Raw genomic sequence first — 72,089 nt, 5'->3', positions numbered from 1 at the left:
AGGTTAACTGATAAAGCTTTACTTACTCGTGTCCTGGTGTCGGTGGGTCCTATGTCAGTCTCATGCTTAAAGGTATCTTGTCTACTATGTATCTGCTTAAAAAATTACAAGGTTTAATTTCTTACATTGTTATTTCTACCCGTGGTCGATACAACATGTAAATAAGACGTTTGGAGTTGTTTGAAAGTGCTATGGTGCAGCCGGATCTCTCTATCTACCGCACGCACAGAGAGGACATTTGTATCTATCTTCTTTAATAAGTGAATTTCCCATTTCCAAAATGTTGGCATGTTCCTTTAAGCTGTTTACGTGGTGCTAACTGTGAGTTTGTGTTGAGTTGAGCTCCCATTGACTTGCACTAGCATTGGTAATGAATGCTAATAATTGCAGTCCCAGTATCTCAAAACGCAAGTGTTTTATAGACGCTTGTATCCCTTTGTATTTCAGTTATTCAGATATTTGTCATTTGTTTTGTTTTTGATTCAACATTGCCATGGGCTTCCAGTGTGTCTGACATTTATTGTATCACCCTTTCTCTGTTACTTGCAGTGTTGGGGAAGCTACTCTGAAAGTATAGTTGTACAAGCTACCCATTACAAAATGATAACATATAGGGCAGGCTAAGAAATACCACTGAATTGAAAGTCTCACTTTAATAGCTGTCTGCAAATTGGACATGAATCAACACCAAATAGCCATATGTGGGTTCTGTAAACTTGCAAAACAGGATTTTATGCAGATGTTATCTAAAACATGTTTATCTTGAACTGGCACTTGACCAGTTACCAACCTTACCATCACAATGGTCTTGCCTGTCAGAGCAGAATATATTGTACAACAGGGAGAACAGGGGAGGGTTTGGGGAGAAACAAGTTATTTTTGTCCTTTTGTGATTCAACTTTTTTAATGGAGTTTTGGGGAGTAAGGCAGATACACCCATAGTAGTGTTCAATCAACACAAAACAGAAAATGTTTTCCCCTACCATTTCTCTCCCATTCTCTCCGCTCTTCTCCAACTCTATTCTCCTCCATCTGATTCAACCCCACTCCCTGCTGGTAGTAATCCTCTTAGTAGAAGAGGCCTTTTCCAGTAACTGCTTTGGTTCTTCTCAAAGCCTTTCCCACACTCTCTGCATTCCTCTCATGCATATGCCATGAGGATAGCCAAAGATCCTGGAAGTCTGAAGATAAGTCATAGATGAAACACACAATGGAGGGTAAATGTCTCATCACAACTCAACCTCGTGCCTCAGATTGAGGGCTGAAAACAGAGACGCCCATTAAAGATCAAATCTGTAATGTCTGCAAAAAGCGACCTCTAGGCAAAAGATGACAACTTGGTACTGTGCTTTGTTTACAGTTGTTGTTCTTGTCTGATGTGTGGACTGGATTTGGGGCATTGCTTGCTGGCCACACCTCAGGCTCTGCCAAGAAATTCTCAAGAAATTCTAATCTCATAATGTCAGGTCATAACACCTGAAAGGGTTGTGAAAGGGATGATATAGTTGAATATTAAACCCATAGACACACTACACACGTACAAGTTAACAGAAACCACAGCACCTGCCCCGGTGCCAAAAATATAAGGAGTGTCGAGGAGTGGGAATTTGCTGCACATGGGAATGATTACAGCCTGCTTGCTCTGAGTGGCTTTGTGCCAGAGACAGGACTTTGCATGCACAAGTCAATAAACTTCTTCTGTGTTGCATTTAGCAATGTATGAGTTGTTCGGTCTGAGCCCCTAACTTGAGCAATTTACCTATCTCAAACCCTGCCCTCTTTTCTTGATCCTTCAATCAAGCTTCCGGGGTTTGATATATAGGTCCATAGAGATGTGATCCTATGCTACGTTGTTAAAAGATTAAAGGTCCAGCAGTGCGGAAACAGTGCGATTAATGAAATCCTGTCCACTTAGTCCACCTCATCTGCTCTATAACATAAAACCTACACTTTATAACATTGAACCTACTCAGACCAGATCCGACTTTCTTTCTTTCTCGGAACGGGCTAGAACGGAATGGAATGGAAACGAATATAATGAGTGAGAAAGGCCCCTTAGACACAGACAGGACTTTCATTATGGACAGCACTGACCTGCTCTGGACACATCATGGGCGTGTTGCACCAAAGCACGCATTGAGTCATCTCCTACTAAGATGTCCAAGTGAAACAGTCATCTTTACAGGTTTAACACATTTGTGGGGCTGTAGAATCAATCAATCAACGTAAATGTGGACACAAAACCACATCAATCTGTAAAACCTCCAATCTAATAATAATAAATGTGTTTATTTATTAAACAAATTTATAACTAATTGATATGCATGGTGCTGTGGCACTCATTCCTTGTGAGGATTTAATAGCATATATTCAAGTATCATTAAATCTGCATATAGCCATTCCATGTATTCTTTTTAGCCTAGTCGAATCAAATCAAATTTAATTGAGCTGCTGTCAAAACTAGGTACTGTTTTATGATGCATCGAATCTTTGCCTAAGGATTCCGAATCAAATTTAATGCATCTTTGATAGAATCATCACACCCCTACATACTGTGTTCTTTTAACAGATACAAATGAAATGGTCATCTTTGCACAGATTTAAAGACACGCTAGGTGTTCCCAAGTCCACTATTTCAAATGGCAAGGACAAATATCTCAGTGGGATTGATAGGAGTCGTAGCAAAAGACAAAATCAAGAAAAAAACATATAGTCTTTGTACAGTATGTTACATGTTTTGTTGGGAAAAGGGACAGTTCTTTCCTTGAGGCAAGTCAAGTGTGAACATTTTGTCCCTCATCAACACCCATGACCTGTGGCCTTGGGGAGACGGCGCTCCATTTAGAGAGAGAAACTAACGGATTCACTATATTCAGTATTACAAACGATAACTTTAAAACTGTCTGGCAGACGAGCAAACACACTGCTGAAGTGTGTTTGAATCCACTGTGTCCTCTATGACCACAGCATTCAGCTGATTAGACAGCATTACTACACACGTTACTGTTGAAAATGTCATATTCTCTGATCATGTAGTATGCATATTTTTAACTAAATAAATCGCTAATTGTCCCCAACAGCAGCGTAGGCAAGGAATTCTGGGCCCTGTGGTCGCAGGAGTCAGTAAATAGGATGGACTAATAGGGCCCCCGCCCTCTCTCCTCCCTGTCTGCGACTAACGCACTTCCAGACAATCTAACAACTTTATTGACTTAATGATTATACAGGCATGTCCATAGAGGAAATTTCATTTCAACCTTTATTTAAAATCGTAAGCTTCTGAGTTTTCCCTCATTTACAGAAACAACGATTGTACAAAATGTAAACAGTACATAATACAAACAATATTCACAGAAAATTAAACACCAGAGTAAAAATTAAAAACGTTTAAAATAATTTTAAAAGATCAGCTAAAACAGTTAGGCCTACAGGTAGTCACACAATGGTTTGAAATCATACGTTTAAACATACCAAGGGAAGGGAGAACCTCACATTTCAGAGAGAGTTGAAGGACATTCCATGAGTTAGATTAGAGGCATCAAAGGAAAAAGCTGACTTCCCTAGATCAGAACAAACTTGAGGGACCCTAAGAACCATCCAGTCATTCGGTCGAATTGAATAGGTTCCAATATTCCAATCTAACAGTGAAGAGATATAGGTTGTTTACAAATAAGGGCAGCAATAATTAGCTGTTATTATCACACCTTCAAAATGTGCCTTGTTTTCAAAAGCTAAATTCAAAAGGTCATAGCCTGCACAGGCATGCCTGGATTACAACCGAGTACTGGGCAAATGCCCCGGACCACCAAAGGTCTTGACCACCCAAGAATCGTGTAGATTACTTGCATCATCTCATTCATTTCAATTGGAATATGTGCCCATGTATAAGCATTTGTTTAATTGAAAGGGACTCAGAGATACTGTTTATAGTAGTACAGAGGCCCATATTTTGTCAGATGTCCTTAATCACGAAAGGCCCATAGAAATGAGTATCCAGAGCAAGTTTTTGAAAGATGTTCTTCACGACGAGGGACAGGGAAGTCCATAACACGTTCTTGCCCTGGGGTCCCCATGGGAAAAACACTTTTAGTTCAGACCCCCCTAACCCTAACCCAGCTTGGGGGCCGGGTAGTCAGTTCCACTATTCTTTCACTTGCTTGTTTTACTTGCTACATACCCCTGGTCCTCCTGGTTGCAAAGAGAGACCTATAGTAGTAGGGCGGGCCATACTTTTTTTTTTTTGGAAAATCAATCGAGTGGGGTGTCTAAAATATGTGTTTTTTTGTGGGGAATTCAAATATTGGATTATTTTTCTAATCGGATAACTCCTACCTACATTGTTTTGGATTTCAAAATGGCCGATTTGACAATTTTTCACCCCTTGGCCATACATGGATGCCAACATGAATCTGAAGGAAATCCTAACATGCAAGGTGTCTAAATGATGTGTTTCTTAATGGGGAATTCAAATATGAGTTCATTTTTGGGATAGGATAACTCTAACCTACATCATTTTGGATTTCAAAATGGCAGATTTTACCATTTTTCACCCCTTGGCCATACATGGATGCCAACATGTATCTGAAGGAAATCCTAACATGCAAGGTGTCTAAATGATGTGTTTCTTAATGGGGAATTCAAATATGAGGTCATTTTTGGGATAGGATAAATATAACCTGCATAATTTTGGATTTCAAAATGGCTGATTTTACCATTTGAACCCATTGGTATTGTATTACAAAATTGCAAACATAAAAAATATATGGGAAATCATTTATAATGACAAAGCCATCAAATTTATTAACAAGTGAACTGTATATAACTGGATACAACTCCAAATATCAATAATAATAATAATACTAACAATAATAAATTGTATTTGTAATGCACACAAACACCTAAGTGCTAAATCTCGATCTCCTGACTTCTTGAACTTTGCCAGGTTCCAATATCTTGATTGGACTCATTCTTGGATGGCAAGATCTCCTACTGTACTGCTTTAGCCACCAACCTACAAACACAAACTTAAAGTCAACGTCAGCCATAAATAGGTGAGCTCTTTCCAGAACTACTCAGCAGAAACCTCTGTAACCATTTTAACAAACGTCTCAATGTATTGAGAAAATCCATGGGGCTCCATCAATCCTCTATCTTCTTAAAACATTGGAAAGGCAGGGGATGGAAAAGAAGGCAGAGAAAAGGAGAAGGGGCAAAGAAGAAAGCTTTGCAGCAGCAGACAAGGTTGCCAGGAAGGATGTTGAGAGCTTCCTTACAGTCCCTGAAGTTGAGCTCATTCCTGAAACTGACCCTGCAGCTTCAGCAAAGCTACGAAAAAATTATGATGAGATTACAAACATCGCCCTTGCTAGTGTAAGGTATGGCATAGGTCTAAGCTCTAAGGCCAACTGCAGCTATAGCAACTGCAGCTCTGATTGATGCAGGACTCATCTTAGAAGATGACACAAGTAAAGTGATTGATAAGAACAAGGTTAAGAGAGCACAAGAAAAGTTGATGCAAGAGCTGGGGGAAGAGTTTGAGGAGAAGTGCAGGGAGGAGGGGGGGATCTCCTGTATCCTCTTTGATGGGCGGATTGACATGACCAATGTGATGATGGAAGCTGAGGGCAGTGACCAATCTTTTCCTGCAAAGATCAAGGAAGAACACTATAGTGTTGCTAGTGAGCCTGGCAGCAACTATCTGTTCCACTTTACACCAGAGAAAGCAACTAAAGAGGAGTCCCATGCAGAGAAGATTGCTAAGGTCCTGTTTGCCTGGCTGAAAGAGAGAGGTTCTGATAAGACCTTGTGGGCCATTGGAGGAGACTCGACCAATGTCAACACTGGAGTGAAGGCAGGTGTAATGTGGAAGCTGGAGCTGCACCTGGGGAGAAAGCTGGTCTGGTTGGTGTGCAACCTGCACACTGGTGAACTTCCACTGCGCCGTCTCATTGTTGAAGTTGATGGGGCTACTCTGTCAGACAACAAATTGTCTGGGCCAATAGGACAGCTCCTTGATTCTGTTACAGACTTGGAGATCAATCCTAACTTCACCAGGATCTTTCTTGGCCCTCCGCTGATCAAGCTGCCTGAGAAGATCATTCAAGATCTCTCAACTGATCAACACTATGGCTATAAGCTGGTCTGTGCAATCAGGGATGGAGTGCTTTCTGCAAGGCTGGCTCTGCTGGAGATTGGACCGGTAAACCACAGCCGCTGGCTCACCACAGCAAACAGACTCCTCAGGCTCTGGGTGTCAAAGCATCAACTTAAAAGAAAGAACCTGAATAATCTACAATGCATTGTGGAATTCATCATTGGAGTGTATTATCCATGTTGGTTCAACATGAAGGTCAAGCACTCCTGGATCGAAGGGCCTAGGCACATCCTGTTTCAGCTAGACTGCCTCAAGTCTCAGAGGAAGGAGGTGCTGGATGTTGTGATGCCAACTGTGAGAAGATCTGCTTGGTATGCCCACAGTGAAGCCATCCTCCAAACACTGCTGTGCTCTGAGGATCAAAAAGAGAGAATTGAGGGGGTGGAGAGAATCCTGGCCATCAGGGGAGAGGGGGATCCAGACACTCAGCTGGGAGACTCCTGTGTCAGGATCAGAAGAACACCTCACATCAATAGTGACGCTTCCAGCATTGGTGGCTTAATCAGCTGGTCAGAAGATTTGTCAGAGCCACCTCTCACCTGCTCCCTAAGCACCTCCGAGGTGAAGAACTTAATCAACACCCCCATGGAGGTTCTCGACTGGCCTTGCCACACACAAAGCATCGAGAGGGTTGTTAAAATGGTGACTGAGGCCTCTGCTAAGTACTTTTCACTAGAAAAAAGGGATAGAGGGATCAGGGCTCAGGAGACCAGCAGGAGGCTGATGTCCAAGAATGAATCCAAGCAGGACTTGTGCAACCTGATCAAATTTAAGAAGATAGAGGTTTGATGGAGCCCCATGGATTTTCTCAATACATTGAGACGTTTGTTTAAATGGTTACAGAGGTTTCTGCTGAGTAGTTCTGGAAAGAGCTCACCTATTTATGGCTGACGTTGACTTTAAGTTTGTGTTTGTAGGTTGGTGGCTAAAGCAGTACAGTAGGAGATCTTGCCATCCAAGAATGAGTCCAATCAAGATATTGGAACCTGGCAAAGTTCAAGAAGTCAGGAGATCGAGATTTAGCACTTAGGTGTTTGTGTGCATTACAAATACAATTTATTATTGTTAGTATTATTATTATTGATCTTTGGAGTTGTATCCAGTTATATACAGTTCACTTGTTAATAAATTTGATGGCTTTGTCATTATAAATGATTTCCCATATATTTTTTATCTTTGCAATTTTGTAATACAATACCAATGGGTTCAAATGGTAAAATCAGCCATTTTGAAATCCAAAATTATGCAGGTTATATTTATCCTATCCCAAAGATTACCTCATATTTGAATTCCCCATTAAGAAACACATCATTTAGACACCTTGCATGTTAGGATTTCCTTCAGATTCATGTTGGCATCCATGTATGGCCAAGGGGTGAAAAATGGTAAAATCTGCCACTTTGAAATCCAAAATGATGTAGGTTAGAGTTATCCTATCCCAAAAATGAACTCATATTTGAATTCCCCATTAAGAAACACATCATTTAGACACCTTGCATGTTAGGATTTCCTTCAGATTCATGTTGGCATCCATGTATGGCCAAGGGGTGAAAAATTGTCAAATCGGCCATTTTGAAATCCAAAACAATGTAGGTAGGAGTTATCCGATTAGAAAATGAATCCCATATTTGAATTCCCCACAAAAAAACACATATTTTAGACACCCCACTCGATTGATTTTCCAAAAAAAAAAAAGTATGGCCCGCCCTACTATAGTAGTCTGCGCTCTGCAGTGAGCTATCACTCAAACACAAAATAATGGTTATGTGAGCTACTTTCTTAGTAATCACCTTTTTTCTCGCGTCTGCCTACAGTAGCTTTTTGAGTAATACAAGATTACTTTTGACAATATGATATGACTTTTAAAACTATTATGATAAAACTATTACATAGGTTATAATTACATTTGATGTCAAGTCTGTTAAATATTGGTTAGCATATAATTAATATGTAATTGTAGCTAGTCTATCCACAATCAAATGAGTGAGCTCAATAGTGCCATAGCAAATAACAAATAATACAATTCAGACTCACTCAGAAGTCAGATCAATGACTGATAATGCAGGCAGTTATTGTTTTCCTTTTGCGCGCTTCCTCGGTCCACTGTCTCCGAGCAGTTTGCAAATGTCAGTGTATCATGTTCTGTAGCTCTATAAACTCCTCGTGGGGCACAGTCGGACAGACACACCTCTCCTCGTATCCTCCTCCGAACTAGTATACTATGTGAAAAATTCGCCTTGCGTCAGAGCTGCTCGTTAATTTACCAAGAGATGCGGTCACTTCGAGTAGGCTAGAGTTAGTTATCTCAAATGGCTTGCCCTTTCAATGAAATGGTCACGTTTTAAGGTGGAACACGCAAGATAAATACAATCAATTGAATTAAAAATGGGGGACCCTGATGTAAACAAGACAAACGTCTTTCTCTGGTCTGCATCCCCTTAACAATTGTGTGTATTGAGCCGTACTGCATTATACCCATTCTGCAATCTGTTAAATAAAGTTTTCATTCATTCATTCATTCATTCATTCATCCATTCATCCATTCATTCATTCATTCATTCATTCATTCATTCATTCATTCATTCATTCATTCATTCATTCATCAATAAAATGATAGAAAAGACGAAATGCCCATTACTCAAGAGTTAAATAAATTCCTGAAATACTTACACGTAGGCCTACAGGTTGAGTTACGACTCAACATACAGCATGAGTCATGACTGTAATTACAAGTTGTTATGAATTGAAAATGGAGGACCCTGAAAGAAAGTCTTTCTCTACAATTGTGTGTATTGAGCCGTACTGTATTGTACGATCCATTCTGCAATCTGAATACAATTTTCAACCAATCAATCAAAACTGGTATCAAAGTGCTACAACTAACTTGGGAGTATTATATTACAGATATGTTTTTCAATAAATCTGAACGGAAACATTTTAATGTTTTTCAACAAACCACAATCCTAAATCTACAGAATGTAGCCTACATTAATTGGTCTATAGCTTTGACTAAGATGTATGGACACCAGTGTTGTACCCATTCTGCAATCTGTTAAATAAAGTTTTCATTCATTCATTCATTCATTCATTCATTCATTCAGTGGCAGACTCAGGCTGTTTGAAGGGCAGGGGCGAAAAGACCTACACAACATTGGGACCCCATCAGCGAGCTCAAAGCTATGCGTTATGTGAAATAGTCCTCATCCTTGATTAAGATTAACATTGGATTAACATGCCCCCCCCCCCAAACAAACAAACAAACAAACATGAATGCCTATTTAAGACATCTTTATTGAGTAACACAGTAATTCTCACTTATAGGAGCCCTCAGGCTGACTTTTATTAAACAAGATCTTCCAAACACTCTGAGGACCGATTGTAACTCGGGCATGGCTTCTGGCAACTTGGAAAATACTATTTAGATTTAGATTCAGATTCATATTTGTATTTGTCATGTCAGCTTACACTGTACAGCATAGAGGAATGAGTGGCCCTATAGGCCTTGCAGCTGCATCATCAATAAAATAGGACAAAAAAAGAGAAAGCAATAGAAATAGCATTAAAATAGCCCAGCACAAGCAACGATAAAATAACACTACAGCAATAACATTACAATAATCACAGTGTGGATGTAGAGTGTAAAGTGGCAGCAGAAACAATGATTAAAATAGCACTAGACTATAACATAACAATCACTGCATGGGTGTAGTGTGTGCAAATCAGCAACAGAAACAGCGATAAAAATAGCACTAGGTTACAATACCATAGTCACAGGCAGGCAGCAGGCTGTTGTTTGTTCATGAGTCTGACTGCCTGGGGGGGGGGGAACTGTCCCATAGTCTGCTGGTCCTGGTACCGTTTGCCAGACGGCATCAACTGAAACAGTTTGGGGTTGGGGTGGTTTGCGGCTTTTGCAGGCTTTACTGACACACCGTCTATTGTATATATCCTGGATGGTAAATGGACTGCAGTTATATAGCGCTTTTATCCAAGTGTCTTGCTCAATCACACTTTGACACGCTGCCAGGAAACCTTCCGATGACCAGAAGACCGCTCTACCCCCTGAGCCACTGGAGTTCACATCACTGATGTTCTGGGCTGTCCGCACAATCCTTAGTGCTTTGCACTTGGGGGCAGAGCAGTTTCCATACCAGGTGGTGATGCATCTAATCAGGATGCTCTCAGTTTGTGCCTCTGTAGAAGGCCTGTAGGATCTGGGGCTCAATGGCAAATGTCTTTAGCACCCTGAGGTGAAAGAGGCGTTGCTGTGCCTTCTTCACCACCTGGCTGGTGTACTTGTTCCAGGTGAGGTCTTCTGTGATGTGAACACTGATTCCTGTAGGCCGCTTCACCATTGTTGGTGTTTAGGCCTACCACTGTTGTGTCATCGGTGAACTTAATCACCATGTTGGAGCTGTGCATGGCTACACAATCGTGGGTGTACAGGGAGTAGAGTGTACTAGACATGTGATATAAAACTAGACATGTGCTATCAGTGACCAACAGTGGGTATATCCCTGACTGGACCGAATTCTCTATCCACCTTTTCACCATGCCCCTAATCCAAGTCAATGACGAGTAGTTCATGTTTTTAGTTTTATGAGAGGCAAGATGACCCAGAACTTCACATATGCCTCTTTGCTATTGTAAGGCAAACATATTTCTTTGAAATCGGACAGTGCATTCACAAGTATCCCATTTTCTGTTTTCCAAAATTTGATTGAATCTGTCTGGCCAGTATGACTACTACCATATAACCCCTCTATATACTTACTTATACACCTGCATATAACCCATAGCTCTGTATGATAGCATGTACAAATGCTGTATAATATCATATATATATATATATTCATTCTCACCGCATATATCTATCCACACCGTCTGTATTAACTGCACATAGTCCTTTTACATATCTGTAGATATATCTATACTTATCCTACTCTTACTAGCTACACTGCTGGCCAGTATACTACCTATTCTGTATGTACACCTGTATCACTGTACATACTACAACTCTGTACATACACTCAGTAGTATTAATTTGTATATTTTCATATAGTCTAATCACCTGTATATTGTATATTGCTGTTGCACTTTACTGGTACATTTGCACTCTGGTTGGATGCCAAACTTCTTTTCGTTGTACTGTCTATTGTCTAATCTAATCTAATCTAATCTAATGTCATATTGTTTGTCTTATCAATGATCAAAATTACACATTTGAAGATATTAGTCCCCAGATTCCACACAGCAGGTTTGGTGAGAATCAGGTAAAGAGACTAGGGGGAGTAGGTGAAAAGGTGTTTTTCCAATCATTCAAGACGGTGGACTTCATACGTCCTTATATGGCAAAGTTGTTGTGCATGAGCCATGAGTAGACACATCTCTCGATACATGACTGTATGACTAACATACCAGGAGATAAACTAATTTGAAAATGTAAAGTTTGGCCTGATGGTGGCACTAGAGGAAAGGTCATGGGGTCACCTAAATCAATAGGCTTCTTCCTCTCTGGATCATTTTCTTTTGATGATTTTGATGATTTATGATGAATTGAAAATGGGGGACCCTGATGTAAACAAGACAAAAGTCTTTCTCTGGTCTGCATCCCCTTAACAATTGTGTGCATTGAGCCGTGCTGTATTGTACCCATTCTGCAATCTGTTAATAACATTTTCAATCAATCAATCATGAATGTGCACAGCAAATTAGAACAGATTAAGAATATGACTAATTAATTCTAAAATTGAAAGTTCATGTTGTAACCCCCAAAAAATTTAGTTGATCCGGGGTCATGCATCTGCACCACAAATTCAAAATGATTAGAATGAAAGCTATTAAAAAAAAAAAAAAATCATAATATAATCCAATCTTTTTTTAGATCAGCCCTTCTAGTTTGTATTAACTACAGTATATACAGTATGTGGTGAGGAAACCTTTGAGTACCTCTCTTATCTCTTACCTCTTTCATGAAACCTTGAGAAAGTCTTACGGTACAGCTTTGTCACAGGAAGAAGAATTTGACAGCGTCCGTCTCACAGCCAGATGCAACATTGGCCAATTCAAGACAGGTTAACTCACCGATGAGTGTTGAGGTTGTTTTCACCAGAAATTGTTCACCCACTTCCAGTTAAAGGTTGAGCAAGCCACTAGGGAAAAGAACACCCTCAAATTAATCTGGCACCAAAGGTCCACATGCTGTTGTCTCTCCACCTCTGATGAAGAAATCTAAAACACGTCATTACTATACTATACTCAATTTATACCAACCTACTGCTTTCACTGTCTACAACTTCCCTAGACTGTAATCATAATATCAACTACCCACCTCATACTATAGTCTACCCATATACTCTGTATGATAGCATGTACAACAGTGCTGTACTGTATACCACATATTCATGTCTTGCTCGAAAAAGAGATCTTTGATCTCAAGTGACTACCTGGTAAAATAAAGGTAAAATAAAATGTATTTATATTCTATATTAGACCTTTTACACATCTGTAGATAGTCTAGATACTATATCTGTACATATCCTACTCTTACTAGCTAGGCTGCTGGCCAGTATGACTACCATTCTGTCATTACACCTGTATCACTGTACATATATTACAACCATGTACATATTCAGTACTAATTTGTATATTTTATACCCAGTCTAATGACATTGTATATTTCTGTTGCACTTTACTGGTACATTTACACTCTGGTTGGATGCCAAACTTCTTTTCGTTGTACTGTACTTGTGCTGTATGACAATACATTTTAATCTAATCGAAAGCCCCTCCCCCTATTGTCTCTCCTTTGATTATTTGAGAAGGTTTCTACTGTAATTTGGCATCAGGTCCAGAAAGAACAAACATAATGGTGATTGAAAAAAAAAAAAAAAAATCAAACAGCAAACGGGACGACTGATGCCACTTAACTCTCCTATAAAGGTAGCACGGTGGTGTAGTGGTTAACGCTGTCGCCTCACAGCTAGAAGGTCCAGGGTTCGATTCCCGCTTGGGGACCAGGTTTCCTCGTTGCCAGGTACCCAGGTGGGGGATCTCCCGGGCCTTTCTGTGTGGAGTTTGCATGTTCTCCCCGTGCTCGCAAGGGTTTCCCCTCCCAACAAGATAAAAACCCAATGGAAAAACATGCACAACAGATCGCTAATGCTGTTGCGTCCCTGACGAAGACGGACAGGAGCACTTGGATTGGTCCCCGGGGCGCAGCCTTTATCTGCTCCCGGCTGCCCTTGGGGGGAAGGATGACGGGATGGGTCAGCGCACTCAATTTCATCGGCGACCCAAAAAAATAAATTGCATGTGTGTGTCACTGCATGATGAATAGACTTCTTCAAAAGTCCAGTTTATTATTATTATATATATATAGGACAAATCAACCAATACTGCTTTTTCTTTGGAGACACTTCCACTCTTGCCAGGAGGTCATCACCAAACAGGTGTCAAAAGTCGACACCTGTATGAGATCCAGAGACGGCGATGTTGCAAACTCAGGTTAGTCTCCAGTTCCAACGCACACCTTGATGTCACTGTCTGCTGTAGTGACTTTTCCATTGCAAACGCTTCAAGGACAGAACTCCCCCGGTCCTTAACCAGCTGTATGTATGTAATTACAACAGGACAGCGGTTTCAATTGCAAATCACTGGTGGCACCATTCATGTTTCTACACTAAAATAATGCGTTAGGAACTGGAAACTACTGTACACAGAGGAAATATTGCAATAAAACACATGCATCGAGTTCAGACGACATACCCGTTCTCGCTGTGGCAACACCTGCGAGTTTCCTAAAGAGGGAAAAAACCCAAATATTTTATATACTTCCTTTGGCAACAGGACATCACCCCCCGCCCCCCCGCCACACAAGAGGACATGTTGGAAGGCAGTGACATCACATTTTCTGTTTTATTAGTGGATCAGTAACCAGTGTATGATTACAGAGGGTCATATAGTAAATGTTTTGCACAGACGTATTATTTTTTTTAAATACAGGAGAACATTGCATTGCTCTGATCAGAACTTATTTCTTTAAACAATTCTCAGCTTTTCTCTGACTGCATCCTTTAACATTGGCTGAATAAAGCTTACTAGAAGTGATATGCCTGCACTAATACCGGCCCATACATGACATGTAGTTGATTTACTCCATTATGAGTTTCTAAGCATGCGTTTGTGTATTGCATTATACACCGCACCCATATCAAGGGGCAGACTTAACTCACACAATTGCACAAAACATTGTGACAGAGAAATATACTCACACGAGTGCACAGGCACACAAACTATGCATCCACACGCGTACAATTGCACTTTTGTGAAGGTGTTCCAGTGAGGTTTCCAACAGATGGTCCAATGTTACCATCCAATCTAAACTTTAGGGTTCAGTGTGATTCAGATTCTCCAGACAGGTGGAATAAATAGTGGCAAAGAGTCACAAGACACTTGGGAAACACCTGCTTGTTTTTCACAAACACACAGAAACACACAGATGAGTGCTGATGGCAGAGATCCCTGCCACGTGCTTGATCAGAGCAGGAGGTCGGTCACAGAGGGTAGAAGCTCGCCTAACTCCGATTGGATATTGGCGGTCTGGGTGACAGGGTTGCCACGGAGATCAAGACGTGTCAGCTTGGGGCAGGAAGCCAGAGGTTGAAGGTCAGCCAGTTTTGATATTTCTGCACATTGGGGTTAATGAAAATGGCGACATCTGGAATATGATGATTGTGGATATTAAAGGCACAAAGAGTCACATTAGCATATTCGAGGTTGGGGCTGCGGAGCACCTGGCTCATGAAATCCAGATCAAACTTTCAAACAAAAAAACATTTCTCACCTAAAATGTCGTCAGAAACATATTTTGAATGTAACCTATAACTGTTTAGGTGGGAAAAGATAACTTTTACAAGCACACACAAATTAAGGACCGCCCATAAGCAAAATGAGAAAATCCAGGCAGAGTGAAGGGTGTCTGCAGATAAAGACACCACCACACACTTCTAGTGGGACTGAAATGATGATTGAGAGGGATTATGTTTGGACGAGTTTATATATCATTTTTTGGGGGGGGGGAATGCTGCTCATTGTGCCTTTAATATTTCAGGTCACATTCACAGCAAATGAAAAGGCTTTTCTTTTGTCAGATTTCTTTACCTGAATCCTATGGGCGATGTCAAATTATTACACTTTCTATGTCCAATTATCACATGCCCTCCTCATAACAGAATGATAGGACTGAGGTTGATAATCGGTGAGGTGGCCCTTTAAGGATACTGTTGTTCTTCAAGGACACTTCCTCCAGTTTGGGAAGATGATACAGGCCTTCCAAGTTCTCTATGGCATTGTTATCAGCCTCCAATACCTGCAAGTGGGAATCGGTCATTTTGAGAAAAGGATCCAAGAAAATTATTTTACCAGACTTTTGTTGTTTTAAAAAGGAGCACTTCACCCAAAAACAATGATTTATTTTGCACATAATCTCACACACATCCAAAACAGTTTTGCACACATGCATTTAGTTTATTAAGAGTATAGTATAGGGAGGTGTAGTGGTTACGTCATTGGTGTTTCCCACGCGGTCCACCCTCCTTGAAATTGCCATGTATTTCCAATGGACCCATTTCTAAATAGTCTCGTTTAAAACAAATAAAGCATAAACATTGGCATGGTGTACCTTTCTGTGTGTATTCATCCACAATCTATAGCTCAACATGAACAAATTGGCAATTAATCGTAAAACTAGCTAATTAATAACGTTTATGTTTTCGTTCACTGAGGAACTACACTCACTTTGGCGCCGCTGACTGACTCACCACAGCGTAGACTCCTGGCTGTATTAGGCAACAGCACTGAACGACAGGCGTTCTACTGGTAAGTGTAGTTCTTCTTTAACCCATTCCCCGCCAAAATCGCTGTTCAGCGTTATTGCCCGCCATGTGTCGTCTGCCAATATCGCTGTACAGCGTGTTTCAAGTTCATATTTTCATCATGGAATTCATATTTCACCCACGGAGCCTTGTCATATGCTGCGGGAGCCATCACAACTCTGCAACGCTTCAATACCGCCACCTGGTGGCTGATCGGCGAGTTGCAACCGGAAGTTGATCTCTTGGGTTCCCGGTGCATCTCACTATTCCGTCCGGGCACTCGTTTATCGTCCCTGGACTCAAGACACACACCGTGGATATCGATCCGTTGCCATAACTCAATAATCCACATGATTTGGGCGTATATTAGTATTATACAAACCGGAATTGGATGGCATCGATCCACATCACATAACTGGGATCTGTTGGCTCCACTCTCATCGCCCATCGCTACGAGGAAGCTGCCGTGAGTTTCAGCGTTTTTCTTTATCATTTTCGATACAAACTGCTCTGATCTATATATCACCCATACTACATAAATCATTTAACGTCGGTCACGGAATTATAAACGACCCCCCCCCCCCTCCGTTCACCCGCGGATGATCAGTCATAACGCTTAGGAACATGTACAGTTGACATTTTTAATATAACGTTGATCGGTATCAAACAGCATTTGATAATCTAACATATGCATTTATGTCTATATCTCACGATCTAGGAAATACTGCAGAAAACGATAAAAACATATACCGTATATACTCTAGACTGTATTCTCGTATGAATGTGTGAATGAAAAAGTAAAACGTTCCTACATCCTGAACGATAGCTAATAGATGTTGAATGGGCCATAGTAATGTCAATTTAGCAATACAATTTAAAAAGTTATAGCCCTGCAAAGAAGGTGAACATCTCCATAGACTTATAGTACTGGCAGAGAATGGTTTAGGATGATCAAAGTGGTGGCAGAGAATGGATTAACGACAAATTAAAAACGTTAAAAATAATTTTATTTCAATCAAAAATGCGCAAACAATAATGTTAGTGATAGAAGGGAACTAATTATGTGCAAAAATGGAAAGCTTGCCAATGTTCATGAGGCAGAATTATTACAATAGCTGATAATACATTTTCCCAATGATAAATCCCTATACGGGTGGACCTAAAGTGACGTCAGACTACCTCCCTATTAAACACTTTGGGTGGCAAAAACAAGTTAAGTCGTTTCTGGGTAGTTTTTCCTTTTTTTGCCTGTTGTTACCATGGGGAATGAGTCTGAGGTCCCCAAGGTGCAATACCGGCCGCATCCCGCTAGACGGCGGTATCGAGCACCCTTTGTAACCTTGTATCTTCGCCTGTGGGACGGCCAAATGTCTCGGGTTTCATTTTTCCTTGTCGGCCGAGGCGAACTGTTGTCCCGGTTCCATTAACGTGTGTCAAATATCCCCGATCCATATGTTGTGGTGGATTATGCCGGGGACCAAAATCGACATTGGATGTACCAGATGGCGATCAAATAATTGGAATATTATTTTTGGAATACTCCTGATCATAGGTAAGAACGACCTGACGTAAATTTTTGCTTGATCCTGCAATGCTTTTAGACCGATCGGGCTGATAAGCGTTTTTAGTGTTCAATACGAATGCCGTTACTGACAGTCAAATAATCAGAAACGACCCCCCCCCCCCCCCCTTCATGCATTCATGATGGAACATAATACCTATGACATAGATCTGATTTAGAAATAATAGCGTGTACAGGTAAGAAATGGCAACGTCTATAGTGGAATTGGCGTATAGTAGAGCTGCCGCGGTATTGATTATTTCCTTACCGCACACATTTGCAAAATATTTCCTACCGCCGCGGTTATTACCGCATGCACACAAAAAAATTAAAAAAAAAAGTTTGAATACATTTTTTTTTTTAGTAGTAGTCTACTCTTTATAGCATATAGCCTGCCTCTAGTCTAAATGTCTATTTTTAGAGGATGACTTTGCAGCATGAATATTGTTTGGGATTCGGCAAGCACGCATTAGTTATTGAAAGTGAAACACGGATTCGACGTTTCCCCTCTGGTCGTGCGCCGTTCACTCGGTGTCGCGGGCAGGGGTGGTTACCCCTAACCCCCCCGACCCTTTCTTATTATTATTACTATAAAGTTACTACTTTATAATAAAGGCATTCGTTTTGTGGCATTAACATTATATAGTTATACGTTCAATAACATCAGCGTATTTACCGGACAATAGCAAGGCAAGCAATACTCTATTCATATCTCAGTTCCTTTCTTTGCTCAGAGCGTGCCGAGTTGTCCCATTCTGCGGTCTGTTAATAAAGTTTTCAATCAGACAAGTGTATAGAACGAAGGGCTTTTATTATAACATTCGTTGCAGACAGTAAAATCATTATGTCTCGTTTAGTACTCCTTAGGAGCGATCGTAGTCCACTCCGGCGGAGAGTTAAAGCTAACGTTATTAGCCGTGTTGTGATGATCTGACATTCAGGAAGTAAAAACCTAATACGCGGCACGCGCTTGCCGATTGGTGGTAACACACTGCATGACGCTACAACGTGTGACGCGTCTCTCTTCTGACCAATCAGTGGTCTGCAATGTTTCACGTGACTTTTCTGGTACCCAATAGGGTCGCTTGGAACCTCGATAGATGAGTAGGGTATATCTGCAGAGCCGCAAGCCCAACGAGAGGAGGATAATTTATTATTATTATTATAAAAAACAGCGGTGACGCGGTATTCAGCCTACTCTGCGGTGGCCGTGATGTAACAGCGATACCGCGGTAATGCGGTAATCGCGGCAGCTCTAGCGTATAGGGCTATAACTCAGCATTTCATGAATTACCCTAGACCGCTCTAAAACCATACTTATATTCACCACAGTATAACACGGGAACGTATGGATGGAAACATTTATTCTTTTTCACATATTGAACGATAGATAGGTGATGTCAAATGGGCCATAGTATTGTATCCATAGCTATAATATAGAATATAGTTATAGCTCTACAAACAAGGTGACGGATCCCTATCTATCTAGCGGTGGCGTCGCTACAGAGGGCTGCGTCTAATGGCTGGCACTGAAAGTAAATTAGCAAATTAGTTTGGATATGGCCACCAGTGATGTCATCTGGGACAGTTAATCCCCGTGTTGTGTTAACTCATTGGACGCCAGACCCGATGATAGTCGGGTTTTATAGTCGGTCCAGGGCTCTTTTCATTCTTGCACAAGGAAGGATAATAATAATGATCTAGCGTTTATTTCAGGAAGATTCGATAATCAGGCGAAAAATTACAACGTGTTTAGTGTATTCCACTAAAGGGCTATTATCGCGTCTTTTCCTGGAATTACTAAGAATCACCAAAACTATACTCATATTCAAAACGGTATAAAACGGAAATGTACCGATGAAAAAACAATCCGTTTGTACATGTTGACTGGAAGCAACTCACTGATAATCGACGGGTGTATTAGCTATAATTTAAGATATATTTTAAGCACTCGCAAATCTCGCAGTCCCCCCATTGATTAAAGTGGCGGCGTTCTAGCGCCCTCTCGCGCATTAAGCGATGGCGCAGAATGAGTTAATGAACTCAATGAAATTACAGGTAGCAGTCCCTATAAGACAAGGTATTACTATTTTTCATCAACATAATTTTATTGAGCTGTAATTAACACAACACAAGGATTCAATGTCCCTGATGACATCACTGGTGGCCATATTCAAACTAATTTACTTTCAATAACTGTCAAACTAAATGAATGTGTGCAAAATGTTAGAGGGTAGAGTTTTTGGATATGTGTGAGATTATGTGCAAAATATATGAGCATTGATTTTTGGTGAAGGGATCAATATGTAAGAAAAGAGCTGTCATGCTACCATCTCTCAGCCATGATGATAAGAAATTAAATATAATTGATTTGACGAAATATTTAATTTGAATCACAGTTTTACGTTAACATTACCTCCAGGCACTGCAACATGGCAACCTGGGGAGGGAGCCGCTGCAGTTGATTGGAGCACAGATTAATATGGGTAACCAATAGCAGCTGGTCCAGGTGACATAAAGTTGTCAGTTTCTGTCATAAAGTAGAGGAGAAAAGTCGTACACGTTTAGACATGATTCAATATAGTGAAGTTGACAAGATAAAAGCAAAATTTCCTAAACCTAAAATTACAAATTACGTAATGTATTATGTGAACGAACCTTATCGGAAATGCTGAAGACGCGCACCTCTGCATACTCCATTTTGAGGATGGTGTTTTCAATCATAAACTTACTGCAGAGGTCGCTGTAATACGCAGAGCGCATGGAATCCACTTCCTGGAGTGAATGAGGAAAGAAAACAGATCACCCAGTGAAAGAAATCTTAAAATATATGAGAAAACAACAAGGACACAGTGTCATAGATAAGATGCACAAAGGTGCCATGTCTGTGACACACCACTAGGGGCAGAATGGCTAAGTGTGAGTGAATTGCTGAATTACTGATTAAAATGAGTGAGTAGTGACATAGCCAGTCATCGAGGTGCTTCACATCTAATTGACTCATCTCAAACCGTGCCCTCTTTGTGGTCAATCATAACAGCTGGCACTTACTTTAAGTGTTTGGAAGTGAGCGAGAGTCTCCTTCTCATATCCCAAGGGGTCTAGTGCCCTCATGAGGAGGATGATGGTCAGCAAACACCCTGCCAGGGAGGAGGAGAGAGTTCCTTTACTCGAGTAAAAGTAGAAATACACAGACAAAATAGTACTTGGGTAAAAGTAAACGTCCTTCATTCAAAATTCTACTCAAGTAAAGGTATTTGTATTTGATATTGAATTTACTTAAGTATCGAAAAGTAAACGTATGCACGTATGAATGTCTACATGATGTTTGTGTATTGCAGTGCTTGGGAGCGTTCAGTCCTCGAACAATTGACATCTAAAGGTCATGTTAAAGTGGTATGTGGTCCAGTTATGCTGCTCTTGATTAAAGGTTATGCTAAAGTGGTACGTGGTCCAGTTATGCTGCTCCGATTATGTCCTCTTGAAATTGAAAATGTCTTCAAAGTAACTAGTAACTGGTGGTTTCAGATAAATGTAGTAAAAAGTACAATGTTTCCTTTGAAGTGGAGTGGAGTAAAAGTACAAAGTTCCCCGAAATGAAAATAGTACTCAAAATCAGAGTAAAAACATTTAGTTACCTTCCACCACCAGAAGTGAGTGTGTTTCAACAGCATGAGAAAGGAATGTCTCTGCTCACAAAAGTATATTAACAATGTTTTTTATTTTAATATATGCATAGCTGCAGCCACAAGGATTCAGCATTAAGCCTTTAGACTTGATTTGGCATTTCAGGCTTTAGTGATGAAGCAGTCTTCGTTTATAGACCAGAGGCAGAGGCTGATGTTAACTATGCTATTGTAGCAAATGGGCTTGAAAATAAAAGGGATTTTCAACCCTGTTCTGTTGTGAGGAGGACGTGTGATGAGCTCAGCCGCATCGACCCCCCGAGAAATTCCTCCGGGTGAGGTCACAGAGAGGAGAGCTGACCTGTAGTGAACTGCAGATGCTATTTCCTCAACCGTTTCATCAACCTCCCTCGGGCCTACTACAGCTGAACATACTGTAGTTAGGAAATAGTGTCTGCAATTCGCTGGAAGTCTGCTCTCCTCTCATTGACATCACCCAGAGGAATTCCTTGAGCAATCAAGACACAGAACACGTTAGGATGAAATCAGTGATGTGCTCTTTTAAGGGCATCCTGATCTCCCTGGGATGATAAAGAAAATTCAGATTTAGACTGAATTCAACTTTTTGTGGATTTAAGACAGTTCTTCTTCTTCAGGGATGAATCTCACCTGGTCTGGGACTGACCCTTAGATTAATCTGTCTAGTTAGTTAGCATGTCTATTTGCTACCATGTCTGCTTTTCTGCAGACATGGGAGAACTTTTTTAACCTCCGTCTCTGTCTCAACCGGTCCCATGGAACAGCTTCATACCGCCTTCTGTCGGGCCTGCAGTGCTGAACCTTACCTGCTCTGCCCTGACCAATTAAGTGGCTTCTCCTGCCTCCCGGGGCATACAGCCCTGAGCTATTGTCTTGTATCCCATCCTGTATATACACTTGCAGTAGTTCCATCTATTACTCAATTTGACAATTTTCTTATATACTTTGATTCTACTGTCACCATGTATGCATATGCTCACCAAATGTATTTATTGCTCCATCTCCGCCCACTACAAACATGGGAACTCTCTAACCCCTGTCTCTAACCCCCCCCCCCCCCATCTCTCTGAGTGGTTGTCTCGTAGTGTTGACCAAGGTGGTGGATGTCTTGGGGTCTTGGCCAAGATTGCAGTGACTGTTCTACGTGCACCACAGAGGCCACAATCACACGAACTGTCTAACGCCTGTCCTCTTCTCTCTGGCTGTCTCGTAGTGATGACCGGAGTGTTGGACGTCCCGTGATGATGACCAGGAGGATGCGACCCTCTCTGCGCCACCCCCTTCCTTGCCTCAAATAGATCCGCCATCAGCTCTATTTTTTATCTTTCAAAATGTTCAGTTGCTATTGCATGCACTTATCTGTGTTTCATTACACTAATGAGTGCATGCTTACCAACTGTTTCGCCTGTTTTATTGCAACACTACTATCACCAACATCTAAGGAGGGAGATCCCCCCTTGAACGGCCCTTCTAAGGTTTCTCTCCTCCTCATTGCCTGTGGTGTATTTTTTCCTATTGCTAGGTTTTAGTGAGTTTTTCCTTACCTTCGCGTAGTGTTGCATTTGTTTTAAACTTTTTGGACTTTATGGTGTTTTTGTTTTGTTCTTGATTTATTGTGATGTTTCTTCTTGACTTGTTTAACCCTTTCACTGCCGCACTGCCAAAACGGTTAACTCTTTCACTGCAACAATACACAGAAGGTTAACCCTTTCACTGTCACACGAGAGCCGGTTAACCCTTTCACTGCCACACGACAGAAGGTTAACCCTTTACTATCACACAACCGACGGTTAACCTTCTGTCATGTGGCAGTGAAAGGGTTAAAGAAGACGTGTCCAGCCCATGGGGACATTAATGTGTGTTGTCGGGCCTTACAAATAAATTTGATTTGATTTGATGAATGACATTGTAGTTTGGGACAGTTGTGGGAATTATTTTTTATATAAGCCTTGAGCTGGAAGCCAATTTAAAGTGTGTGACCTGTGTCGGGTTGGTTCCAAATTCTTGTTGCCGAATGTTGGGTGCCAGTTATCCTTGTGGTTGGTGGAATGGCAAGGGGCCAGGTTTAAGAAGCTGTAAGATGTTACTGAAAGGAAGACAGGAACCAGTGGAGAAGCAGATCCTGAGACGAAAGTGGGGATGGATAGGCCACTTTGAGGAAACCGGCTACCAGTACTACACGCCAGGCCCTGACTTGGAATCCCCAAGGGAAGCGGAAGAGAGGGCGGCCTAAGAACACCTGGAGGCGGGACACTGAGGCGGAGCTCAAGAGACAAGGAACTACATGGGGGGAGGCAGAAAGGACAGCCCAAAGCCGTGTTGGATGGAGAAAAGTCGTAGATGGCCTATGCTCCATTGGGAGCGATGGGCCTAAGTAAGTAAGTAAGATGTTACTCTTTGTTTGAGTCTTATTCTATGGCCGGCTTGGATTGTTGTTCCGTTAATAAAAAAGTAATCAATGTAATAAACTTACATTTATTCAGAGGCTCCAGCTCTTGCAGCTGGTTGCAGGATTGCAGCTCAGACTGTAGGACAGAGGTCTTCTCCACTGAAAGTTCACTCCTACAGATAAAGATTGCATTCAAAGATTCCCATTTAATCTCTTGGGGAAATAAATCCACAATGTACATTCATTGAACAAACAGTACCTGAAAAGTTCCTGGTCAGTGGCAGAGTCTCGGCACCAACTCTCAGTCCGCCCTGAGCACAGTTAAGAGAAGGGTATAAGAGAAGTATATATATGTATACTGTACATATACTGTTAGAAACCCATGAGGGTTGGGTACTTTGTGTGCATGACAGTATATACACATACACAAATATATATATATACTGTATACATAATATATATATAATTCTTTTTTTACCACTTCAAAAATAGCTTACATCAGCATAACAACAAATAGCAAACAACGCAACATCCTTTTTGAAAATCAGCTCTTCTCAGATTTAGTCATAAGAACATTGAAATGTTGCGCACCAGAAAAACGAAGCTTCGATTATTCACAGATTACTATTGATACTTTGATAGGGGTGTAAAAGTACACGTATCCGTACCGAACCGAACCGCTGTGTAGTGTACCGAACTAATACAACGGTATGCTAACCACTAACAACCGCCCACCGGGGGCTGTTTTTTTCCCAATCTAATATAATTATTATTATAAAAAAAAAAATGTACAAGTCGATTATTCATTTCAATATAGAATATTCATCGACAGCCCTACAAGTACAATTAGTTACTGCACACTACATCACCCCTGAGTGGAACATGGAAAGCCAAACTTTCCCCCACTGTACCCAAAACCCATACCGAACCTAGACTTCAAAACCGAGGTACATACCGTACCGTGGTTTTTGTGTACCGTTACACCCCTACTATTGAAGCATAACAACAAAAACGCCATATAATGGTAATCAGGAGAGCTCTAAAAATATTACTAATAAATAATAATACACAATAAATATACACCATTATTAGTCACCTGAATAAAGAGCACAGTCTCTGTGTGTGTGTTTTTCAGTCCAGTGCACAGTCAGATTATGTTCGTTAGTGATGTCACTAATAGTCCCAGGTGGAAAGTCACAGATCTGAGGTTATGTTAAGGTTCACAACACAATGAACATGTAAAGACATACTGGTGCAGAGGAAGCCCCCTTGAAGGACCAGACCAGTCGAAATCCAACTCCATTTCCAGATATCGTCTGTCTTTAACACATTTTGTGTGCATAGTAGGGCTGCTTTTATTATGGCAAAAATCATAATCACGATTATGTTGATTGATATTGAATTCACAAATATTAAACACGATTATTTATTGATTTGAGAACATCACATGATGATGACTGAATTTGTTCTTCTTGACCAAAGGCTGCCTTTCTGTCCTCTTCTACAAGTTACCAAATACGTTTCAAAATAACGTGCCGTGGCTCCTCCTCCCTCTCAACACGAGCTGAAACTACTGTTTGAGGGAGGGGGGGGGGTGGAGTGGAGTGCTCCGCTGTGAAGGAAGGGTGCGCTGCATTTACAACACAAGACAAAATAAGAGCAACATGGCATGGGGCACAATAATCGTTTTGTCTCGAATTTCATGTTTTCGTGATCGTGGGAAGACAAAATTGTAATTGAAATTTAAACTTGATGAATTGCCCAGCCCTTGTGCATAGGTGTACAAAGTGTATGGGATCTGGGTTTGAACCTCTGCACGCATTACACTCTCCCAGTGAAACTCCAAGCTGTCAGGTGAAAAGAAGCAGCTGGCGACTCCACGTGTATCAGGAGGCAAGTGGTAGTCTACACCCTCCCCAGACCAGCAGTAGGGCAGTGCAACGACCAGGGAGGAAATTGGCATTTTGACTAAATTAGGGGATGAGAGAAAAAGTGAAAAGGCTAAAAAAATTATTACATTTAAATAAAGACAGGCAAGAAGTCTGAATTAGACTGGTATGGTCCTTTAACACATTGACCGCCGGGGGTTGTGCCCATCTCATACCCCTCTCTGCCACTGTTAAAAGCCTATGGAGATGTTTACCTTCTTTGCAGGGCTATAACTTTGAAAATTGTATTGCTATATTGACATTACTATGGCCCATTCAACATCGATTATCTATCGTTCAGGATGTGGGAACGTTATACTTTTTCATTCATACATTGTTGTGTTAATACCTTCGAGAATATAAGTATGTTTTTAATCTTTTCTGCTGTAATTCCAAAAACACTAGTTATAGGCCCAAACGCATATGATAGATTATCGATTGCCGTTTCTTTCCCATACACGCTATATTAAAAATGAAAATGTATATGATCGGTATACATTATGCTTCATCATGCGTGGAGGAAAGGGGGGGCGAGGGTCGTCTATAATTCCTTGATCATCAGTAACGGCTTTATGTAGTATGGGTGATATATTGATCAGATGGTTTGCAGTGAAATGAATAAACAATCGGGCTGAAAATAACATTATATTCCCCTTACCGTGGGCCGATGAGACTGGCGGTGAAAGAATCCCAATTATTCGACACTGATCGCCTAGGTCCATTTCCGGTTTGTATGGCGCAATAAACGCCGAAATCATATCGATTATTAAGTTTAGAAAGCGATCCATATGTACTATAGTGTCCGTCAGGAGTCCCGTAGCGAGATGTGACTGCCGGAGGAATTTCCTCGATGCACCGATGGCACTTCCGGTTTTTGCGAGAGTGTAACTCGCCCGACCATCCACCAGGCGGCGGTATTGAGCCGTTGCAATCACATCTAGGGTCCCGCTCGGGGGTTGGCTGGATGAATTATGAATGCCATGGCGAAAAAATTTAATATTGATCTAAAAAACGCTGTACAGCGATCTTGGCAGACAACGCATGGCGGGCAATAATGCTGTAAAGCGTTTCTGCCGCCCAATGTGTTAAGATTGTTCAGTCTGGGACCCAAATTTGAAATGTATCCTTTTACCCAGAGACTCAAGATCATTAAAACACAGAGCCAGCAGAGTTCTGGATCTCAATAGTTAATTTTTTTATGTGAAGCACCTCTATGACCGACAATGTCACTAACTCAGTCATTAATTTAGTCACCGATCATTTAGTCATTCACTCAGCCGCTCTGCCCCTTAGTGGCGTCCCCACAAGCATTAAGTTGACATCAAAGTCGACACAGTGTTACCCGGTATGAACGCTCCTCGTAGGAAAACACCATTACATTTGACTGACATTCTGAGCCTTGTTTATACTGTGGCTACGTTAGCTAAGTATTTAAGTTACTGACATTCTGAACCTTGTTTCACTATTGGCTTTTTGGCAAGAGAGAAAGGGCTCAGCCTCAAGGGCTCAAGCTCGCCTAGGGCATGTTGTGTAACTTCAGTCTATGCGAGAATGCTACGCATCAATGACAATGCAAAATATCTGCTGCGGCTGCTAGACGTGTTAAACCAAGTGCCACAATCTAACGAGGACATTTCTACAAAATGCATTTTCCAGTTGCTGGATACAGAGATAAGATTTGTCGTGGTGCATCAACTGATTACACATACCATAGACACACAGAGGGCTCATCAGGACAGTCAAAAGAATGACTAAACACAAGGTGGTTGATGCTACTTCACTGGAAGCCTCCTTCCCCACCTCTGAGTGGGGACTGAGAGGTGACACAGCATCTCAAACTTGAGGAACTCAGACTGACAATAAGAGGCTCCTCAGATAAGTGTGAGAAAATATGGAGTCCATTCATGGACTACATTAAAGCTAAACGTTGCCCCCCACCTTCCTAGAGCATGTAGCTGCAGAGTTGTGTTACGAAGAACCATATAAGTCAGTTTTGATTTTTCAGAGGAACAATGTTTTCAAACTTCATCATATAAAGATGATACAGTAAGTTAGAGTGTTGTGTTCACTCATAGTTAAAGACAGTCGAGGTTGAGTCGTTTATGGTGATATATCACATCCACAATCCAAGTGATTTAGATTAACTTCACAGCTGCAAATACATGGGCTTCACAACAGCAAATTTCAAAATTGACTTATATGGTTCTTCAGTGCAAGGGTTCAATTATTGTGAATGTATTTGTTGAATTTGTAAAAAGAACAATGCTAAGAAAAAAAATGCCTATACATACTATGGACAGAACCCATGGATGCTAATGGAATGTTAAAACAGTAGCCTATTTAGAGACCAGCTTAAGAGTTAAAGTCAATGTGAATAGATGGTCTATAGGGCGGGTGTAGTAGTGTAGTATTGTAATAATTTCCCTCACAATATTGTATCAATGCATCAAAACATGTCATCACGACTGTACTATTTAACTCTTTGGGTGCCAAAAACTTAATATCTCACGTTTCCCCGCCAAGCGTTAAGTGCCAAAAACGTAATATCGTTTTTAGATCCTTTGATATTTTTCCTTTGATCCCTGTTCTATACAGTCAGCCGGAGCCCTCTAGGTCTCCCTGGCTCATCTGCCTACGTTGGAATTGCAATGACGATCGAATCTCACCAGATGACAGTATCGCCTACCTTTTGAACTTTTTTGCAAGGGCTCCTCCTCCTCTTTTTGGAATACCTTCTGGCTAAGGTAAGGTATATTCTATGTCTATTTTACCAAACCTGAAACATGTTTTTGTAACGATCACAGTGTCGTGTTTTACCGGACGTAAAACATGCTCGACAAACACGTCGCAGTTTCTAGTTGAAACAACCCCCCCCCCCCCCCCCCCCCCCCTTGATGATTTTGTGAAGGCACATAATGTACATGGTATATATTTTATTTGAGAGTATTTGGGGTTTCAGGCGATCAACCAGAACGATTTGGGCTTATTGCATATAACGAGTCATATCTCGCGATCTATGGAAAAAGACTGGATTATTTTGGAAAAGGGCAGATGTTTAGCGTGTAACAAACTACAGTGTGTAGAAATGAACTAATTAGTCAGTAATGGACTATGAACAATGCCTGCCAAATGAGCCATACTATTGTCTCCATAGCTATAATACAGAACACACGATGGGTCTGCAAACATCGCTAAAATGGTCAATAACGCTGGCGCCAGGCGGTACAGATGGGGAAAGTGTGTGGCACCAAGAGTTAATGAGACCATAATAATGACGTTTCAGCTGCCATACACCAGCACCAGACACACAACACACATACACCTGAAAGGACTGGGAGTCAAGCATTGTTATCAGCCCATTAAAGGGGAACTACGCCCATTTTCAAAAGTCATTATTCATTATTCCTGTGGTCTAAGACGATACAAAAATATTAGTAAACATGAAAAACTCCCAAATACAAAAACTAGAGTGCCAAAACTCAAACTTGTGATGTAATGAAGTATAAGTCTGGAACTGTGCCATAGACAAGCAACTGGGAAAGATGTTATAGGTGACCCTGAGAGCAAAAGGAAAAGCAAACTGAAAGGGAAAGCAATATTATAACGTGACCAAAGTGTCGTGATGACGATGACATGGTATTGGGAGGTAACCTGGTGATTTCCATCACCCCTGGCGGTAGAACCTGGCGGTCCTCCTGGCAGACTAAAGAGGAAAGGATACCCAGATAGGGCTGTTTTTGAAGCCAGGGTGGACACTCCTCCATTCCAGCCGCTGTGGCAGACCGTCCAGCACCAGCATCAGACATACAGACTCCGCCTGAGGGAGGGGAGAGAACCCATCCAGATGTTACACGTACTGTGTTCTCTCTCTCTCTCTCTCTCTCTCTCTCTCTCTCTCTCTCTCTAGGGAGACTATGTTTTCATTATTCGGATTGACGGAGCTCTTGATACAAGGACAAACCTTAAACGCAAATATGAGTTTTTAAAATTGTATTTGGTATATTCTGTGGCTATAAGCGGTTGGTTTATGTTAAATTTTTTTAGTAAAACAGACCTACGCCGTGTGTATTTCTATTAACAATGAAAAGTTCCAAAACAGCGTGTTTTCCAAATAAAAATAAATCATACTCTTCCACGATTGTATGTGAATATACCCCTGCATGTATACAGTCAAACTAAATACGGATTGTGGTTTTAAGAAATACACAGGGCACAGTCAAGAGCATAGATAATGGATAAAGAAGGAGGACATTACTTTACTCACGTTGACGGGCCTGGAGAACGCCACGGCCACTCTCTCGTCCTCCCGGCTCACGTAGACACAGCTGATCATCTCCTCGCGTTCAGCTGCGAGAGAATCGCAAAGGAGCTCACGGTACGGTGGAGCGGACAATGGAACAGAGCAAAGTACGGCAGAAATTTGCATGCAGATGAATATTGGCGCGCACACACACACACACACACACTGACAACAGACACAAACCTCTGCCTAACAGCCAGCGATAGTAGAACCAGGCACTCTGGTCATTGGGGTCAGTGAAGAATGCATTCTGTACGAGCTCATATTCTGTAAAAAGATTTATATATATAAAATCAACAAACAAAGGGATATTGTTATGCACTTGTAATATTACATTGCATCTTACAGTTTACAGCTGCTACCACACATATCCTGTACACATCATCTCTCACTTGCTTACCAACACTCTCACATGTCAGAGTCAGACTGCCCCCTGGCTGTTTCTATTGAGTACTACACATCTACAAAATACAGCGGTTAACCCGTTAAGCCCTAGCCATATTTTCTGAAGATTTGCCTAAAAGTACATACCCAAGTAAATGAAGGATTGCTCCACAACTACAAGGTCCATTTGCATGTTCCTGGTATCTAGGGACATCTATGGACCTCTGGGAATGTATTCCCAGTGTCAGATATATTGTGTCTGTTACTATGCTTGAGTAAATTGTAATGAACCAAAAGGAGAATATCAATTATTATCCTTGCCTAGTTTTTTTTTTCTATCTTTGATGGTGAATCTATCATTCATATCATGCTATCATTGATCAAAAGCGAAAAGATGCCACTGAGCTCATTCAACAACTTCTTGAGAACACTTATAGCAAATTAACAAAGGGCATTTACAGGGTTTTTTGTAGATACAGTACTGAATTTTGCCATCCGGACACATGCAAAATTAAATATGAATATAGAATAGCGGCCAAGATCTCCTCAGTCGGATTCCAATGTTAAATCTGGATGTAGTACCACCAGGCGCGGGACAGAGGGCAGCAAAGACCATGAATGAAATCTACACTGTAAGTACAGTTACTTTTGTATAATGGCGACAGCTGCGTCAAAAATCACCGAATTGAGATGCGTTTTTTTTTTTATCCACTTTTTCTCCCATTTTCTATATTTTCTCCCATCCCAATTTCGTATCATCCAATTCAACCCTCCCCTGTCACGAACGCTGTTTCTTGCCTCCCACAAGCCGGCTGCAATGTGGACTAAGTCATACATAGCACAAGTCCCCTCCGGTACTTGAGGTAACAGCAGTCGCATCTTTTCATCTGCGCAGCTCGATCTCTCAGTGGCGAGGAGTAACGCGTGGGAGGCTCACGCTGCCCCCGACACTTCCTGATTCTACTGCGCAGGCGCACCAACCGACCTGTAGGAGTCGCTGTCCACAACGCCCGATCCCCACCCATCAGTTTCCCACCCCCTAATACGGCCAATGTGTATTAGTATGAACGACCAGCTAAACTGAAAGCAATGTGGAGCGCTGGGCTCGAACAGGCGAGCCCAGCGTCTCCGAATTCGTGGCGAGCGCCTTGCCCACTACGCCACGTAGCCGCCCCATGAGATGGGTTTTTTTAATAGACGTTCACAGAAAGGTAAAGAAACAATATACGTTGTATTTTATGGCAATAAAGTTGAGGTTTGTTCCCCCTGTGAGATATAAACACGACATTCACGTCAATATTTGTAAGAAAACACTTTGCCTTCCTTTGTCTGCGGCTGGTGTGAGCTGAGTAGTGTAGTTTTATTAGATTTAGATGCCCATCGAAAGCCCTGGTCTCCTCTTTCTTATGACTACAACGATTTCATGAGTGCTTCCTGTCCTCGCGTCTAAATCATCCAATTTCCGATGCAATGCGCAGAGATTAGAACACTTAAAATCATTGCTAAAACAAACGTAGTGCTGAAAATATACACTTTGACTGCTGTTTTGATAGGGTTAGGGTCTTTACTCTTGGCTACATTTGAAAAAGAAACACATCACTTAACTCAATCAGCGCCAGACCTGAGGATAGTCGGGTTAACTCGCCAACCATTCAGCGCCATACCCGAGTATAGTCGGGTTTTCATTGTTATTTCTTTTATTCGATATTTTTATTCATTTCTCTCACACGGACCTCGGGGTTACCATAGGGAATCACTCTGAGATCGCTAGAGTGCAATACCGGCCGCATCCTGCTAGGTGGCAGTATTGCCCACCCTTCGAAACTTTTTTTCACACCCGGTGTTACATTTAATTCACTCTGGGCGCAGTTTTTTTTGGTCAGGGGGGTCAAGCGGTTCACTCGATCACATTGAAACGCGTCCAATGCCCCCGATGCATGTGTTGTGGTGGATTATGTTGGCGACACGATGGACACCAATACTGGAAATCGTGATCAGACAATTGGAATATTCTTTTTGGGGTACCTCCTAGTGAAGTTAAGAACTATATGACATCAATTTATTATATACATTTGATTTGGAAATAGTAGCGTGTCCAGGCGAGCAACGCCAAAGCTTTTAGTAAAATTCACGTATTGCTCCATAGCGCCATTTTCTGGAATTAGCCAGGATCACTCTGAAACTATACTTATATTCACCACGGTATAACACGTGAACATATACATGAAAAAATTTATTCTTTTTCACATATTGAACGATGGATAGTTGATGTCAAATGAGCCATAGTATTGTATCCATAGCTATAATATAGAATATAGATATAGCCCTGCAAACACCGCCACGCATCCCTATCTCTTAGAGCGGTGGCACAGTAGGAACAAAGATGGGCTAGACCCATGGCGCTGATTGAGTTAATACAGACTGTATTGATCTATTTGTGATGCAAAATAAATCTTGCCCCGATACCGGGCCGATCGGGCTTAAGAGGTTAAAAAGAAAAGAAGAAGAAAAGGAATGGCGTTTGTCTCACCGGGTCACGCCATACCTTTGAGCAGCTGCTCCTCACAGACTCTGTGGGAGTGGGTTTGAGGGGAGGCCGGGAGGGCGACATGGGCGGGGGGGCGGCGACAGGGCAAGGGGGGTTGCTCCGGAGACTCCGGGTGGAGGAGGGGCAGGAGGGTGCTGCGGTAGTGCCAGCTGGAGTAGTTGGAGAAGTTGGAGCCGATGAGGCGGTCGGTGAACTGCAGCTCCTGGTCCACGGGCACGCCGGACATCTTCACCACCATGCGCCGGTAGTCCCAACAGTGGACTGAGGGGGAAGGGGATGAAGGGGCGATGTGACGTGAAAGGAGGATGAGAATGAAAGGAGAGAAGTAATGGAATAAACCGAGAGGGAGAGAAAAATCAATGATGGATTTTCTTTGGTGTGGTTTTCTGGGTTTTGACTGTGGTGTTTTTGCTGGCCAAATATGATAAAAAGTATTTATCAATATGAAAAAGGGCAGTATTTATCGGTATGAAATGGGCAGTATTTATCGGTATGAAAAGGGCAGTATTTATCAGTATGAAAAGGGCAGTATTTATCAGTATGAAAAAGGGCAGTATTTATCAGTATGAAAAGGGGCAGAATTTATCAGTATGAAAAGGGGCAGTATTTATCAGTATGAAAAAGGGCAGAATTCATCAGTATGAAAAGGGGCAGAATTTATCAGTATGAAAAGGGCAGAATTCATCAGTATGAAAAGGGGCAGAATTTATCAGTATGAAAAGGGGCAGTATTTATCAGTATTCATCAGAATGAAAAAGGGCAGAATTTATCAGTATTCATCAGTATGAAAAGGGACAGTATTTATCAGTATGAAAAGGGGTAAAGTTAGGAAATCGAATGTCCTTCCTCTCTGCTTCCTGCCTCCCCACCGTGACTCACAGTTGCGGTCGTCCAGGCTGAGACAGCGGTCACACAGAGTCAGCTCTCTGGCCCAGTCCGGTTGAGGCATGTGGGCCATGACCCACCCCCGGTGGTGCCAGCTGCCATAAGACTTGGGGTTCACCTTCAGACAAGACTCCAGAAACGACAGCTCAGCCACGTATGTCTTTTGCACTTCATCCTCCTCCCTGAGGCAGATTTATAGATAAAACATAGTCCTGTCAAACCAAATATGGTTCACTTGAGAAAAAACAACACAAAAAAACACTATCCTGTGAATTATTCGGGGGGGGGGGGGGGGGGTAGCCTAAAAGTTTGAGAAACGGCATACGGGATCCAATCCCTGAACAGGATAACATTCCCCCTTCAACAACTACTGTTCACGTGCACATGAGCAAGGCACCTCACCCCGACTGCTTCAGTGGAGCTTCTATGTGGCCAACAGTAGAAAACTGTGGTTGTACAGCACTGAGTAGCCCCTAGGTGTGAATGTGTGGAACCATACAGTACGAGTGTGAAGAAGAAGTCCCATTGAGAAAGAGCCTACAGTATGTGCTCAGCAAATCTTCCCATTCTAAATAAAGGTTGAAAGGAACGGGGCAGAAGGGACAGCGTAATGTGTAATAGAGGATTCCATTTAGAGCACTCCAACACCATACTACTCACAGTGTACTTAGGAATTCCTTCACCTATCACTCTACGACACACATAGATGTGTAATGTACAGTACGTGTTACACCAGGAAGCGTCGGAGCACCACCTGGGTCGGCCATGTGCGCCCCCTGGAGCAGGATCAGTGTCTTGATCCAGGACATGTTGATAGGGACACATTCACTTAAGGGAATCAAACCCCTGTGACCTAACGGTTACAGGACAGTCTCTGTAATCAGCAGGCCACCCTGCCACGCTAGTATTATACTACAGTCGATACAATATTAATAAACTTACCTCACGGCCTCCAGGTGCATCAGAATCTCTCGTCTGTAATTCCACAGGGTGGTGATATCAGGATTAGATGACAATAGCTGCTGGCTCAACTGAAGGGCCTCGTCATCCAGAACCCCCTCCTTCCTCTGATATATAGAATGAAGAGTGGGGGGAAGAAAGAGCGAGAGAGAGCAAGAGAGAGAGCAAGAGAGAGAGAATACAACTCATTAAGTGCGAGTTCTGTTGTGCTTGTTCATATATATTTTATGCATCTCATTTTATTTAGTATAGCTACCTCTGGTGCTCTGAACACTCACTTAAAGGGGAACTATCTTATAAATGGCCTTTTTGAGTGTTTAGCATTGTTTCCTAGCTATGTGAACTTATATTAATATGATCTATGTCTCAAAATTCTCATATTGGCGCATTCTTCCAATTCTCCTCTCACAATATTCACCCTCACTGAACTGAGTCATTTGAAAATGTGCGCGATATGTGATGTCAGAAAGACACCGCTGCATGTTAAAGGGGAACCATCTTATAAATGGCCTTTTTCAGTGTTTAGCATTGTTTCCTAGCTATGTGGACTTATATTAATATGATCTATGTCTCTAATTCTCATATTGGCGCATTCTTCCAATTCTCCTCTCACAATATTCACCCTCACTGAACTGAGTCATCTGAAAATGTGATGATTTGTGATGTCAGAAAGACACCGCTGCATGATAATGTTCAGGCGCCGGCGCCGCGGCGCAGTGGTTTAGGTGGCCAGGCTCAAAACGGCTCGAGATCTTGAGGTAGAAAAATGCTGTTTTTGAGTACTTGATTAGAAATACAAAACAATGAATTAAAAAAAATATATAATTACAGAGATGTTCCATAAACTCACAGGAATTGTGTAAAAGTGCCCAAATAGTGAAAGAAATAGTAAAATAGTTCCCCTTTAACACTTTGGCTGCCAGGAAACGTGTTTACACGTCATTGCCGGCCATGCTCAAGTTGCCGGAGGACGCTTTACAGCGTCCTTATATCAATATTTTAAAAATCTGCGATCGGATTCATATGTCCCCTCCGCTGGCCTGAGATCCACCAGGAGGACCCACTGAGCTCTCTGGCGGTTCAGGAGCGCCATCTGGTGGCCGATCGGCGCAATCGCTTAACAGGAAGCGGCATAGAGGTTGTGCTGGACGTCCGTATTACTTCCGGGCACTCGCTATAGGTCCCGGCATTCTAGCTCGTCACAATACACAGTGATCGATTGCCAATAACTCGATAAACAACATGATTTGGACGTATATACCATTATACAAGATGGAGATGGACCGGGTAAATCTACATCCCATAATGATACAATTTCTACTCTACGATGATCGCCCAACGGCGCGCGGAGACTGGGGTGAGTTTTAGCGTGTAACGTTACCGTCTTCGATACCAACTGCTATTATCAACATTTGACCCACATTAGATGATTGGTATAACGCTGCCCACGGAATTATAAACGCCCCCTAGCCCATCCGGTCAACATCAGATGACGTGTAGTAACTTCTAGAAGTACGTCTAGTTGGAATTTTTTATATCGCGCTGATTGCCATAAAACTGTATTGCATCATCAATATAATGCATTTGGGGCTATAGATCACGTTCTGGAGAAAGCTGCAGAAAGAGATGAAAACATACTTATACATTAGACCATACTTTACTATGAATATGTGAATGAAAAAGTTTAACGTTGCTACACAATGAACAATACATATAGGACTTTGAATGGGCCCTAATAATGGCAATGTAGCAATAGAATTTAAAAAGTTATAGCCCTGCAAAGAAGGGGAATTTCTCCATAGACAAATAGAGCTGGCAACCTATATGGTATATCATGAATTTAGCCTTAGGCAATCAAAGTGTTAATGTTGAGATAGAAGATGAGCTCCACACAGTGGCTGGACCCTGACCTGGAGCCCACACAGCCTCTCTCTCCACACGGCTCAAAACGGCTCGAGATCTTGAGGTAGAAAAATGCTGTTTTTGAGGACTTGATTAGAAATACAAAACAATGAATAAAAAAAATATATATATTACAGAGGTGTTCCATAGACTCACAGGAATTGTGTAAAAGTGCCCAAATAGTGAAAGAAATAGTAAAATAGTTCCCCTTTAATGTTAATGTTAATGTAATATGCCATGCCGCTAAAATTACTGATGTTCATCGTATTACAGTGTATAATGTAGTGTGTGTTATGGAATCTTCTGTAGAGACATGCACTGTATGTCTCTGTACTTGGGCTGAACAATTCATCTAAAGTTTAAACATGATCAAAATCGCAATATGGCCTATAGTGCAATGACTAAATCACAGGAGGCTGCAATATTTGATAAAGGTGTAATGTGCATGTGTCAAAAGACCATTTTAAATAAAGTTTTGTTGCAGAGATTCCCTGGCCTACAAATGGTATTCTACAGACTTGAGAAAACATGTTTGTTTGGTAGTCAGCCATAACAAATCTTTTTTTAGGCTGAATAGTTTTCAATTAAAACAAAAATAATTATGCTAAAATACCATTCCCTTTAATTTTGTGAATCATATTGTAATTGCAATATCTGTCGAATTGCACAGAAATGTCTCCATATCGTCCTGCTCTGTACCAAAAAAGGCAAGACAAAGTGATTCAGATCTATTTTTTAAAGTCAAATTCAGATATTTGTTTCTAAATACATTATACATGTTAGAAAATAGTTGCTGAAAACATGTGAAAAGACTGAACTATGTAGTAGTGAATTTTGGGCAGGTCTGAAATCATGGCTTGATGACACAGTAGCAGAATCCCTCCCCTAACACTATATAAAAACTAGAGTGCATTAGCATGGTTCACCCAGAGTTGATAGTAGCTCAAAAGTGTAGCATAGCAAAGCTAATGCTAACCGTTCATGTATGTGAATGGAAAATGCTAACAAGATTAGTTAGTTAGTCAAGCTTTCTAACCAAGTAGAGTCCATTTGATAGATTTGGTAGTTTTACAGCAAAACATTTTAGTGATTGAATGGAAAAATAAAATGGCAATTGAGTTGAAAGGGCGCTGTCAATCAAGCATAATCTGACCACGCCCCCACAATTATGAGACATGGTCTGAGCAGCCAGATGAGCAGTTTTTCAGCTTGGCTTCATAATAGTTAGTTTTTATAATCATAAAAATTTGGCTGGGTGGTTAATAACACATTTTCTGTGGTGTGACGAACTCAAACAAATTTATTTTCACTTTAACCCTGAATTTAAGGGTGGGGGGGGGGGGGCATTAACTGAGTCATAAGCAGTTGATAACTAAATTTAAGCCGTGGTCAGAATGGCTTAACCATGGTAACCAATAGACATTACAGGTGGCTGTTAGATGGCTGCCCAGCCAGGAAGTGAGCCAACAATCTATGAACAACATTGCAACTTCCACATATAACCATATTCACGCAGACTTAAGTTATCAACCGATGTGTTTCTGTCAGGAAGACCTTAGAAAAGCAGGCATCTCGTGCAGCGACGTATATCTTCAGTTTCTTCTCTCGTTCCTTTCTTTTCTCCTCCTCCTGCTGAGCTGTAGTTTTAATCTTTACACGACCATGCTGTCAATGAGGGAGAGGAGAGAAGGGAGCTGAATGGGTGAATTAACTTGTTGTAGTTCACTATTGCACTGTAGAGCTTCTCATGAATAAATCAGTCATATTATGTTCTCATAATAAAACTAAATCAAATGAATCCCTTACCATCCTTTTTCCTTTTCTGGGAAGAACACTTCGGTTAAAATCTATAAACAAAAAAGGCAGGTTGAGATGTTGATGGTAGTTAGGTTCGGCCATAGACTAGTTAACGTTAGGCCTAACGTTATGTCATGACACACGGAGCTGACAGTGACAGGTCCATGCGTGGCTAGCCCCTTTCGTGACTGTGATGCACCGAGTGAATACACAGTTCCTTGTCCACAGTCCAACCATGTAAAATTCCTACAATTAAGTCTGTCTCGCTTTTATCTATCAAAACCCTTCTCATACAAGTATCGCAGAGAAATGTCAAAGGTACCCACAGTTGCACGAAGGTTTCGGGCAGACAAACGCTAGGGTTTGAAAGCTCGGCGTTGCTACTAAACATTTTAAATAATATTTATAAACTGGTCAACACAGCTTTATTTCCGGCGTTGGGTGCCTGATGTGCATGCACTGTGATCACAGCGCAGGCGCATCAGGCAGCTAAAGCCGTTTTGAGCAGTGTTGATCAGTTTATTAAAAAAAAGTCAAATTTTGAATGGGTAGGCGGGGTGGGGGACTGTACATTGGAGGGGGTTGGGTTTGGACATTTACAGGGGCCAGTTTCGAATTACAGTCTCCCGTAGGTGCTCTTTGAGAGTGGTTTTGAAGGTGGGTAGTGATTCACATTCCTTTACAGCAGTGGGTAGGGCGTTCCACATTGATGTGGCAATTGTGAAATGTGTTTAGTCCCTTGTTTTAGCCGAATCTGGGTTTAACATGATATGTGGAGCTCCCTCTGGTGTTGTGGTCGTGGTATTCACTGACCTTTGGGAAGTATTTTGACATGTACATGGGTACCTTAGTGGTGTAGTGTATCTTGTAGACCAGGCCCATTGCAAGTTGCTGTACTGTCGTCTACTCTAAGCCATCCTAGGTTGTCAAAGTGGACAGGGGTGAGGTGGGTTCTAGGAGTAAGGTCAAGCAGTAGTCTGACCAGTTTGTTTTGTGATGTTTGTAATCTTGTTTTTAGCGCCTTTGAGGTGCTTTGGTACCATGCAAGCATAGTCGTAGTACCCTTGAATGAGTGCTCCTGCCAGAGTCTTCAGGGTATTCTTGAATGAATGAATGAATTATTTTATTTCGAATGTTTACAAATAAATAAACAAATTTTTCGAACATTTTCACAAATAAACAAACAAAAAGGATAGGTTTGAAGCCGAAGGCTTATAGAGCAACCTACCCCTAATTCAAAAAAAACAAATTCAAAAAGTGAAAGTTTTCCAAATATAACAAACAAAAAAATAAATCAAAAAACAAAAACCGATCCAGAAAAGAACAAAAAAAGTTAAAGTTTGCAAGATAAAAACAAAAAAAATCAACAATCAACAAAAAACCTTCCTGAAAAGAACATAAGCCAACATAGGAAAATCAAAAATTCATCTGCAATACCAGAGTTTCATGGTAGAAAAAAAATATATATTGTAGGTTAAATTTTACTATAAGATTCTAGAACCCTGTTTTTAAACATCTTTTTAAACTTAAAAATACTCCTGCTGTTTTTTTATTTCATCCGGTATATTGTTCCAGAGTTTCACTCCTTTAACTGACAGACATACTTTTAAGTGTGGTTCGAGCTCTAGGCTGTTTCAAATTGAGTGTTCTTAAATTATACGTCACCTCTCGTTCTTTAAACAAAATTTGTAAGTTACATGGCAGTTGATAACTTCTAGCTTTAAAAACTATCTCTGCTGTTTTAAGGTCAACTAAGTCGAGGAACTTTAATGGCCTTAGTTAAAAAAAACAGTGTGTTTGTAGGATGGAGATAACTAACATTGTTCACAACCCTTATTGCCTTTTTCTGTAAGATGATAATAGGATTCAGATTCGTTTTGTATGTGTTTCCCTAAGTTTCTATACAGTAAGTTAGATATGGTAATAAAAGAGTACAATAAATTGTGTATAATGATCTCAAATTTAATATGTGTCTGGTTTTTCTTAAGATACCTAAGCTACGAGAGATCCGGTACAAGAATCTAGTTTGTTGGTTGACTTTTTTGATTACATTGGATGCCATTTTGTCACAGGAAAGATTTGCCTCTAGGATGGAACCCAGGTATATAATTTCATCTTTCCTTGTGACAATATTGTCACCCACTGTAACTGAGAAGGCGTCGGTCTTGCCGAATTTGTTATTTGATTCGAAGAGAATGGACTCTGTTTTACCCATTATGTAATGATAGTTTGTTATCAGCGAGCCAGGTGCAGATTCTGCCGAGTTCCGAGCGGAGGGTTTTTTTCAACCTGTAACTTGTTCTTGTCGGAGACCAGCAGGGCTGAGTCGTCCGCGAACAGGAACAAGTTGCAGTCACAAGCTGACGACATGTCATTTGGATAAATTAGAAACAGTAACGGTCCTAGTATGCTTCCTTGTGGAACACCACAGCTCACTGGTAGGGGGGATAGAGTACCGTTTACCTCCACCATCTGTTCTCTCCCCTCCAGGTAGGATTGCATCCAGCTCACTGATTGACAAGCTAAAAGCAATTGGTTTTGATAGTCTATCAGAATAGAGTGATTGACAGTGTCAAAGGCCTTTTGTAGGTCCAGCATGGCATGCCGCAGTATTTGCCCGCGTCCACCTCTTGTTTGATGTGGTCGTTCAAATAGAGAAGGCATGTGTCAGTGGAGTCAGTGGGATGTTCTGTATACAGTACAGTGGCGGCCGGTGTGAACTACATTTGGGTGGGCGCGGGGGGGGGGGGGGGGTGAAGGGGGGCAAGCGGACAGCTGACCAAGCGAATACTGACTGATAACGTTACCAACGTTTAGTCGAGTTCATTCATACTAGGGCTGGGCGATATGGCCTCTAAATGATATCGCGCTTTTTTTTGGCCATATCGCGATACACGATATATATCGCGATATTTTGACATTTCCTCTAAAGCACTTAAAAATGCTTGATTTAACCCTTTGATGCATACAGTCACGCCAATATGATGATTATAATAAGTCCCTGCAACATATGTTTGCATTATTAAACCATGCTTTAAAAAATAATTTAATGAAAATGTACTAAGAGTAGTCTACTGACGGGGTGGACGGTATGGTCTAAAATTTATATCACGGTATAATTTGAAGCATAGACGGTAACGGTATATATCACGGTATCAGTGTTTCCGTTAGAATAATTTTTTTTGCCTGATAGGCAGGCTATATAAAGAATGACATCCTCAAGGCATGTAGATTTATAATATTTTAACTTAAAACTAGGCTACTTTTGCGTATAAAGTCATTATATTCCAAATAAAATAAGTCCCGAGTCCGTGCTGCTCCCATTGCAAACAGCCGGGCTGGATGCTGGATTTTGCTAGAAGCATATGTAGCTGCAGAGCCGCAGAGCCAGCGGCGCTTTCAGGTCTGGTCACAGCTTTCAGCCGTTGGGTGGGGGGGGGGGGGGGGGGGGGGGGGGGGCGCTGTTGAGCGGACCTGACCTGAAAGCGCCACTGGCTCTGCGGCTCTGCAGCTGCATGCTATTCACAAATCCACTGCTGCCGCCGTCCTCCCGGCTCCCGCTGCAGCCGTCGTTATCATAACACTACACGCATATCATAATGTTTACATCAAACTGTAGTTGATCACCAGGTATGTTTTATTAACGTAGAATAATTCATATAAGAAAAACGATAGGGACATCTCTTACCTTTCTCCACTGGTTAAAAATGCCAGGAAATGAAATTGAAACTTGCTGTGCTCCGCGGTGATATGTGTTTATTATGAAATGACAATTGCGTGTTGACACGCCCACTGCGCGAAGCCTCCTAAATAACTTTTTCCAGTTTGCACATATCTATTATCTATGACTAATTCTATCTATTTTTAGGGGCAAATGCGATTGAAATAGTCGCGCTGTGGTTACATGACGTCATTGCTATTTTAGAGCTACTCTACCGGTTACACTGTATAGTCAAAATCCATACCGTAGAGCAAATTAATACCGTTTATACCGTATACCGTTTATACCGTCCACCCCTAACTGACACACTAATAAAAAAAGTGTATTTACATCTAAGACAATTTATATAAAAACTCTTGGGTGCCTAAGACTTTTACACAGTACTGTGTTTTCTATCCACTTTAGCCAAACACACACATATATATATATATATATATATATATATATACACACACTACTGTGAGAAAATAATAATCACACAAAGGTATAATGGCTTATAGCAGACTTAAAGGGGAACTCCAACATTTTGGGAAATTAGCTTATTTAACATCTTCCCTGGAGTTAGACAAGAAGATACATACCTTTTTTGTCTCTGTGCGTGCATTTTAGCTTTGGGAATAGACGCTCCGTTAGCATAGCTTAGCTTCATCACTGGAAGTGGGGGAGGGTTAGAGCCTTACAGTGCCTTAGTGTATTGCAAGGTCTGACATTGACCAAACTTGATATGCATGACCTTGGTGGGCTCTAGGTCAACTCCTGAAAAGGGGGTCAATGTCAGACTTTGCAATCAAAAGTTAGGGGGCTAATAACCCTTGCCATAATTTCAGTGCGCCCCTAACTTTTGATTGCAAGGTCTGACATTGACCCCCTTTTCAGGAGTTGACCTAGAGCCCACCAAGGTCATGCATATCAAGTTTGGTCAATGTCAGACCTTGCAATACACTGTAAGGCACTGTAAGGCTCTAACCCTCCCCCACTTCCAGTGATGAAGCTAAGCTATGCTAACGGAGCGTCTATTCCCAAAGCTAAAATGCACGCACAGAGACAAAAAAGGTATGTATCTTCTTGTCTAACTCCAGGGAAGATGTTAAATAAGCTAATTTCCCAAAATGTTGGAGTTACCCTTTAATGATTTTAGAATATTTCAGATAATGAAATTAAATGTTTATATCATCAACTATCCAGTTAGTATTTATACTGTCTGTAACGTTTGGCTACTGAATGTAGAGAGAGAGCGAGAGAGAGAGAGGGGGCGAGAATGAACAAGAGAGCCAGCGTTCGCGTTTTGATCGTCTAAGCTGCCGTAGGTGATGACGTCACACTCGAATGTAAACAGGAAGAGATGGAGATGGAGACACACAGCGATGGAAATTGGATGATATACAGAAACGAATAACCAATAAATATGAAGTTATGTTTAAACTTCTGTTGTCAAGCGTTGTCAATATAAACCACCCCCTTTCCTCACGAGTGGAGTCCGCTTTGACCGTTTTCCAGGGTTAGCAGCTATCGCTAGTTAGCTTAGCATAATCCTAATGGATACCTTGGTTAGCAGCTACCGTTAGCTCATTGCTCGTGTCAATTAAATTGCATGTTATTAAAGGTCCGCGCTGGTCTGTCTAATGAAATTACAACCGCAACATTATATCGCACTGTACAGCCCTGACTACACTAACGTTAGCCTATAGCTCCGCCGTCCCTGCTACACTCGGGCCGCCGTCCCTTCTGGAGGAAAGCACTGCGAGTGTCTCTCGGCCGCGGGCGGCGCCATATAAACTAATACTCGATGTTCGCGATATAGTACAGTACTACATCTCGGGTAGAACAATCCGCGATACATCGAGTATACTCGATATATCGCCCACCCCTAATTCATACTACACTAGTACATGTATGACCAATCCAATAATGAACACATATATATATATCTTGTCATTTTAAACAAGTTACCATTCATTCATTCATCCATTATGCAATACCCGCGGCAAAATTAACACGCTGTGTTGAGAGAGAGAGAGAGCGAGAGCGAGCGAGAGCGAGAGAGAGACCGCATTAACTCACTTTGTTTAGTTGAAACGTGGTCGATAAAGTGTATATGTCCACTGTCCCACACTGTTGTCGATGTATATCCACTGTCCAGAGTAGACTGCATCCAAATAGCTTCTTGTTAGCCAGGTTAGGCACCACAACACAACAGCATCGAACAGCCTGCAAACTACCTGGTGTTCTATCGCCCTGCTCTAAGACAAACTCTAACCTTAACCAACTTTGAAAGAGTGCCTAAGCTTAACCGTCGAAAGAACTTGCCGTCACGCTCTAAGACAAACTCTAACCTTAACCAACTTCGAAGAGTAACTACCTAACCAGTGTAGAAACTGGCGTCGGCCAATCAGAGAGCGTCTCCGAGAAATGCGGCTAGAGCGTCTCCGAGAAATGCGGCTACGGAAAGTATAGACGCTGCTGTTTAGATGATATAGATCGCTTGAAAACGCGCCCAGCTTCCATCATATTACATCATATTTCAACGCACAGTGAGTTACGTGCGTTGACCTATTTGATTGGCTGCGAGGATACAGCGATGAAACCAGTGCACGCCCACTGTAAGCGCTATTGCGTCTAGCCCGAGAGAAATGCGGCTACGGAAAGTATAGAGGCGGTATGCTTCTCTATCAGACAGTCACTTCCTGTTAATGAAAACAATTATTTATATTTGATATATTAACGTTATATTGTGCATTGGAAACACAAACATACTTAAAATGAGTTCAGAGTAAATATTATTCATTTTAAACATGTTTATTTTATTTCTGGGGCTCCAAAAAAGAAATCTTCTTCTCTCTTTTAACCAGGGAGGGCGGCGCTCTAGCGCCCACTATCGGCAGGCCGCCACTGATACAGTACTGTATACCTATTATGTCATGCATGTCATAAATGCCATGATATATGTTGCGTATGTCATAAATGTCATTATGAATTGAAAATGGGGGACCCTGATGTAAGACGAAAGTCTTTCTCTGGTCTGCGTCCCCTTAACAATTGTGTGTATGAGCTGTACTGTATTGTACCCATTCTGCAATCTGTTAATAACGTTTTAAAGCAATCAATCGTGCAACTGCGAGTACCTTTGAAATTTCTCTGCGATACTTGTACGAGAAGCGTTTTGATAGAGAAAAGAGAAAAGCGAGACAGACTTAATTGTAGGAATTTTACATGGTTGGACTTGGACAAGGGACTGTGTATTCACTCGGTGCATCACGTCACGATAGGGGCTATTGCGTGACTCACCAAAAGTTGTGGCAAGTAAATAATGACAGTTCTGAGGTTAATACGTTATCGGTGCGCAAGTATCCTATCTTTAATGCTGCTCAAATACACAAGACATTCACCCGACAGGCATTTAAAATTAGCTTTCCTCTAGCTGTGGTCTATCAATAACATAGGGTTGGGCACACTGTTTATTCAGAACATCGCCAGTAACGGTAGCATGAAAATGTATTAACAAGTATATTTAAATTGAAGCATATGAACATAGCATTACTTACATAAAAGCCACACAGCTCATTTATCTTCTTTCACTTTATATTTCGTGCGAATACCGTTTGATTTGTCTGTGTCACTCTAGTGATTCAAACAACTACAGTTTTCCACTTCCGTCTCATAAAGATTACGTCACGGGATTCTTCTTCTTCTTTTTGAGGTTTTACGGCGGCGGCCACCAACTGTTTGGGGCATTAACGCCATCTTCTGGAATCCTTTACCTCCTACAATGTCCATTTTCCTTCCCCATCATTGATTGATTGATTGAAAACGTTATTAACAGATTGCAGAATGGGTACAGTACAGTACAGCTCAATACATACAATTGTTAAGGGGATGCAGACCAGAGAAAGACTTTCGTCTTGTTTACATCAGGGTCCGCCATTTTCAATTCATCATGACATACATGACATACAGATAGACAGTACGGGATCATCCCTATGTACGCCGGGTGCGTGAATATTAAAGGCAACCAACTTGTGTTCAGCTTTTCGTTCAGCGTTTCTCTGATTGGCCCCACGGCCAATCAATCAATCCACTAGCACACTCCCTTGCGGCAAGAGAGACGCGGCAGGAGCGCTGGTCGAACCAGCGGTGTTCTGTTGTGTGACTGCACGCACTACAGCGGTGTTCTGTTGTGTGACTGTACTAAACTCTTCCACCACATGACCGACATTTGACATACAGTACACCTCCTATCTATGTTGGGATTCCCCGGGTTCTATGTTCCCCGCTTTGATTGATTAATAGATTGAACATTTTATAAATTTTTATTATTTTATTAATTATTAATGTCCGCCTTGTTTCGAATCAGGGCTGGTGGTCTAAAATTTTCAATCTATCAATCAATCAAAGCGGGGAACATAGAACCCGGGGAACATAGGACCCGGGGAACATAGACATGCTCCCGACAGTACTGCTACATCTATACATTTATGACATACCAGATTTGCAAATACAGTACTGTTTGTGATACGAAAAGAGTCCAGAAAAGAGAGTATATACATTTGACATAGAAACTGTACATTTAGAAACTGTACATTTAGAAACAGCATTAGTGCAGCTAATGCTGCTCCTCCCTGACTGAGCCCCCCGTCTGTGATACACTCCTTGCCTCCTATGGGCTGACTCTGGACTTCTTGGTTATTCACAATCCCCTTCTTTAACTCACTAACCACTTCCTCCCATGTCAGACCATCCATACCCAAGTGTTGAACTGCCACTCTAACAATCATCTTAATCCTTTCCGTTCTACCCTTAACCAAAGCCGTAGCATTAACTACTCCTGCCACAAAGGCCACAATATTCAATTTCTCCTCCCACACCCTCTCTTTATCCTCCTGTACCACCCTTTCTGCCAAATGCCCTTCTCTAAACCCCTGTTCCTTATCTTGATTTCCCTGTCCTACCATCCTAGCTGCATATGAGATCCTACCTTCCCTTCTCACCTTTTGAACGACCACCTCTCTTTTCATCACCTCACAACCCCAATACGCTACACTATGCTTCTCACCACAACTACAACACTTCAGCCCCACTCCCTCTCCACATTTCCCATAGTCATGCTCCCCGCTACAGCTAGCCCCTTCTGTGACTGCGATGTGCAAGCCACATCGATCGCAGTCATGGAAGGGGCTAGGAAGGGGCTACTGACCCACCTGAGCTACCTCCCCTATCCTTCTTCCTCTTAAGCCCCTTCCCCCCACTTTCCCTGCTCCTCTTCTCCACATTACTCCGCCCTTCTCCCCCGCTCTCACCCCCCCGCACCACACTCCATACTGTCACTATCCGACTCCTTTCCCCTGTCATGGCCGTTCCCATCCCTGTCGTCGCCTGCCTCGCTCCCACTACGGCCGCCTTAGCTCCCGACATCGAAAGCAGTTCACCATGGATCAGCAAGGCGGTCGCATCCATCTCCTTGTCTCCGTCATAGCCGTCAAACTTGACCAGGCATTTTTTTTAATCTCGGATCCAGGAAACAACCCCCGGATACTTCTTGCTGTCCCCCGAAAATACAGCACGACAGCGGGAGCCCACCCTCCACGCTGGTGCCGCCTCCATATCTCCGTATAAGTTTCAAACACACTCTCTACTTCCCGCTCCTACAGCAGCCGAGAGCGATGCTTAAAGGCCAACTTGCAGGTTAAACCCTACTCTGCAATTATGGGTAGTTTACATCATTGGTATCTAATTTAATAAAATTGTTTCCATTTGACGCCGGAAATGCCACTCAGAAAGGGTTAAAAAGGTCCACGCACGAATAACATGCACAAGCTAATCTAAAAGCTTATCAGACGCTAGCACGGCCGTGACGTCACTTCAGGCAACGTATGCCTTATGCCCGTCCGGGTCATAGTACTACTGGATATATGGCGCTGGCTAACGTTAGCATTATGTCTACTGTCGTGAACCATTTTAGATCGGGGCATGTAGAGGAGTTTGGGGAATGATTAAAATCATGTGCAGGTCCTCTTCTCAGACCTGTGTGGCAAAGCACTGCACACACATCATGCAAGCTACACGTCGCTGCATGTTGATCAATAGTAGCACGATAGCTATGAGCTAACTAACGTTACAAGCTCAAACACCTTATAACTACTACTATTGTCGTATCCATAAGTTCCTGGCAGAATAATTGTGAGGACAAAGGTATACGAAGAGGAGATAACCATTTTAAATCGGGCATTCATGCCGGCTAACAAGCTAGACGTCGCAGCATGTTGTTAGCACAATAGCTACCAAGCTAAGCTACGTTAGCTGCTAACGTTGTATACACAATATGTACAATGACACAATGATTTACATTATTACAAATATGGTAACGTGGTTGTGGCTTTTACAAATAGTGGTTAGCTTTAGAGATGGATGGCTATGATCACGGAGCAATAGTGTTAGGTGAAACAGATACATTTTCATTCATCACTCCTCGGCTAGTAGTAGCAAGGCTCTCTGCTTCCGGCCACTAGCTGTGTGTGACTCTCAGAGTACCTCGCTGCCCTGCACCTGACGTGACGTCAGCATTAAGATGACACACGCACGTTATTGATCCATGGATTAAAATATGCATGTGCGTGGAGCTTGTGGTTTGGTCGACAAAATGTTTGATAAAAATGCTAAAACTGGGTCAATTTCGATAATTTTTTCCCCCTCTTCATGAAAGTCAGCGTTGGCCTAGTCACATTGTTTATTGAACAAAAATACAACCTGCAAGTTGGCCTTTAATGATACGCCACAGCTGCCTAAATTCTTATCCCAACCCATGTTTGCTTCCGCGTTTGCATTTTGCGCTCTGATTGGCCACTGACGTTTCTGGTCGCGCCTATCGTGTGACGGCAAGTTCTTTCGCCCGTTAAGCTTAGGCACTCTTTCGAAGTTGGTTAAGGTTAGAGTTTGTCTTAGAGCAGGGCGATATCGTGTGACAGCAAGTTCTTTCGCCGGTTAAGCTTAGGCACTCTTTCGAAGTTGGTTAAGGTTAGAGTGTGGATCGTAGACGTTAGGTAGTTTGCTGCTGGTCGAGGCGGAAATGGTCACATCACGCGATTGGGCGCACATGTCACATGACCAGAAACATCAGTGGCCAATCAGATCGCAAACATGCAAACATGAGTTGGGATAAGAATAGACGCGTTATTTTTTTTCGTAGCCGCAATTTGCGGAGACGCTCTCTGATTGGCCACTGACGTTTCTGGTCATGTGACATGTGCGCCCAATCGTGTGACGCCTGTTTCTTTCACCGGTTAAGCTTAGGCACTCTTTCGAAGTTGGTTAAGGTTAGAGTTTGTCTTAGAGCAGGGCGATAGAACACCAGCCCTGATTCCAAACTCTATCCTTAACCAACTTCGAAAGAGTCGCCAAAGCTTAACCGGTGATAAACTAGGCGTTAGGTAGTTTGCATGCTGTAAAACTGAGTCTTTTGTGGTTCGACTTCTGGAGCAATATTTAACCCCTTATTCCATTACCTTGATCTTCGCCCACTGAAGCCTGTGAAAGATGGTAATATATGCAGAACATATTTTATTTATTTACACAAAGGGTACAGTATGGGCCACTGCAATAGCATGATGACCCTGTTTGAGACAATCTGAATAACAGATGGGCATCTCTATAATATACCCATGTGTAGATTTGAGATTAATAGCTGATTAATAGCTGATCCAAGTACGACAAGATTATGGTCATTGTGTCATGTATTCTTGCAGTGTGTGTGTGTGTGTGTGTGTGTGTGTGTGTGTGTGTGTGTGTGTGTGTCTATTAGAGCAGACAGCTCTCACCTTAGGGTATGTATGTTTTTAAAATAAATGCCCAGTGCTTTGTCACCACCTGTCAATCTGTTCTGTTATTCTATGCATAGCAAAACCTATTAATATTACATATGAGTTGGCGGAATCGCGTCAATGTTTGTTATGAATAAAACGCCCGAAATAACATAACGTTACAAAGTACAGTTGACAGCTGGGCTGTGTTAACGTTACAATGTACAGTCGCGCGAAATAACGTTATGAATGCCTGAAATAACATAACGTTACAATGTACAGTTGACAGCTGGGCTGTGTTAACGTTACAATGTACAGTCGTGCGAAATAACGTGACAGCTGGCTTTGTCACCACCTGTCAATCTGTTCTGTTATTCTATGCATAGCAAAACCTATTAATATTACATATGTGTTGGCGGAATCGCGTCAATGTTTGTTATGAATAAAACGCCCGAAATAACACAACGTTACAAAGTACAGTTGACAGCTGGGCTGTGTTAACGTTACAATGTACAGTCGCGCGAAATAACATTATGAATGCCCGAAATAACATAACGTTACAATGTACAGTTGACAGCTGGGCTGTGTTAACGTTACAATGTACAGGCGACAGCTGAATGGCGATTAGGCAGTGGCAAAAAAGAAAATGCGCATTGCGTGCGTTACCGGGGCCAATCAGGCGAATGCGGAAGCACTCTTGGGCTGCCTTTAATGTAGACGCATCCTGCGTCTACGTCACAGGATTGGAGGTCTAAAGATATGCCGCCATCTAAAGGACAAAACATCAAACACTTCTTGAAAAGCATTGTCCCACTAAGTCACTTTAATAAATAACTCAATCATTTGCTCAGTTTAATTGATTAATGGAGAATTCTACACACACACACACACACACACACACACACACACACACACACACACACACACACACACACACACACACACACACACACACACACACACACACACACGCACGCACGCACGCACACACACACACACACACACACACACACACACACACACACACACACACACACACACACACACACACACACACACACACACACAGACTATTATCCAAACAGACGTAATTTCCCCATTTGCACAATTGTTTTTGTATTATACATTATACAATGGCTTCCCTCTCCTTTTTGGACTATTTATTATCATATTATCAACCATATTATCTTCCACCTTTTTGTGTGGCAGCACAAGATACATAAAATGGAAACAAACCAAAATGAAAATAAAAAGGTAATAGTGAGTATTCATTTTTAAAATTTCCTTTATGCTTTCATTTGTTTTTCTTTTTGTCTTATTTTAATTGTATTAGTAATTAGTTACGTTCTGTATTTGTATTCTGTTATATTATTTTCTTGTGAGGATCCCAGGAAAAACTAGCGGCCATTCATTTGACAGCTAATAGGGATTCTAATAAAACATAAAAACACAAATTATTGTGATCTGATTGGTCATAAAAGGAGAGAGGCTTACCCTTTTTTCCACCAAGACAACAAATTGTGATTGATTTATTGCTTTCATGCTTCAAATGAAGCCCCGCCCACATGGGCTTATAAGACACTTCCTTCTCAGTTTTCATAAACAAAAATCAAACGGACATCAAAAGAAACAACCGAAATACAAACAAGGTACTGTATCCAGCTGCGCTGCAATGAAAGCCGCATAATTAAGCCTGTGAACTCCCACATATCATGTCAGGAGAGCCAGCGGCAGGAATGGATGAATAAAAACAAAAACATGTCTTACATCTGAGATTGCCTTCTATTCCAGGCCTTAGAAAGAAACAGTTTTTTTTCTCTTTTGCATTTCATCAAACAAGGAGATCCTCAAATCGTCATATAATGTACAATAGAACATGAAATTAAATTCATTTTCAACATCTTTTAGATCACAAACATTATATATAATATTATCTTGTACCATTCTTGTACCATTCTTGTGACAATGACAATAAAGATAATTCATTCATTCATTCATTCATTCATTCATTCATTCATTCATTCATTCATTCATTCATTCATTCATTCATTCATTCATTCATTCATCTTATGTGAACTGACCTACTTCAATAGTAAGGGGCAGGATACCAGTTCTCAACTGAGCACACAATGGGCCTCATTCACTAAGCGATATAAGAACAGATTTCCTCTTATTTTGTTCTTACCGGATTCAGCAATGTTTTCTTATTTTTGCTTTTCTCTCAGGCAAGACAAAATTCTAAGAGTGGTCGAGAGCACTCTTACCCAGATAAGAAACTCTTACCCAGATGAGAAAAATTTAATAAAAAGCCACTGGTCAATTGCCCCCAAATACGACTTAAAAAACCCAGAACTTTTCAATAATTATTATTATTATAACTTATTGCGTGCGTTCTGCTTCTGAAATGGATTATATATTGCTGTTAGAACAGTTAGATGCTCTGGCCGCCCAGGCCGTACACATAGAACGCATATTTAGAGATTGTCTAGATCAGTTTATGCGGACCACTAGATTGTTATCAAGAACATTAATTTGCGGACCACCTCGTATGCAAACAGTAAACATAAATAAATAAAATTAAAAAAAAACTGACTTCGACCCGTCGTGCGCACTGTGTTCCGACGGGATTTGGTAGAGAGAGAGAGAGAGAGAGAGAGAGAGAGAGAGAGAGAGAGAGAGAGAGAGAGAGAGAGAGAGAGAGAGAGAGAGAGAGAGAGATAGGTGAAACATATACAGTACGTGTGTGTGTGTGTGTGTGTCTGTGTGTGTCTGTGTGTGTGTGTGTGTGTGTGTGTGTGTGTGTGTGTGTGTGTGTGTGTGTGTGTCGCAGGGGCTGATCCAGCACTGGGGCCACGGGGGCATTTGCCCGTGCTGAAATCTGATTTGCCCCCTCTGTGCACCTATAGGGAGGTGTAGTGGTTACGTCATTTTCGTTTTTTCCTGTTCCACCCTCTGTTCCACTTAACACATTGGCGGCCACTGGGATGCGTCTAATATCACTCTAGACGACCAGCATATGTAAACAGACTTGCACAGTCCGTGGGGCTGTTTGTAGAGCTAAATCTATACTTTATAGTATTGCTATCTGTCCATTCTCATTGTCAATTGAGACCATAAACCGTCCCTTCAAAATGGCTTAAAGAATATATCCATCCTCGGTCCTTTAAGCATGGATACGAAACACGGATATATACGTTGTTGGGCGGGATTGTGTTAATGTATTTCCCCATTGACCATTTCTAAATCGGCTCGTTTTAGATAAATAAAGCATTAACGTTGGCATGGTGTACCTTTCTGTGCGTATTTATCCACAATCTATAGCTCAACATGAATATTCGCAATTATCCAATTGCAAAATAACAACGTTTATGTTTTCATTCGCTGGGAAACTACACTGCTATTTGGCGCTGCTGACTGACGTCACCACAGCGTAGCCTACTGCCTGTAGTCAGTAGTCACAGACCTAGGATCAGATTCCCTTACATTCGATAAGCTTAACAATTCGTACAATGGGAAAATAACTGACCCTGAATCTGTGCCTAGTATCTCTCTGGTGATCATATCCATTTTATCAGATGAAGCCAAACACCATTTCTAAAAGCAACAACCAGCACGGCGGGCTCTACATGCCCCGATTTAAAATGGTTATCTCCTCTTTGTATACTTTTTAGAGAATATGCAATACAGCGTTATATATATCGTTCTTATTTACTTTTGTCCTTACAGACAAAGTATTCTGCCAGGGAACTTATGGACACAACAGTAGTAGTTATAAGGTTTTTGAGCTTGTAACGTTAGTTAGCTATCGTGGCATCAGCCGGCCGTGACGTGTAGCTAGCTTGCTAGCCGGCATGATGCATGCAGTGCACAGGTCTGAGAAGAGGACCTGCACATTTTACTCGGTCCCGAAACGCCTCTACATGCCCAAATTTAAAATGGTTAACGACAGTAGACATTGCTAACGTCTAGTACGTTTAGCGAGGTAACGTTAACGTTAGCTAGCTAGCTATCTTGCTGGCCGTGACATGGATCAGGCGACAACACTGAACAGGCTGCCTAGTGAACAACAGGCTGCCTACTGGTAGTTCTTTTTTTACGACAACTTAAAAACCTTATAACTACCTTTTATTTCAACAAAAAATGCTTAAACAATAATGTTAGTGGTAAGGGAACTCATTTTGTGCAAAAATGAAAAGCTTGCCAATGTTCATGCAGCAGAATTGTTACAATAGCCGATAATCCATTTTCCCAATGATGAATCTCTATACGGGTGGAACAACCAGTGACGTCAGACTACACCTCCCTATTGGCGTGAGCTGATGCAAATTTAAACCGTAGCACTCTTGTACAGGGGAATTATCTGCCAGCCAGGCAGCAGCTTGGAGCCCTCGCCCAAGTCACTTGTGTTTGAAAAAAGTAGGAAACTTTGAGCCAGCAAAGCAAAGTATTATGACCGACATTTAAACAAGCAAAATGAAGAAATATGAGGAGGAAAAAATTAAGAAATACAGTGGTAAGTAGAGCAGAAAATCTACTGATTAAGCAAATAACCGAATGCTGTTGTTTAGTAATGGTATAATAGCCTTAATAATTAATGGGTGAGATACTTTGAAACTATCCAGCTAACGTTAGCTATCTAGCTAGGTCTCACGTTATTTTGTTAGGTATCCTAGCTAGCTAACTGTAAAGGACAGGAACACTCAATTATCATGTTTTTCACACTAACATGGAATCGTCTAGTGTCTCATTGCTTCATTTTGGGAAAAATATGCACTTTGCAATATATTTGCTTTTCAAAAGCTCATAAACACTGTTGGTGACTTGAGCATATTAATTTTGCTAGCTGTTCTTGTCATTTTAAACTATGATGAATGCAATGCTTTCTACTATAATTATATAATTTTCTTATCTCCCCTAGTCATTATTGAAGTATTTTGGCACCCCACCTCCTGCCTATAATGTGCAGGAGGATACACTAGCCGAGGTGGATATTGACCAAGCTCAGGAGGTACATAATCCCTTTCAAAGTGCTGATATTCATAACTGTTTGTCCAGGATTCTTAAAGTCTTACATTTAATAATTAAAATGTTGGGCCTTAAAATGTCAGATAGGTCTTAACATTTTATTGGATTAGGAAATTACTTCTATGTTGCGATAACTTCTCTGTATCATGTGTTTGGGGTGGAAATGTCCTGGCTGCAAAGTAAGCAGTATGGTAATAGCCTATCAGGCCAATACATATGGAATTACTTCTTAGTCATTTTCCTTAATAGTTCTTTGCTGGTATGGCCATGAAATACGTATTCAATTATATTGAAAGTGGTCTTAAAAAGATCTTAAAAAGTCTTAACTGAAACCTGCAGGAACCCTGTCTGTCAACATCCACCTTCAGTGAGACCATAACCATAATAAATAATCATGAAGATGACATGTCACCCACCTCTACAAGCAGCAGTATCACCACCACCACTAAAGGGTTGACCCTGCCTTTAAAGGAACATGAGTATTCACCCATCCTGGAGCACCAGCTATCCCTGCTGCAGGTGCCGGCCTCCACTCGCAGGTGGATTACCGACTTCCTGTCCAACAGGTCTCCGGCAGTTGAAGAAATATAAACTGCCGAGGACCATGATGGCCCAATTCTACACGGCCATCATTGAGTCCATCCTCACCCACTCCATCATCTCCTGGTTCCCCGCTGCAGCGGCAAAAGATCTTGCCAAGCTGCAGCGGGTGATTCGCTCCGCGGAGAGGGTGATCGGCTGTCCCCTGCCCTCCCTCAGGTCCCTGCACGACTCCAGGGCGCTGAAGAGGGCGAGGAAGATCATGGCCGACCCATCCCACCCCGGTCACAGCCTCTTCACCCTGCTCCCCTCTGGGAGAAGGCTGAGGATCCCAAAGGCTGTGAAAGCTCGACACAGGCTGAGCTTCTTCCCCTCAGCCGCCAGGCTGATTAATGCCTCAGGCCCCCCCCCCCCTCGGTACCCCCCCCCCCCCCCCCTCTGCCCCCTTTTATTGATTAATCCCCCACTGCACTGTTTCGTTTCTTGTCTGTGTTGGTGTTGTTTACTGTGAAAAAAGAAAGAAAATGCATACACTGTATTGCTGCAACAATTACCAATGTGTTTTACACAAATGGCTAAATAAAGGAATCTGAATCTGAATCTGAATCTGAATCTGAATCTGAATCAAAGACTCACATTACTAATATGACGAGTTGGCATGGACCCCAGACGAGGCTCAAAACTAAGACAGCCATAGATAAGATCAACCAGGATTTGATGCATCTTGAGGTGCAGCACTGTAGAGGTGTAAGTAATGCACAGAGTGATTGCCATAATATGTCACCTAGCAGAAAGGAATTGATGGAACAGGTGGAATTGATGACACAATTTGATCCAATCATGAGCGAACATTTGAGGAGGATTCAAAACAAAGAAACAAAGGTGCACTACATCAGCAGTGAAATTCAAAATGAAATCATAGCACTGATTGGAGACAAAATATGTGATGAGATAGTCAAACAGGTGAAACAAGCTAAATACTTTTCCATCATAATGGGCTGTACTCCGGACATTAGCTACACAGAACAACTGTCTATTGTCTTGAGAGTAGTGAACTGCGAGCCATAAGTTGGTGCAGCCATCTCTGAACATTTCATAGGATTAGTTCATGTTCAAGACACAACTGGAAAAGGTCTGTGCGGACACACTTCTGGAGATTTTATTTCCTTTTGCATTACATTTTGATGTGAGTGGCAGCATTTGCAATAGCCTTATAATTTATATAATATATATATATTTGGCCAGGTCTTGCTCGAAAAAGAGATATTTGATCTCAAGTGACTACCTGGTAAAATAAAGGATAACAAAAAGTTATTAAAAGGTTATTTAGCATATTTTTTGTTTGCGTCAGATTATTTGTAACATAATGGAGATGAACACTGGTTGGGGTCCCCTCCTAAGAATCCACCGACCACCGTAACCAAGCCTCTTCAACTCATTCAGAACGCAGACGCCCATCTGATCTCCAACCTACCAAAGTCAGCCCATGTTACCCCACTTCTTAGGGACTGCACTGGCTCCCCATCGCCGCACAAATCCGCTTCAAGGTCCTCGACCTGGCATATTGCGTGGCGAAGGGAATGCCTCCCGCCTACCTCCGGTTAATGGTCTCTAGTAATTACACACCCTCAAGACCCCTCCGCTCTACATCCTCTGGCCACCTCAGACCCACAGTCCCACTCCTATCCGAGCTCCGGGAGGGTCATCAAAGAGAAGCCGCCTATTCTCGGTTTTGAATTGATTGATTGAAAAGTTTATTAACAGATTGCAGAATGGGTACAGTACAGTACAGCTCAATACATACAATTGTTAAGGGGATGCAGACCAGAGAAAGACTTTCGACTTGTTTACATCAGGGTCCCCCATTTTCAATTCATCATAACATATATGACATACATGACATACAGATAGACAGTACTGCTACATCTATACATTTATGACATATCAGATTTGCAAATACAGTACTGTTTGTGATACAAAAGTGTCCAGAAAAGGAGTGTATATACATTTGGCATAGAAACTGTACATTGGAGGAGGTTGGTTGGGTGGGGTGGGGTTGGGTGGGTTGGGTGAGGGCTGTACATTGGAGGTGGGGGGGGGGGGGGGGGGGTTGGGAAGGGGACACACACACATTTTACACTGTACATTGGAATATTGACAAAGCCTTACTTGGTCATTTACTGTACAACTAGGTTAGGACATTTGTAGGGGCCAGTTTCGAATTGCAGTCTCACGTAGGTGTTTTTTGAGAGTGTTTTTGAAGGTGGGTAGTGATTCACATTCCTTTACAGCTTTAGGCAGGGCGTTCCACATTGATGTGGCATAATTGCGAAACGTGTTTAGTCCCTTGTTTGATCCGAATCTGGGTTTTACATGATTTGTGGAGCTCCCTCTGGTGTTGTGATCGTGGTATTCACTGACCTTTGGGAAGTATTTTGACATGTACATGGGTACCTTGGTCGCGTAGTGTATCTTGTAGACCAGGCCCATTGCAAGTTGCTGTACTCTGTCGTCTACTCTAAGCCATCCTAGGTTGTCAAAGTGGGCAGGGGTGAGGTGGGTTCTAGGAGTCAGGTCAAGTAGTAGTCTGACTAGCTTGTTTTGAGATGTTTGTAATTTGTTTTTTAGTGCCTTTGAGGTGCTTTGGTACCATGAGGTGCAAGCATAGTCGTAGTACCCTTGAATGAGTGCTCCTGCTAGAGTCTTCAGGGTATTCTTGTTTACCAGAGAGGAGATCCGGTACAAGAATCGCGTTCGTTGGTTGACTTTTTTTATTACATTGGATGCCATTTTGTCACAGGAAAGATTAGCCTCTAGGATGGAACCCAGGTAGGTAATTTCATCTTTCCTTGTGATAATATTGTCACCCACTGTAACCGAGAAGCCGTCGGTCTTGCTGAGTTTGTTATTTGAACCGAAGAGAATGGACTCTGTTTTGCCCATGTGTAATGATAGTTTGTTGTCGGCAAGCCATATGCAGATTTTGCCTAGTTCCGAGCTGAGGGCTTTTTCAACCTGTAACTTGTTCTTGTCAGAGACCAGCAGGGCTGAGTCGTCCGCAAACAGGAACAAGTTGCAGTCACAAGCTGACGACATGTCATTTGCATAAATTAGGAATAGTAGCGGTCCTAGTATGCTTCCTTGTGGAACACCACAGCTCACTGTGAGGGGGGGGGATAGTGTACCGTTTACTTCCACCATCTGTTCCCTCCCCTCCAGGTAGGATTGTATCCAGCTCACTGATAAACATCAAAACCAATTGCTTTTAGCTTGTCAATCAGAATGGTGTGATTGACAGTGTCGAAGGCCTTTTGTAGGTCCAGCATGACCATGCCGCAGTATTTGCCCGCGTCCACCTCTTGTTTGATGTGGTCGTTCAAGTAGAGAAGGCATGTGTCAGTGGAGTGGGATGTTCTGAAGCCAGATTGGAATTCGTAGATTAGATTTTTTTCCGCGAGGTACTTTTCGATCTGTTCGTATACTATTTTTTCCATGACTTTCGAGATGGATGTAAGGATAGAAACAGGGCGGTAGTTACCCGGGTCTAATTTGCTGCCCTTTTTGTGCAGGGGTGTTACTCTCGCAATTTTGAAGTCCTTGGGGACGTGTCCCTGTTTTATGGAGAGGTTTATTATGTGTGTGATGACTGGGGTGATGGCTGCTGCTGAGTCTCTGAGGAATTTGGAGGGGATGTTGTCATGGCCAGTGGCCTTGTTTGGTTGGAGGGCGCTCAGTTTTTTGAGTACCTCATCTGTAGTTACTATTTCCAGTTTGAAGTCGTCTTTGTGGACGCCTAGGTTCTTGTAGTATGCTACTATGTGTTCTACCCCATACTGCCCTGAGTGGGAGGGTAGTTTGTTTACCAGTGTTGTGGCTATGTTTGTGAAGAAAGTGTTTAAGTAATTGGCTACATCCAGCTTGTCTGTGATGAGCGTGTTGTCCGTCTTTATGTTTATGTTTGAGAACCTGGTTTTGAGTTTTTTACTGCAGCCTAGTTGATTGTTGAGTAATTTCCAAAGTTCACGTGGTTTATTTTTGTTTTCCTCGGTTTTGTCATTGATGAATTTTTTTTTGCAGTCCTCGCTCCACAATGGTGGAACGAACTTCCCACCACAGAAACCAGACCAATCTTTCTCCTTCAACTAAAAACACACTTCTTCAATTAATATCTGAAATGGATTTTTTTAATTAAAATTAAAAAACACTAACCTTCTTACTGTCTTATCCTATCATGCACTCTTCCTACTATACTGATATCTTTACTACTATGCACTCAACACTGCAGAACCGAAGTTTCAGCACTGTTTGATGAACATTGTTACTCAGCTATAAGAGTTGTACCCTTCCTGCTGACTTGTCGTACAGAACTTGAAAAATAAAGTGCCAGCTAAATGACTAAATGTAAATGTAAAATGATAGCTTTACATTTGACCATCAACACCACCCTGGATTAGTTTAAAGAAAAGCAAATCTCTGTTAACCCAATCAAAAGCCTCCTGGAAATCTATAAAGCAAGCATAAGTAGATTTTCCCTCCTGAATTCTTGCTTTAATAACTGTGGTTACTTTATATGATCAATACAGGCCATGTGCTTCCTGAATCCATTCTGCTCATCAGTAAGTAAGTCAGACATCTCCAAATACTGCAAGCCTGTTGTTGAGGATACATTAATATATTTTAGAGACTGTACTCATGAGATAGTAAGGGACCCTTGGATTAGTCTTGGCACATTTAGGGATTGGCTCAATAATAAACAATAACAGGCAATACCTTGGGATTTTAAAGAATGTCATTATCAGAATCAGAATTATAATCAGAAAAGTCTTTATTGCCAAGTAGTTTTCACATACAAGGAATTTGCTTTGATTGTTTTTGGTGCAACATTAACGGACAGACATTAACAGACAGATAATAAAATAATAAAATTAAAATAAGATAAAATCAATCAATCATAACCTTGACCAATAGACCACCCCTGTGCCTAAGATAAGATAAGATGTTCCTTTATTAATCCCCTTGGGGAAACGCAGGCGTCATAGGGGGAGGGGAGGTACAGGCAGGGAAATACAAATGACAATACAAATGAGAAAAAATAATAAGCATAAAAGATGAACAAATTTTTTTAAATAAAGGTGAGGGTCTGGTCAGCTGGATAGTTGAGACATGTATACGGTATAGATAATAATAACACAATGCACATTATTTACAGCCCCCCCTGTATCATATATATTCTATTTAAGCCAACCACATGTGCAAACCCACACATCAGACAAAAATGATAAATGTAGACAAAGTGCAATACCAAAAGGAGCTCTTTTGCCTAGAGGTCACTGTTTGATGACATTAGAGATTTTCCATTTATTATTGTGTCACTTCCTTTCTTTCTTTTCAATCATGACTCTGAATCCCTCTCAAACAGACTCTGACATATGTTGAAAGCCAGGTGCTCTTCAGCCTCTTCTTGTAGTAGAGATCTGTATCCTGATGATGTCTGAGAGAAATTAAGGGTCAGTTGGTCCTCTTCTGTTATGTCTATCTGAAGGGTAGACAGCCAGCCCAGGACTTTCTCAAAGTTGCTGGTTGACGGTCGTCTGTCCGGTAAAGAGCCAGCTGGAGATGATGCCGGGCTCTCTCCACTCACTGGAAAATAAACAAAACACAGATTGGCTCTTTGGGTCATGGTCCAGTTCGTTAAAGCAATAAGAAAGGCAAACTTTCAGGCGGCTGGGTGGCGCAGCGGACTAAGCGCTGGTCACCAACGCAAGAGACACTGGTATCGAATCCGGCTGTCAGCGTTGCCTCCGGCTTGGCCGGCCGTCATACTGGCTCGATTGGCAGAGTCAGCGGGAGATAAGCCGGTGGGTGTGTCCGGGTCGTTGTAAACAGCGACTCCTACAGTTCGGTCAGTGCGCCTGCACAGCGAGAGAAGGATCTGGAGGGAGATAGTGTGACCTTCCACACGTTACACTCTCCCAGTGAGAGTCCGCGCTGCCAGGTGAAAAGAAGTGGTGGGCTGGGTACACATGTGTCGGAGGAAGCATGTGATAGTTTCCGCCCTCCCAGACCGACGGTAGGGGGTAGAGTGCGCAACGACCAGGAAGGGGATTGGGAATTGGCATAACGACTAACATTGGGAGGGGAGAAAAACGGAAAAAGAAGGGGGGAAAAGATAATAATAAAAATAAAAAAAGGCAAACTTTCAAAGGCTAAATAGTGGATACAGATTATGGACACAAATGTCATTTTATATAATTTGAAATAATGGTTATTCGTAGTGGTAGATGATGATAACAGATTTTATACTTATATTTAATTGGAATAAATTGTTTGGCTTCATATATGGATTTTGGAAGCAAATTATTTCAAAATGAATTGACAGAGATCAGATTACAGATTACTTGATGTCAGCAATATGTGAAGGAGGGTCAGCAATATGTGCCGCATTACATTTTGAAAGCAACCATTGCAACTTTGTCTCTTTTACTTACTGCTTGGGGGATTGAATTCCCTGCTTTTCCGCAGTAGTTCTGTGGATCTCAGGATGTCCTTATCCAGTTTTTCAATTATTTGGTTTAATTTCCGCTGTATCTTCTCCTCTTTCGCCATCGCATCCTTCTTCACTAGGCCCAAACCTCTGGCTTTTACTTTTGTCTCCCCAACTATAAAAAGAGGACCAAAAACAAATTGAATAGCAGAGGTCCAATTTATGTATTGAAGAATAGTGTGTACATATGTCACGACCGAATACTCACAGGTTAATTTCTGTTTAGGGGTCTTATCACTTCCCCTGATCTCATCCTCCAGGTCAATGAGTGTTTGCTTGAACCCTGTCATTAGTTCCAGTTCTCTTCTCCTGTACTCCGATGCCACTTGAGGCTTCAACACCTCCTTGAACGCTCTCCTCGTGAACTTCTCCTCGATCCTCTCGTGGATGTCCTTCATGTCGGGGCTGAAAACCTGTCCGACGTTGCCTGCTACCATCTCTTCTATCTTCTCAAGCAGCTCTGTGACCTGGGTCACGTCATTCTTCTTTGTGTTGCTGAAGACATGGTATCTGTTCTCGCACTTCTCCACCAGCCACTTCAGAGAGTCTTCCTCTCTCTCTATGTGTCCCTCGATGGCTGTGTCCGCTAGCATGTCTCCGTAGGTGAACAGGACCAGCGTGTGCTTCCAGACGCTGTCATCGAACAGGCGAACGTGTTCCTCCAGAGCTCTCTGCTGTATCTTTTGGAACTTCATGTCTGAGGGAATGACCAGCAGAAGAGCATGTGCTCCTGGCAGGCAAAGAGACACACCTCTGACGATTTCTTTGTCCGTCTTCTCAGTACATAGTGAGGAATTCTTCCACCAGCCTGGGGTGTCGATCACCGTGACCAGTCTGCCAGCGACTTCCCCTTTCCCCTCTCCACAAGCGTCAGTCTCACGACCAAAGACTTCCTTGCGCAGGATGGTATTTCCTGTTGCACTTTTCCCAACTGTCTTTTGACCAAGCATCACTATTCTGATCTCCTGTAGCTTATTTCTGGACCCTGAGAAGAGAGAGAGACTATCTATCACTGCAAGTTTAGAAACAGTTTCACAGTGTTTCTACTAGTAAAAAAATAACTGCTAAAAAGAACATTTAAAATAAACACATGACCTGAAATCTTATGTCAAGCTTACCTTTGAGACCGTTTCTTTTAGTCTCAACTTGAGTTTGCCTCAGTTTTGCCCCTTCTTCCACTTTCTTGCGTTTCTCCTCAATGGCCAGGGACATCTTCTCATCTGGCACAAAATGGTTCCCAATGTTCCCGGCCACAATTTCACCGATCTTCTCCAGCATCTCTGTGACTTGCGTGCCGTCATCTGTGTTTTTGTTATCGATGACGTGGTATCTGTTACCACATTTGTCGACGAGCGATTGCAGAGCCTCTCCCTCCAATTCGATGTGCTCTTCGATGGTCTTCGTCCCCAGCCAGTCACCTCTGGTGAAAACCACCATGGTGTGTTTCCACACGTCTTCTCCGAGGACCTCCAGGTGTCCTTTCACGGCATCTCTGTCCTTTTTATTGAAAGATGCATCTGCGTCGATCACCAGCAGGAACACGTGTGGCCCGGGGGGACACAGGAACATGCCGCTCATCACTTCCTGTTTGATCAACTCTGAGGTGTTGGAGACTGAGTAGCCTTTCCACCAGCCTGGTGTGTCAACCAGGGTTACAGCGGTTTTGTCGACAAAACCCTCACGGACCACTGAGCGCACCGTTCTCTTCCCATCCTTCTGAAACTTCATTCCCAGGATGGTGTTCCCCATGGAGCTCTTGCCAACATCACGGCTTCCCAGGAGAACCATCCTGAGCTCAGGGATAGCCTTCAAGCCTTCTGTCATCAAATAAACAAAGCAGGAAAGGTTTGTTTACGTTTTTTCGTTTGTTGTTTTTTCATATTTCATACAAAAAGAAACAAACGAAATAGATATGTACATAATATAAACATACATATATAAAAAACACAAAAACTCACCTATAGCACACATCCCCCACCTTCCCCATATACCACAAAAAGGGACCACACTTAAAGGTTACCGTGCCCAAGGTCAGACTGAGAAGAAGGGAGCCATGGGATAGGTGCAGAATGGAGCGAGGGGAGAATCAGGGACTCTCCCCCATCCCATGCACACCTCACCCACAGGTTTTCACTAAACTGATGACATAAGTCTGTACCCAGTTTGCCATGTACCTGGAATTAGTGCTTTGAGCTGTTGTCTTTGTTCCTCTGCCTTCCTCTGTCTCTCTTTCGCTCTTGCAGCTGCTTCTCTTTGCTTGTCCTCAATGATACGAAGGGTGCGTTCGTCCGCTTCGTACCAGCTGCCCTTGTTGTCCCACACCATCTCGTCGATCTTCTCCAGCAGCTGCGTGACCTGAGCCGAGTTGCTTTTGTCCTTGTTAGCGAAGACGTGGTACCTGTTCCCACACCTCTGGACCAGCCACCTGAGTGCATCTCCCTCGCTCTCAATGTGCTGCTCGATGGTCTTCTCACCCAGGAGGTCCCCGCTGGTGAACAGCACCATGGTGTTTCTCCAGGCCCTCTCGCCCAGGAGTTTCATGTGTTCCTCCACGGGTCTCCTTTCCTCCACGTTGAACGCAGAGTCTATGGGAACGACCAGGAGAAAGGCGTGTGGCCCTGGGGGGCACTTGGACACGTTGAGCTTGAACCTCTGTTTGTCCGCTTCCGGGATCTCCATGAGGGACGGGGTGCCGCTCCACCCTGGGGCATCGACCACAACGAGATGCCTCCCCTCCACCTCATTGTGTCTGAGTTCAGACTGAGCGGTTCTGGTTCGGCCATACTCAAACCTATCCTTTCTCAGGATGGTATTTCCGGAAGAGCTCTTCCCAGACCAGCGTTCACCTATCAGAATAACCCTGACCTCTGGCAGAGGAACGCACCCCTGCTTACCTGTGAGGAACAAAAGAAAATGAAATATAGGTACAAGGGATGCATGGAATTTTTTTTTTAACTATTGTTAGTTCAGACACATGTCACATTAACCCTTACTGGGTTCTATAATTCCAACTGAATTCTGAGAAAATGTCCCAAGGAAACGGATTATGGGGAATGGTTTCTACTTTTGTCCATACACAATTTGTAAGTCGCTTTTGACTAAATGTAAATGCAAATAATAATAATAATAATAATAATAATAATAATAATAATAATAATAATAATAATAATAATAATAATAATAATAATAATGATAATAAACTGTATTCGTAAAGCACCTTTCATACAAGAATTGCAGCTCAAAGTGTTTCTCAGCAGTAAAAAAAAAAATACAGGCATAAAATGAGCACAAAATTGGCAGATCAAGAGCATAAAGTGCAAACGTAAAATAAGAATGAAATTAGCATAAACTAGCAGCAAACTGTACAAAGTCAAGGTAAGTCATAGAACATTAAATCACATAGTTTTTCATATTAGGATCTAACATCTTAAATAGGCCTCTTTGTTTACGGTTTGATTATTACTGATACACATAAAATAGACATATAAAATCATGAAATTGGCAGATACACAATGTCAGTCTTGAATTACTTTACAGATCAGTTCTGATTTACTTTACAGAACAATAACAATAAGTATGTCTATTAAAGTTGTATTCGTTTTTAGGCACAATAAATAATAAGAGCAGTAATTCGCAATTTTAAAATAGACAGTAATAAAAGAGTAAAATAGAATAGACAGTGTAAAATAGAATAGACAGTAAAATAATGCAATAGTGCAGTGCAATAAAATAGTTTTCATCTACACAGTACAACAATCACAGTCTAGATGCAATGAGTCCAAGCAGCAGAGTGTATTAAAAGGCTAAGGTGAAGAGGTAAGTTTTTAGCTTTTCTTTTTTTCTTTTTTTCTTTAGAGATTGCCTCCCTAATGTCCATAGGTAGGATGCTCCATAGCATTGGTGCATTTTCTTCTGGCTGTGGTTGGGAACCTTCAATAAACCACTAGTAATTCATAAAAAGCTGTATTGATTACTCCGAATCTGGATATAAAATCAGCTTGTCTGTTTAGTGTATTAAAAAGCTAAAGTGAAGAAATACATTTTTTGCTTGCATGCTTTTAAATATATTTAGCGTGTTAGCCTCCCTAATATCTAGGGTGTTCCATGGTTTTGGGGCGTAAATTGCCAATGGCTGCATCTCCAATCTTCTTTTGGCTGTACTTTCAGTAAGCTATAGCAGTGGATGATCGCAGTGTTCTGGAGGACAAGTAATTCACAAGAGAATTGTCCTTCAGTCCGCTCTCAAAGAGCACCTACGGGTGGCTGCAATTAGAAACTGGCCCCGGTAAATATACAAAACACCCGCCCACCCACCCAACCCCCTCCAATGTACAGTTTCTTCCCCTTCGAATTCAAATGTATATATATATTTTTTATGATATCTTTCTCTTAAACAGTACTGTATATTTGTATGTCATAAATGTCTTGATGAAACAGTACTGCATATCTGTATGTCATGTACTGTATGTCATAATGTCTTGATGAATTGAAAATGGGGGACCCTGATGTAAACAAGATGAAAGTATTTTTTTGGTCTGCATCCCCTTAACAATTGTTTGTATTGAGCCGTACTGTACCCATTCTGCAATCTGGAGACAGGATTCAGGTTCAGCTGGGTTTGCTTATTGTAGTAGACCTTCGGGGGAAGAGTGCATTCTACTTCTCTGTAGGTGTGTGCAAAGTGCACCGTTGGAATGATACCATCTTAGTGGGGAACTACACCTATTTTCAGAATTCATACAGTACATGCTATTCCTATGGTTAGACCAAAACTCTCTCCCAAATCCCAAAAGTAGAGCGGTAAAAACTCAAACTTGTGATGTCATCAAGTATAAACTCTGGAGCTGCTCCATATAGACAATGAATTGGGAGAGATGGTATAGATGACACTGAAAGCACCCAGGGGGATGTTTTGATTATATGTGTACATTTTCTGTTTCAGAACTGAGAACACTACCACAGAATAAAGATAATTTGGGTATAAAAACTTCAATGATATACGGTGGCAATGGAATGATATGGACCCTCTGGCTGCCAGTGCCAGTGGATATAATTATAATTAAAAGTATGAAAAGCATCTGTGAAGGAGGTACTTTTGGTGACTCACGTTGTTATGGAAACATGGAAATGAAAATAGAGTTCATAATGGTGTCCCTTGCTGCCAACAGGAGCCAGGAATCAGGTTCAGCTGGTTTCGCTTATTGTAAGGTAAGTAAGACATTTTGCTGCCATTTTGTAGGTTCAATGTTTACCAGTGGTGACTGTTGCATGTGAGCTACAGCAATATTACATTTCAAACCTGTATTATAAACAACACGAATTCTTCCATTTACAGTCAGGTCGTGTTTATATACAGAAATAAGCAATCACAAATAAATCATAAAATCACAAAGCATATAAAAACACAACAATAAGACAAAAGCAAGGGATAACAAATCAGCTAAAACACTTACAATTTGATTGACAAAGGTTGGAAATCAAGGTTTTAAACTGCAACAGATAGGATAATCTCAAACTTTCAGGACCGTTGGAGTTCATTCGATGTGCTAGTCATCGTGAAATGCAGATTTACCCTTTTCCGAGCAAACTCTGGGAACCTTAAGGACCAGCCAGTCACTAGAACGGGTTCTATAGTGAAATATAATTTCACTGTAACAGATATCCTTTTTGAAAAATGGCAGTACTACATCCTGGTCATCTACAAGGAAAGTATATGTTATATATACTCCTTGGTAAAAGCTTAAACTAATTTTCATTGAATATCATTTAAAATCTTTATTTTAACTTGTGAGACACTGAGGTTACCCTCATCTTTACAGCGATGGCGAGCTTACAAAACAAAGACACAGTTCATCAGCAAATGCATACATATACTGTAGGCACAATCTATAAGAATAAACATTAAAAATCAGCTAAGACAATTAGTTACAAGTCGACACACAGTGGTCGGAGATCATACTTTTATACAGACAGCAAAGAAGGAAGAACCTTCAGCTTCAGAGTCAGTTGGAGGGCATTCCATGTGTTGGAAGCATCAAAGGAAAAAGCTGTTTTACCTAGTTCAGAGCAAACTAGAGGAACCCTAAGCATTTTAACGTCCAAGATTCCATTCCAACAGTAAGAGGGAAGTTTACCAAGGGCTTTAAAAATAAACAATAATGACGAACATAAACTTCATGAATGTTGATGAACTCACGGTTGCTCGTCATTCTCTCTGTGTTAGTGGCTGTGGTCTCCCAGATCTCCGTAGGTATTTACCGTAGGTATCTCAGTCTTCGTGTTTCCTAGCGCCTATCACAGTAATGTGACTCCCTTCCGTGAGGTGCTATCGTCAAGAATCAGCATTCCACCAAACTGGTTTTCAAACACTGACGAGAAAGGACATGACTTTGGACTTGAAGCCTCATTATACTAGTGTGTGTGTGTGTGTGTGCGTGTGTGTGTGTGTGTGTGTGAAAGTGTGTGTGCGCAATGTGCGTGTGTGTGTGTACACTGTGAATGTGAGTGTGTCAGTGTGTGCGTGTGAATGTGAGTGTGAGTGTGTGTGTGTCTGTGTGTGTGTGTTTTGGGTCCACAAACATAAACATATTTAGGACCGCCAAAAGCCTAAGGCTGGCTCTGAACCTCAGTATTAAACTACAGATAAGATGTTACTATGAAGTGGATTAAATTGGAAAATGTATTTGAATAAGTATTTATTCCAAAGTAATGTACCACTACGTCATTTAACTTTTTTATTTAACAATACGATAAAAAAGACAATACAATGCAATGCAACACAACAGTTTTTTATAATTTAAAATAAAACATTAAAATCAGATGCAGTGGAGAAGTATGTGAGTAGAAAATAGGAGGACAGGATTAGTGTTTCCTAGTAAACACACCAGCACATTGATGAGTTTGGTAAGAGTGAGCATTAAAGCTGCAATAACTATTTTCAAAACATCTTATGGCCACCTGCTATCAGAATGTCTCGTGGAGCCACAGTGTCCTACTCAATCAACCTGCTCCACCAGTAGCTCTGTTGTTATCCCAGCATGTATTTTCTTTGTTGACAAAACCGAGCTTTAGCTCCACCTACTTTATAAACCAATGGTTTAATTATATCAACATTGTGCTGTCAGAATAGTGTTGTGTTTGACAGATAAGCACAGATAAGCAAGCATCAACAAAGTTGTACGTATTGTAGTTGAAATCTAGTTATCCGTACACAAAAAACACATTCCCCCCCCCCCCCAGCGAATCTCTTTGTTACAATGAGACTATGCACCGATCTCATTTGCATAAAGTTAAACATTTTCAACTTCATGCTAATTAATCCATCCAGCGCAAGGCGGCTGGCTCACAAAACTTGGACCAAACTGTCAAACGGGGATGTAGTTCTAAAATGAAGAATTACAATATGGATTACGTGCTTGTTTTTAGCTGCGACCAGCTGCTCTATTGCTCGCTCTGCTGGTTGGTTAATCGGTCCACAAAAGTGGCCCCGCCCTCTAGCGGCCACAGTTTGACAGGGAGGTCAAGTCTAGGTGTGAAGGTATGCGTTTGTGTGTGTGAATGGATGCACGTGTGGACATGGTCACAACTATTTCAGATTTGCACTCGTTGACCATGTCAAAGAGGCCTTTTGATCAGGAAAATACACTACTATGGAACTTTCTTAACCACATTGTAAATCTGAATATATATATCTGTTTACTCCAGTATTTACAAAGATTACCAACATAAACAAACCTTTTACAGCCACAAAATACAGAGAATACAATTAAAAATGTATATTTACTTGTTGTCTAGTCCCGGTATCAAAAGCTTAGCAACTATAGGATGAAAATTATTTTCGGCCCATTTGTTACATTTGGATCACTGATTGGGCCTTTCACTGCCAGAGTATACTTGTTTGTCTAGCAGATTTGACATCTCCATCCATGGCAGGTCCCACTGGACTTCGGTCACATCCTGCTTGGTTTTGGGAGGGTCCACATGCGCTGGGTCTTCTTTGGAGAGAGGCCAGCAACTCCTGGTGCCCCACATCCGGTGCCTATCAGTGATGGATGAAGTACACAGTTCTGTTACTTAAGTAAAAGTAGAAGTACCCCAATCTGATTAAAGGTTATGTTAAAGTGGTGTGTGGTCCAGTTATGCTGCTCTGGTTAAATGTTATGTTAAAGTGATACTGTATGTGGTCCAGTTATATTTCATTTATGGCTTTGCGCTCTGCCTACTGGAACTATCCCTTTAATCATATACTATCATGAAAACTGTCACCCACATGTACGCACCCACCTGCCTGACCACGCCCACATCCGCTCTCATATAAGCGGGGTCATGGCCACACTACCAGCTCCTTCCCTACTTTCACCACCGTGAAGTCCGTGTATAGCACCGCTTTGAGTTTAGTGCTAAAAGTAGTTGTTGGTAAAAGGAGCTGCGTCGACATTGTAATTTTGTTTTTCTGTCTCTCACAAATTTTCGAGAAAAAAAAAAGGATAATGTCTTCACCCCCAGAGAGCTTAGACGACTATCGCTCTGACCTCCACCAGCTCTTCACAGTCGCGGCTTCCTCCGTGCGTCGTGGGGCGTCCCTGGCTCCACGGCTGTGGCAGACAGGTGCACCTCAGCGGCGTCCGGAGGAGAGTGTGCGTCGCAGAGGGACCGTTGAGCTCCCATCTCCTGTGAGGTGGCCGAGTTCCGGTTCTGGTTTCCCCCCCGCCGGAGGGCAGTCAGCCGGTAGGCTGGCAGTCCCTCTAGTGGCCGGGGATTTGCGTCGCAGGCTCTTCGCCTCTGCTCGTTCTCGACATACGGCGATGAGCAGCGGGGGCGGACAGCTTAGCGGCTGTGTTGAGCTGGCACTGAGCGGGGATTCGCTCGTCTCGCCTACTCTCCATTGCGTCCGATGGAAACGGAAGATTACATGGAGGAGGCGGGGGCATTCCTGTTCGAAGCTCCGGTGGAGACAGAGCACTCTCCCCCTCGGGGAGTGGCAGAGGGTGCTGTGTCTTCCTGGAGAGCCTCGTACTTCGGGACTGGGTTAAAGTCTCCACCCCCGAGACGAGATGCCCTTCTATCAGCTGCACCGGATGCTGGCTCCCGCCTATCCTATGGAGACAGTGAGTGCAGCCTCCCGACTGCGAGGGATGCGAGCGAGGTGGAAGAAGGCGTGCAAGGGGAGTTGCGCGCCTTGTTCCCCGAGCTCTAGGCGGCAGTCGCCCGTGCTAACGGTGTGCCGCTGCCGCAGCCACTGCCGACACCTGTCCCTGACGACATGATAGGTCATCTCTGGCAACGTCGTCCTGTGAGGGAGGCGGGCGTCGTCTGCCCATTCTTCCCTACAATGGAGGCCTACGTGACGAAGAGACAGGTAATTCCCCGCATCGTCGGCCTTACCTCCACCTACGTGCCTTTCACGCAGGTGGAGGGTTTGGTCCAGGGGTTAAAAGGAAGGGGTGCCTCAACTTGATAGCCCGATGGCATCCATCCTTTGCCCCGAGATTTCCAGGGGAAATCGGCTAGGCAGTTGGCTATATGGAGTGACCAGGTGTTCATCGCCTCGACACAGAGCCTGGCTGCGACTTCCAACATCGCGCAGCTGGCGTGCTTCATATCAGGGCTGATGACGGGCGGGGTGGTACTGGACGACCACCAGAAGTACCTCCACGCCCAAGCGATGAGAGCCATCCTACACCTGACGCAGCTACAGGCGATAGCTGTGGGGAAACAGCGTGCCCTGGCCACTCTGATCCAGCGCCACCTGTGGCTGGAGCAGGCGGCCGTATTGGATCAACGGAGGGTCCCCCTCCTCATGGCCCCCCTCTCCGACGCTGGGCTATTTGGCTCGACGATGCAGCAGATGACGTCGGCCTGCAGGGACATGGAGGAGCAGCGGTCCGTTCTCCAACCCCACTTCCCCCGGCCCGACACCACCGCGACCGGAGGGCGGAGGCAATGCCGGAATAGACCTGCGGCCGTCGCCACCCCACTGCTGGCCCTGCCAGCAAAAGGTCCAAGAGTAGAGGAGGAGAAGTCGCCACCAAGACCGCTGCCGCCAGTCATCCTGCGCCCGGGGGGAACGGTAGGGAACGACGTGGCCAGACGGCTCCCCAGCACCGTCCCTCCGGGCCAGC

At 42.2% G+C, this 72,089-nt stretch overlaps 4 protein-coding genes across 8 annotated transcripts in view; all 4 read right to left on the bottom strand.

Moving 5' to 3' along the window:
- LOC311224056 (protein-glutamine gamma-glutamyltransferase K-like) overlaps positions 1-8,317 on the bottom strand; it is a 32,863-nt gene extending 24,546 nt beyond the window's left edge. The window contains exon 1 of the mRNA XM_084308866.1: positions 8,189-8,317. The gene's annotated coding sequence lies outside the window, so the exon portion shown is untranslated. The remainder of the gene's footprint in view (positions 1-8,188) is intronic.
- Positions 8,318-14,067: 5,750 nt separating this feature from the next.
- Positions 14,068-45,723, bottom strand: rabggta (Rab geranylgeranyltransferase subunit alpha). Of its 2 annotated transcripts, none has more exons than XM_084307368.1 (17): positions 45,612-45,723; positions 38,358-38,398; positions 38,106-38,216; positions 34,632-34,756; positions 33,684-33,871; positions 32,802-33,065; positions 30,056-30,139; positions 29,828-29,919; positions 29,294-29,389; positions 24,741-24,846; positions 23,904-23,955; positions 23,729-23,817; positions 20,642-20,730; positions 20,249-20,365; positions 20,007-20,120; positions 15,437-15,524; positions 14,068-14,841 (listed from the first exon to the last, which is right to left on the bottom strand). In XM_084307368.1, the coding sequence occupies exons 2-17, from the start codon at positions 38,358-38,360 to the stop codon at positions 14,693-14,695; spliced, it is 1,767 nt and encodes a 588-aa protein (XP_084163494.1). In that variant the 5' UTR covers positions 38,361-38,398; positions 45,612-45,723; the 3' UTR covers positions 14,068-14,692. The 2 variants fall into 2 exon arrangements, with proteins under 2 accessions (XP_084163494.1, XP_084163495.1); XM_084307369.1 differs by having other exon boundaries at positions 29,837-29,919.
- A 14,508-nt stretch (positions 45,724-60,231) lies between these two features.
- Positions 60,232-68,391, bottom strand: LOC311224212 (GTPase IMAP family member 8-like). 3 transcript variants are annotated; one of them, XM_084309104.1, is made up of 6 exons: positions 68,165-68,391; positions 64,143-64,862; positions 63,087-63,782; positions 62,177-62,974; positions 61,913-62,083; positions 60,232-61,064 (listed from the first exon to the last, which is right to left on the bottom strand). In XM_084309104.1, the coding sequence occupies exons 1-6, from the start codon at positions 68,175-68,177 to the stop codon at positions 60,817-60,819; spliced, it is 2,646 nt and encodes an 881-aa protein (XP_084165230.1). In that variant the 5' UTR covers positions 68,178-68,391; the 3' UTR covers positions 60,232-60,816. The 3 variants fall into 3 exon arrangements, with proteins under 3 accessions (XP_084165230.1, XP_084165229.1, XP_084165231.1); XM_084309103.1 differs by having other exon boundaries at positions 63,087-63,785; positions 68,165-68,387; XM_084309105.1 differs by having other exon boundaries at positions 62,177-62,953; positions 63,087-63,785; positions 68,165-68,382.
- Positions 68,392-68,740: 349 nt separating this feature from the next.
- Positions 68,741-72,089, bottom strand: part of LOC311224213 (uncharacterized protein) — an 18,021-nt gene continuing 14,672 nt past the window's right edge. The window contains exon 8 of one of the 2 annotated variants that reach the window (XM_084309106.1): positions 68,741-70,006. In XM_084309106.1, coding sequence (XP_084165232.1) covers positions 69,829-70,006 — 178 coding nt within the window. In that variant the 3' untranslated portion in view covers positions 68,741-69,828. The remainder of the gene's footprint in view (positions 70,007-72,089) is intronic. The other variant, XR_014619424.1, reaches the window with a different exon arrangement.

This window comes from Notolepis coatsorum (assembly GCF_963971535.1).
Source record: "Notolepis coatsorum genome assembly, chromosome: 2".
NCBI lineage: Eukaryota > Metazoa > Chordata > Actinopteri > Aulopiformes > Paralepididae > Notolepis > Notolepis coatsorum.
The sequence above is the reverse complement of the archived record's forward strand: the minus strand, read 5'-3'. Positions and strand labels throughout refer to the sequence as shown.

Bases quoted from the DNA above. Each gene is read 5' to 3' on its own strand.
- rabggta (XM_084307368.1), bottom strand. The intron at 34,757-38,105 runs GTCTTCCTGACA...TCTATATATCAG, and splicing joins GAGATGCCTGCTTTTCTAAG to AGGAAGGAGGGGGTTCTGGA. The intron at 29,920-30,055 runs GTTTGTGTCTGT...ATTCTCTCGCAG, and splicing joins TCGCTGGCTGTTAGGCAGAG to CTGAACGCGAGGAGATGATC.
- LOC311224212 (XM_084309103.1), bottom strand. The intron at 63,786-64,142 runs GTACATGGCAAA...ATTTGATGACAG, and splicing joins GCTCAAAGCACTAATTCCAG to AAGGCTTGAAGGCTATCCCT. The intron at 62,975-63,086 runs GTAAGCTTGACA...TTGCAGTGATAG, and splicing joins TAAAAGAAACGGTCTCAAAG to ATAGTCTCTCTCTCTTCTCA.